Source organism: Bubalus bubalis, chromosome 3, assembly GCF_019923935.1.
Source record: "Bubalus bubalis isolate 160015118507 breed Murrah chromosome 3, NDDB_SH_1, whole genome shotgun sequence".
Lineage (NCBI taxonomy): Eukaryota > Metazoa > Chordata > Mammalia > Artiodactyla > Bovidae > Bubalus > Bubalus bubalis.
Window position 1 is genome coordinate 142,616,439 of NC_059159.1, and position 72,089 is coordinate 142,688,527.

Below are 72,089 nucleotides of genomic sequence, written 5' to 3' on the forward strand. Positions count from 1 at the left end.
TGTTGTGCAGAAGATTTTAACTTTAATTAGGTCCCATTTGTATATTTTTGCTTTTATTTCCAATATTCTGTGAGGTGGGTCATAGAGGATCCTGCTGTGATTTATGTCAGAGAATGTTTTGCCTATGTTCTCCTCTAGAAGTTTTATAGTTTCTGGTCTCACCTTTAGATCTTTACTCCATTTTGAGTTTATTTTTGTGTATGACTGCAAGGAGATCCAACCAGTCCATTCTGAAGGAGATCAGCCCTGGGATTTCTTTGGAAGGAATGATGCTAAAGCTAAAACTCCAATACTTTGGCCACTTCATGAGAAGAGTTGACTCACTGGGAAAGACTCTGATGCTGGGAGGGATTTGGAGCAGGAGGAGAAGGGGACGACAGAGGATGAGACGGCTGGATGGCATCACTGACTCGATGGACGTGAGTTTGAGTGAACTCCGGGAGTTGGTGATGGACAGGGAGGCCTGGCGTGCTGTGATTCATGGGGTCACAAAGAGTTTGACATGACTGAGTGACTGAACTGAACTGAACTGATGGTGTTTCTTTCATTCTTTTACAAGTGGTTGACCAGTTTTCCCAGCACCACTTGTTAAAGAGGTTGTCTTTTCTCCGTTGTATATTCTTGTGTCCTTTGTCAAAGATAAGGTGTCCATAGGTGCATGGATTTATCTTTGGGCTTTCTATTTTGTTCCATTGATCTATATTTATGTCTTTGTGCCAGTACCACACTGTCTTGATGACTGTGGCTTTGTAGTAGAGCCTGAAATTAGGCAGGTTAATTCCTCCAGTTCCATTCTTCTTTCTCAAGATTGCTTGGGCTATTCGAGGTTTTTTGTATTTCCATACAAATTGTGAAATTATTTGTTCTAGCTCTGTGAAAAATACTGTTGGTAGCTTGATAGGGATTGCATTGAATCTATAGATTGCCTTGGGTAGTATACTCATTTTCAGTATATTGATTCTTCCGATTCATGAACACAGTATATTTCTCCATCTATTAGTGTCCTCTTTGATTTCTTTACCAGTGTTTTATAGTTTTCTATATATAGGTCTTTTGTTTCTTTAGGTAGATATATTCCTAAGTATTTTATTTTTTGTTGAAATGGTGAATGGAATTGTTTCCTTAGTTTCTCTTTCTATTTTCTCATTATTTTCTCATTATTAGTGTATAGGAATGCAAGGGATTTCTGTGTGTTGATTTTATATCCTGCAACTTTACTATAGTCATTGATTAGCTCTAGTAATTTTCTGGTGGAGGCTTAGGGTTTTCTATGTAGAGGATCATGTCATCTGCAAATAGTGAGAGTTTTACTTCTTTTCCAATTTGGATTCCTTTTATTTCTTTTTCTGCTCTGATTGCTGTGGCCAAAACTTCCAAAACTATGTTTAATAGTAGTGGTGAAAGTGGGCACCCTTGTCTTGTTCCTGACTTTAGAGGAAATGCTTTCAATTTTTCACCATTGAGGATAATGTTTGCTGTGGGTTTGTCATGTATAGCTTTTATTACATTGAGGTATGTTCTTTCTATGCCTGCTTTTTGGAGAGTTTTGATCATAAATGGGTGTTGAATTTTGTCAAAGGCTTTCTCTGCATCTATTGAGATAATCATATGGCTTTTATTTTTTAATTTGTTAATGTGGTGTCCTACATTGATTGATTTGTGGATATTGAAGAATCCTTGCATCCCTGGGATAAAGCCCCCTTGGTCATGATGTATGATCTTTTTAATGTATTGTTGGATTCTGATTGCTAGAATTTTGTTAAGGATTTTTGCATCTATGTTCATCAGTGATATTGGCCTGTAGTTTTCTTTTTTTGTGGCATCTTTGTCAGGTTTTGGTATTAGTGTGATGGTGGCCTCATAGAATGAGTTTGGAAGTTTACCTTCCTCTGCATTTTCTGGAAGAGTTTGAGTAGGATAGGTGTTAGCTCTTCTCTACATTTTTGGTAGAATTCAACTGTGAAGCTGTCTGGACCTGGGTTTTTGTTTGCTGGAAGATTTCTGATTACAGTTTCAATTTCCGTGCTTGTGATGGGTCTGTTAAGATTTTCTATTTCTTCCCGGTTCAGTTTTGGAAAGCTATACTTTTTTTAAGAATTTGTCCATTTCTTCCAAGTTGTCCATTTTATTGGCATATAATTGCTATGAGAGTAGTCTCTTATGATCCTTTGTATTTCTGTGTTGTCTGTTGTTATTTCTCCATTTTCATTTCTAATTTTATTGATTTGATTTTTTTCCCTTTGTTTCTTGATGAGTCTGGCTAATGGTTTGTCAGTTTTATTTATCCTTTCAAAGAACCAGCTTTTGGCTTTGTTGATTTTTGCTATGGTCTCTTTTGTTTCTTTTGCATTTATTTCTGCCCTAATTTTTTAAGATTTCTTCCCTTCTACTAACCCTGGGTTCTTCATTTCTTCCTTTTCTAGTTCCTTTAGGTGTAGAGTTAGGTTATTTATTTGACTTTTTTGTTTGTTTGTTTCTTGAGGTAAGCCTGTATTGTTATGAAACTTCCCCTTAGCACTGCTTTTACAGTGTCCCATAGGTTTTGGGTTGTTGTGTTTTCATTTTCATTCATTTCTATGCATATTTTGATTTCTTTTTTTATTTCTTCTGTGATTTGTTGGTTATTCAGAAGCATGTTGTTCAGCCTCCATATGTTGGAATTTTTAATAGTTTTTCTCCTGTAATTGACATGTAATCTTACTGCATTGTGGTCAGAAAAGATGCTTGGAATGATTTCAATTTTTTTGAATTTACCAAGGCTAGATTTATGGCCCAGGATGTGATCTATCCTGGAGAAGGTTCCATGTGCACGTGAGAAAAAGGTGAAATTCATTGTCTTGGGGTGAAATATCCTATAGATATCAATTAGGTCTAACTGGTCTATTGTATCGTTTAAAGTTTGTGTTTCCTTGTTAATTTTCTGTTTAGTTGATCTATCCATAGGTGTGAGTGGGGTATTAAAGTCTCCCACTATTATTGTTTTATTGTTAATTTCCCCTTTCATACTTGTAAGCATTTGTCTTACATATTGCGGTGCTCCTATGTTGGGTGCATATATAATTGTTATAGCTTCTCCTTGGATTGATGCTTTGATCATTATGTAGTGTCCTTCTTTGTCTCTTTTCACAGCCTTTGTTTTAAAGTCTGCTTTATCTGATATGAGTATTGCTACTCCTGCTTTCTTTTGGTCTCTATTTGCATGGAATATCTTTTTCCAGCCCTTCACTTTCAGTCTGTATGTGTCCCTTGTTTTGAGGTGAGTCTCTTGTAGACAACCTATGTAGGGGTCTTGTTTTTTTATCCATTCAGCCAGTCTTTGTCTTTTGGTTGGGGCATTCAACCCATTTACATTTAAGGTAATTATTGATAAGTATGATCCCGTTGACATTTACTTTATTGTTTTGGGTTCGAGTTTATACACCCTTTCTGTGTTTCCTGTCTAGAGAAGATCCTTTACCATTTGTTGGAGAGTTGGTTTGGTGGTGCTGAATTCTCTCAGCTTTTGCTTGTCTGTAAAGCTTTTGATTTCTCCTTCATATTTGAATGAGATCCTTGCTGGGTACAGTAATCTGGGCTGTAGGTTATTTTCTTTCATCACTTTAAATACGTCCTGCCATTCCCTCCTGGCCTGAAGAGTTTCTATTGAAAGATCAGCTGTTATCCTTATGGGAATCCACTTGTGTGTTATTTGTTGTTTTTCCCTTGGTGCTTTTAATATTTGTCCTTTGTGTTTGATCTTTGTTAATTTGATTAATATGTATCTTGGGGTGTTTCGCCTTGGGTTTATCCTGTTTGGGACTCTCTGGGTTTCCTGGACTTGGGTGATTATTTCCTTCCCCATTTTAGGGAAGTTTTCAACTATTATCTCCTCAAGTATTTTCTCACGGTCTTTCTTTTTGTCTTCTTCTTCTGGGACTCCATGATTTGAATGTTAGGGTGTTTAACATTGTCCCAGAGGTCTCTGAGATTGTCCTCATTTCTTTTAATTCTTTTTTCTTTTTTCCTCTTTGTTTCATTTAATTCTACCATTCTATCTTCTAATTCACTAATCCTATCTTCTGCCTCTGTTATTCTACTATTTGTTCCCTCCAGAGTGTTTTTTATTTCATTTATTGCATTATTCATTATATATTGACTCTTTTTTATTTCTTCTAGGTCCTTGTTAAACCTTTCTTGCATCTTCTCAATCCTTGTCTCTAGGCTATTTATCTGTGAGTCCATTTGTTTTCAAGATTTTGGATCATTTTCACTATCATTATTCAGAATTCTTTATCAGGGAGATTCCCTATCTCTTCCTCTTTTGTTTGGTTTGGTGGGTATTTATCCTGTTCCTTTACCTGCTGGGTATTCCTCTGTCTCTTCGTATTGTTTATATTTCTGTGTTTGGGGTGGCCTTTCTGTATTCTGGCAGTTTGTGGAGTTCTCTTATTGTGGAGGTTCCTCACTGTGGGTGGGGTTGTGTGAGTGGCTTGTCAAGGTTTCCTGCTTAGGGAAGCTTGCGTCCCTGTTCTGGTGGGTTTAGCTGGACTTCTCTCCGGAGTGCAATGAAGTGTCCAGTAGTGAGTTATGAGATGTCAGTGGGTTTGGAGTGACTTTGGGCAGCCTGTATATTGAAGCTCAGGGCTGTGTTCCTGTGTTGCTGGAGAATTTGTGTGGTATGTCTTCCTCTGGAACTTGTTGGCCCTTGGGTGGTGCTTGGTTTCAGCATAGGTATGGAGGTGTTTGATGAGCTCCTGTTGATTAATGTTCCCTGGAGTCAGGAGTTCTCTGGTGTTCTCTAGATTTGGACTTAAGCTTCCTGCTTCTGGTTTTCAGTCTTATTTTTACAGTAGCCTCAAGACTTCTCCATCTACACAGCACTGTTGATAAAACATCTAGGTTAAAGATGAAAAGTTTCTCCACAGTGAGGGACACCCAGAGAGGTTTCACAGTTACATGGAGAAGAGAAGAGGGAGGAGGAAGATAGAGGTGACCAGGATGAGATGAAGTAGAATCAAAAGAGGAGAGTGCAAGCTAGCCAGTAATCACTTCCTTATGTGTGCTCCACAGTCTGGACCACTCAGAGATTTTCACGGAGTTATACAGAGAAGAGAAGAGGGAGGAAGGAGACAGAGGTAGCCAGGAGGATATAGGGGGGAATCAAAAGGAGTGAGACAGATCCAGCCAGTAAACAGTACCCTAAATGTTCTCCACCATCTGGAACACACAAAGAGATTCAAAGAGTTGGATAGAGAAAAGAAGGCGGAGGTAGGAGATAGAGGCGACCTGGTAGAGAAAAAGGAGAGTCCAAAGAGGGAGAGAGCAGTCAAGCCAGTAATCTCGCTCCCAAGTAAAAATGGGTACTGAAGATTGGGTTCTTAAAGGTACAAAATTGATAACAAATACCAAAAAGCAAAGATTAAAAATCTAGAGTAGAGGTTGGATTTTCAAAAATACAATATTAAAGAAAAAATTTCACAAAAATTATAAAATTATATATATGAAGTTTGCTTTAAAAAATAGGGTCTCTTTTTTTTGCAAAGTAATAGTAGGTTATAAAAAATGAAAATTAAAGGAGTAATAGAGGACTTAAAATTTAAAAAAATAAAAAATATAAAGAATGATAGTAAAAATATATGTAGGACTTTCTCTGGTGTTTTTGTGGGCAGTGTGGGGTCAGTTCATTTTCGGATAGTTCCTTGATCTGGCTTATATGTCTCAAGATCTATAGGCCCCTTCCCGGAGAAGGCAATGGCAACCCACTCCAGTACTCTTGCCTGGAAAATCCCATGAATGGAGGAGCCTGGTAGGCTGCAGTCCATGGGGTCGCTAGGAATCTGACACGACTGAGCGACTTCACTTTCACTTTTCACTTTCATGCATTGGAGAACGAAATGGCAAGCCACTCCAGTGTTCTTGCCTGGAGAATCCCAGGGACGGGGGAACCTGGTGGGCTGCCGTCTCTGGGGTCGCACAGAGTTGGACACGACTGAAGCGACTTAGCTGCAGCAGCAGCAGCATAGGCCCCTTCCTATGTAGTCGGTACTAACTCCTCCTCCTAAGTCGCTTCAGTCGTGTCCGACTCTGTGCGACCCCATAGACGGCAGCCCACCAGGCTCCCCCGTCCCTAGGATTCTCCAGGCAAGAACACTGGAGTGGCTTGCCATTTCCTTCTCCAATGCATGAAAGTGGAAAGTGAAAGTGAAGTCGCTCAGTCGTTTCTGACTCTTAGCGACCCCATGGACTGCAGCCTACCAGGTTCCTCCATCCATGGGATTTTCCAGGCAAGAGTACTGGAGTGGGGTGCCATTGCCTTCTCCTGCCGGTACTAACTACAGGGTTTTAATCTATTGCACCTGTCACTTCCAAGGAGGTTCCCTCTGTTTTAGCATCTTCTGTTTGCTGGTCTCTTCAGTGTCTAATTTCCGCCCTGACACAAGGGGGCAGTGGTGGACACTTTTTTAAGCTCACTTGTTCAGTCTTGCTGTGTGGAGGGAGGGACGTTGTAAACAAATAACACTGGCATGTGCTCGCAGTGTCTCAGCCACACTGGGTTTGCCCCTGCTCACGGTGTGTGTGCTTTCCCTGTCATCACTGCTTAGGCTCTAGGTTGCTCTGCCAGTAACTGTCTGAGGCCGGCCCTGGGTTGTATGCACTTTCCAGGTCTAAGCCACTCAGATTCAGGTATTGGGGTAGTTCTCAAAGGCACAGACTCAGTTGCGCCTGCATTTAGTGCCCTTCGCAGGTCCAAGCAGCTCATGTGACCAGGTGTTTGGCGAGCACGGTTACTCGGTTTTCTGGGTGAACAACCAGCACACCTTCTCAGGCAGATGTTGACTGTCCAGAACCCCAAGAAGTCTTGGTTAGCAACAAAGCCTGCTTGCAGTTTGGTAGATAATGTCTTTCTGGGGCCGCGATTGCCCCCTTCTGGCTCTGGCTGCCTGTCACCAGAGGGAGATGGTCTGCAGCCGGCTAGCTCTGCTCAGTCCTTTGTTCTGTGAGAGGGCCTGGTGGTGATTAGGTTAGGGCTTTTCGTGTGGTAGCTATCCCACAGTCTGGTTTGCTAGCCCAAGTTAGTTCCTTCAGATTGCCCTCAGGGCATTCAGGCCGGGTCCTTACTCTAAGCAATGCAGCCGGTGCCTCCCTGCCCAGCCCCCGCTTGCTAGTGGCGAATGCAGGCATCTGCGCTGCTTCTCCACTGGGGGAGTTACCATTGGGCATGTAATCTATGGGTTTTAATTATTTATTTTTTCTCCCGGTTATGTTGCCCTCTGTGGTTCCAAGGCTCACCACAGACTCGGCAGTAAGAGTGTTTTCTGGTGTTTGGAAACTTCTCTCTCTTTTAAGACTCCCTTTCCAGGATGGAGCTCTGTCCCTACTCTTTTGTCTCTCTTCTTGTCTTTTATATTTTTTCCTACCTCCTTTTGAAGACAATTGGCTGCTTTTCTGGGTGCCTGATGTGCTCTGCTGGCATTCAAAAGTTGTTTTGTGGAATTTCCTCAGCGTTCAAATGTTCTTTTGATGAATTTGAAAAGACCCTGATGCTGGGAAAGATTGAAGGCAAGAGGAGAAGGGGACAACAGAGGATAAGATGGTTGGATGGCATCACCAACCTAATGGACATGGGTTTGGGTGGACTCCGGGAGTTGGTGATGGACAGGGAGGCCTGGCATGCTGTGGTTCATGGGGTTGCAAAGAGTCGGGCATGACTGAGCGACTGAACTGAACTGAACTGAATCTGATGTTATTTTACTTATATTTCCCTGATCATCAGGGAGTCTAAGCATCTTTTCACATGTGTATTGACTATTTGCGTTTTCTCTTCTGCAAATTGCAGTTTTTTATCATTAGTTTATTTCTCTAGGATAGCTTCTTTTTTCTCTCAATATGTATGATTCTTGGTGTTCATTTTTTGTTATATATTATAAATATTTTCTCCTAAGCTATCAATTGTCTTTTTTAATTTGTGGTGTATTGTTTTTATGTCGATGTAATCACATCTGTCTTTCCTATAAATCTTGGGCTTTGTGTTTTTGGTCCTGTTTAAGGTCATAAATATATGCTTTATCTTTTTGCAATGCCTTTACAGTTTTACTTTTTATGTTTTATTTTTGAATCCATCTGCAACATGTTTGGGGATCCAGGTTTTGGGATTTTTCCCCCCTCAAATGACTAGCTAATTATTCAAACATCAGTCATTTCTTGTCCCACTGATTTGAAACAGCATGTTTTCTTTTTATTTTTAAAGAACACCTATTAAAATGTCTTTTCTCCTTTTGATGTGTTAATGGGTCTGCTCCGAGAAGCTCATCTGTACAAATCACAAAGGAAGCCAGTGAATGGTCCTATTTTCCTCAAGTGGGGCCACACCTGGAGAGTGTATTGCTGGAAAATGGAAAGAACAACTGGACTTCTCCTGAATTGGACACCAGCATCTAAACTGTGACGATATTCAGGAGGGAATGAGAAACCAAGAGAAAAGCCACTCTCAGATCACTTAGGCCAGAAGGCACAACCCCTTTCTGATGGTCTTTCCAGACCCTGCTTATGAAAGCACTGGCCACTCAGGCACCATGCACTAATACCCTCAAATCTTTGATATGTTGCCACTAAGAATTGAATGAGAGTCCCATGCTCTTCACTAGATTCCTGTTTTTAGATTTGATGTGCAGGGACCAAGAGTCTCAGCTTAAAGAAGGATAGTGAATGGATCTTTCCCTGAGCACCTACCATATTCATCAGAGCAATATAAATCATGATTGAAGGTGCTATCATTCAGCTTTGCTTCCTGAAAAACTTTCCTCCTGCTTGTGAGGTCTTGAAACCATGTGTTATAAATGCACCATATCAATTTATTCCTAAGAAGTGAAGACTTGAGTTTGAATCTTTCAGATATAAGTTTCAGATGAACTGTCTAATAAAGCATTAATAGCCCATTGCTTAGCATTAGAATTTTTCCTAGAGAAAGAAAATCTTTGTGTTTTGTGGGGGGAGATGAAAACTTTTTGATTATGCTTAAATTTTACTGCTTCTCTTACTGCTGCCAAGCAGAGGTGGACTGAGGAACACTGTTGGGTCCTGAATTATATCCAAATTGAAATCCACCTCTGGGTTGTATGAACCACCTTGTCCAAAGCTAAAGTGAAGGAATGTTTCTTCCCATGGTTTCTCCAAGCCCCCAGTTCCCCACCATTGCCTTTTGCCTTAATCTAATGCATTATTTAATGGATTTTCTAATATTGAATCATTCTTGAAATTTGGAGTTAAGCCTGATTTTGTCCTGATGTATTTTTGTTTTATATTTCTGGATTCGTTCGTGAATATTTCACTAGGCATTTTTGACCTCCAGGTCTATATACATATATAGCAACTCTTGGAAAAGCAAACAGATTTCTGATGCATATGCCACCCATCCCAATCATAACACAATTTGGACAAATGAAGTAATTAACCAGTGTACTCTGGTTAGGATCTAGAATAGATTAAAGTATTTCCCCAAAAAATTAAAAAGGAAAAGTCACAAGGCTGAGAAAACTAGATATTAATTTTTAAATATTAACTCCACTTAGTATGTGACTTTGTCAACAGGTGACCACATTTTTCCATTCAAGTAGTTATTGGTCATCCAAATCATTGCTCCTAAAAATGGCTTGACTTTGTCCTGATGTATCTTTGTTCGCTTGATCCAAAATTTTACAATTTAATAGCCATGAGCTTTATAACTCAAAGCCTATCCACAATAAGACAAAAACTTTTAAGAAATTAACTCAGCCATTTAAATATCTATAATGGATATATTTATATACATAAAATATATATATATATAAGTATATATGAAATGAGTATATATAGTAAACATATGTATCTATTTTATAAGAAAGGAAATTAATCACTATAGGATTAAGACATTAGGTTCAAATTCTCAGCCAAGACAAATTCTTAACTGACCTCTGTACTTTTTGCCCACAAGGGATAGCTGCTGATTACTTGGGCTGATAAACAACAACCCTATTTACCACTGTTCATGACAGAAGACAAATCACAGTTGTTCTTTCACATGTGGGTTTTATTTTCAGCCCTTTACACTGAGCACAAACTCGCCTCTGGTTTCTAGACCTGTCGTGAGCAGTTCGCTGCTGCTTTTCTGCACACGATTCAGTGAATTTACTTTTTGTTTCTCATCACCAGCATTCACTCACTTACTCATCCCTAACAAAGCACATACAAAGAGAAGAGGGCTTGTGGGTCAGACTCACTACCTGCCTGCCTGATTTTTCTGTACACAGGTGAGATATTCCTGTACATCTTCTGGGGACCCTAGAATGAGGGGGGCTCGTTGGTGAATGGCTTCAGGCTTCACGTCCAGCACGGGTTGGGTGCCTGTGGTCGCCAGGCCTCCCGCCTGCTCGATGATGTAGGCCACAGGATTGCATTCATACAGGAGCCGGAGCTGAGGAGAAACAGAGTCAGGTGGACAAGTGTTCCAAGTTGCCAAGACCCCCAAACCATGCGCCTGAAGCTCCAGGAGGAATTCCAACTGCTGAGCCTCTGTCTCATTAGTGTGAGTACATTTGCCCATCTCAGGGGAGCTGCTGCCAGAGACCAACACTCTCCAGAAGGCTGGGTGCCCCAGTTGATGCTGATCATATATGCCTTTGGGGATACCTCCAGTCGATAGCTACCTGTCTGCTGACCTTTGTGTTTATGAGAGACTTGGGAGTATGAGATCTTAGTGTTCATTTCTCACTAGTTCGTCAATGAGGTGAAGTGATTCTGGGTCCAGATTAGGAGCCTCTACATGCCCGACCTTAAGGCCAATAGAGTCAAGCTTGGATGGGATCAGAGGGTCACCTAGAGAGTGCTGGGTGGTCTCTCAGGATAACTACACTGTCCAGGATGGTGGGGAGGAACAGCTCAAGTGTCAGCTTGGCTGAAGAGTTTTCTGGTGTTTAGATGACCTTTTCTTTTGACCCCTTAGACTGAGTTGCCTAGTCTCTTGTTGCTTGCTCTCCCACAGCATCCTGTACTTCCCCTTTCGTGATAATCCTGACTCTGAGGTTTGTTTAACATCTGCCTTCCTCCTTGGACGCCCTCCCTTGAAGGCAGGGGAGGCATCTCTTAAGGTTGGTCTTTGTGGCATCTTCATTCCTAGTACTGCCTGACATGTAGGAAGTGTCCAAACAAGGCTGCAGTGTATGCTGCACAAGGGCTCCCAGTGGAGGGCAGAAATGGGGGGAAATCAGTTGTACCATTTTTTGCCAAGCCGGGTACATGGATCCAGTGCCTGTTCTGAAAAAGAAATGCCCTTCTAAAAGGCATTATGAGATGACTAGGTGTCAATCCTGTGTCCAGTTAGTTTATGGTGAGTTGAATTGAAACAGGCTGATTGAATGTCCTTTCTGGGTCTTTTTCTGTCATTATGTTTTGACTTCTTCCTCATCCCCTGACCTACAACAGACACACGCACACACGTCACATAGATTCAGGTGACATTCTTGCTGCATGCTCTGACTCTATATCACACTATCCTCTCCCTCCTTCCCTCATAGGTATGAAATCTGTAACTTAAATTTCCTTTTCTGTAATCAGCTTTCAAAGTGATTGATCCAGCTCTGCACAACTTCTTTCCATTCTTTTTTTCATAGTTACATCTTGTGCTGATTTATAAATTATTGTTATTTCAAAGAGAGGAACAAACTATTTCCAGTCTGAATTGGAGAGCCAGGCACTGAGCAGAAATTAAGTTAAAACTGTAGGGGGCATTTATTTCCATTTTGGGGAAACAGAATAGGATGATTTTATGTGTACCATGTTAATTCAGATACTATAAAAAAACAGATAGATAAGGACATGGATACTTACATAAAACTTATCTTGGAACCAAGTTTTGTTCTGACCTTAAGATATTTTTGTAGTGAGCTCATTTTAAAACACAGTGTCCAGATCTTCATGGTGCCTTTACCTGCAGGCTATGTGATCTATTTTTTCCCCACAATTAAAATCTACATTGCTCTACAGAGACAATAGGAGGAGAAGCAGTCACACCCTACTACCCACCCACTCACACAAACATGATCACAGAGACCATGAGATCAGAAATCAGTGGTACCTAGAGCCTGTTATATAGACTGAAGTAAATCAGAAAGAGAAAAACAAATATCATATATTAGCACATATATATGGAACCTAGAAAACTGGTACTGATGAACCTATTTGCAGGGCAGGAATAGAGACATAGACACAGAGGACAGACTTGTGGACACAGCAGGGGAAGGAGAGGGTGGGACAAATTGAGAGAGTAACAGTGAAACATATATATTACCACATATAAAATAGATAATGGGAAGTCTCTGTGTAACACAGAGAGCTCAAACCGGTGCTATGTTGGGATGGGATGGGGTCGGGAGTGGGAGGGAGATTCAAGAGGGAGGGGATATATGTATACTTATGGCTGATTCATGTTGTCATATGGCAGAAACCAACACAACACTGTAAAGCAATTATCCTCCAAATAAAATTTAAAAAAAGAAATCAATGGTACTTTGAATATGGTACTATGAATGTAGATCTATATATGCAGTTATATATCTTGTGGAAATATTTTTGTAATTATATGTAGGTATTTTCTGACTAATTTTAAATCATCTTAATATTAATAGCTAGTAGTAATTAGTCTTAATGTTCTCCTTGTTAGAACTGAGTAGATGGCAAATGTGGTTCTACCTAAGAATTTCCACATCTTCTATTTGATCTCATGTAATACTCCTTAGCACTGTTCTGCTCACTAGATTTATCTGTCCAACAAGCTAATATACAAGAGCTAAACCATCACAGGAAAAGAAATGCCTGATACACCAACCTGCATGTTAAAATCTTCTCTTTGGTTTCACGTGGTATGTTAGACTTCTTATCGTGGCTTTGAATCTGATATTCCAATAATTCAGGTCGGATCGCCCTCACTGAGAGATGCATATATGTGTGGCTAGTTGTTAGTGTGTCAGAGAATATACAGACATTTATTTGAATTTGTCTTCTTACCTATGATTCTGTGACTGGCTAAAAATCAGACACCTTTCCATGGCAGGGTCTATTCAAGATAGATGCATTGGGATCATAGGATTCCCACTTGATAACACAGGTATTTTAGGTTTTGTTTCATAAAGTTGCAATGAGATCTTCCCAGAGCTACCTTTACAGATAGGTCAGAAGTTCTTAGCCTGAACTTCTGGAAACCCTCTAGGAAATTCTTGGGTCGTCCTCAGGTTATTGTGAACCCCCTGACAACATATGTAATGTGTATGTTTACATGTAATAAGTTTTATGTAAGTTTCGTAAGTTTCATTAAGTTCTCAAAAGGATCTATGATCCAAAATCAGCTGGTAATGAAGCAAAAAGACAGACACAGCATGTGGAAAGTGGGGGGTGAACACAGCTGATTCACAGTGAATTGAGGAGCTTGAGAGCCGCAGAAGTGAAGGCCAGTGACAATCACCAACAACTTCAGCCTCCTCCACTCCAGACCTTCTACCACAACCTTAGAACACTATTAATGGCATATATACTTCATTTCTCTTCCACCTGCCCACTCACAGACAGATGGTAGCCAAAAACAGTCATGATGAGAAAGGGAATTGTGACCAGCTCCCTGAGCAGATTCAGCCAGCAGACAGAGGAGAGTTACCTTGCCCTTTGGACTTTTCTGGTTCGCTGGGTACAGGAAGATCCCTCCATAGACAAGGGTGCGATGCACATCAGCCACCATGGAGCCCACGTACCTGGCCCCATAGGGAGCACTGCCGTCCTGGAGGATGGAGAGGGGAGAGGCAAGATGCAGTGGGTTTAGCAATCAGTCAGCACCTGCTTCAGGTGACACATCCAATGGGTGTGAGCTCTGCATTCCAGGTCCTCTTTCCTCTACCCACTAGCTTTGAAATTATTATGTAGCTGACCATTAGGAGTTCCCAAATCTCAACTAGTAATTGGACTCATTAAATGTTGCACTACTTAAAGTGAGAGACAATATGTGTCCTAAGACAGAGGCTAATGAGAAAAAAAAAAAAAAAAAACACTGGAAAAAGAAGTATAGACAAACACCAACAGTTGGGCTCCTCTTTGAATCTCCTCCTTGGCCCTCACAGTTCAGAACACTTTTTAGCTTCTTGAAAACCAGATCTCCTTGAACCATGACTACTTTTGCACTTAGTGTAAGCAGCGTTTATCCATTGGTAAAATTATTTTAACTACCTTTAGAATTCATTCAAAGAAATGAAACAGCTTCTGTGTAAATGTCAATTTCATTAGTCTTGTAATGAAAGAAGATTTGCTCTGAAAGAAATAAGTCAAAGTTCATGATCTCCCTTACGTAGGACATATCACTAAGGCATGACTATCAGATGAAAAGGCTCCTTCGGGCAGGTTTGCTTTTTCCTCACTCAGTGACCCATGTGAGATTTCTGTGTCTAATCTAATAATTCTCTGACAGTACAAGGAAACACCAGGAATTTTCAGAGCAAATATCCAATGCTTTGCGTGGCACCGGCCACTATAAAGTGCATTGATTTTATAAGCATTTATATGCCAGACCTCTCCATCAGTGTGTGACACCCTTGGGGAAAAGACTGTCTGCTTTATCCTGGCATCATTCCCTGAGTTCAGCCTGGTGTGGGGCAAAAAGTAGCTGCTGGGGAAATACTTTCTGAAGTGCATACACATGCGATATCTTGAAAGCACTATTCAGGTTGTATGTTAAAAATTACATGGGAGATTTTGCCTCCTCCATTTTATTTACATAATGATATTAAGTATACAAAACACCTTCAGATGCCAATTAAGAGACTTCTCAATAGGTAAAAGAATGCAGGTCTGAATTGGGGATGAAGAAAATGGACTAACTTGAGTAGCTCAGAGGGTAAAGAGTCTGCCTGCAATTCAGGAGACCCAGGTTCGATACCTGGGTCGGAAAGATCCCCTGGAGAAGGAAATGGAAACTCACTCCAGTATTCTTGCCTGGAGAATCCCAATAGACAGCAGAACCTGGCTGGCAAGAGTCCATGGGGTCGCAAAGAGTCGGACACAACTGAGTGACTTCACTTTCACTTTTTGAGGAATATTTAGGAAATGGAGTTGGTAATGCCCAGTAAATGATTAGTCATGGGCATAAGAAAGAGGTAATCCTCTGGATTCCCCAAACTTTGCTGGGAATGAACATGATGGTAGAGGCAGTATAGGTCCAGAGAAGAAAACCAGAAAGTAGTAAACTTGGGAGATGGTGTGTGTGTGTGTGGGTGTAGAGTGGTGGGGGGTGGGGAATAGGAGGGTCAGAGTTGGATATGTGGAGTTCTAGGTGTCTGGAGGAGCAGGCAGATCTGAATCCTATGAGAAGAGACTAGATGAGATCACCCTGGGGGGACAAGTGTGAGCCAAAAGGTTTGTTGGGAATAGAGTACTATATGTACCAAGACAGAAGCGTAGGCAGAGGTGTGGGAACTAAAAAAAGAAGAAGATGGTTAGGAAGAGAGATGGAAAACCAGACACAAGGCTAAAGAAGGCAAGTTTCATGAAGGACAGGGTTGCTGTTGTTGTTTAGCCACCAAATTGTGTCCGACTCTTTTGCAATCCCATGGACTGTAGCCCGCCAGGCTCCTCTGTCCATGGAATTTCCCAGGCAAGAATACTGGAGTGGGTTGCCATTTCTTTCTCTTGGGGATCTTCCAGACTCAGGGATTGAACCAGTTTCTCCCACATTAACAGATGGATTCTTTACCACTGAGCCACCAGAGAAGCTGGAAAGGAAGAGTAAACAACTCTAAATGCCATGCAGAGGTCAAGTAACATAAGGTGGAAACATGATGCTGGATTATGTAAAAGAGGATTACCAAGGGCTGATATTGGAGCAAAGAGGGTTAAAGAGGGAATGAAAGGAAAGAAAAACTTTCAAAAAATGAAAACTTTCTTTCCACTTCTGGGTATTTATCCAAAAGAATTGGAAACAGAATCTCAAAGAGATATCTGCATATCCATGTTCATCAAAGCATTATTCACAATAGCCAAGAAGTGGAAGCAACCTAAGTGTCCATTGACAGATGGATAGATAAGGGAAATGTGGTATACACACACTGCTGCTGCTGCTGCATCGCTTTAGTCGTGTCTGACTCTGTGCGACCCCATAGATGGCAGCCCACCAGGCTCCCCCGTCCCTGGGATTCTCCAGGCAAGAACACTGGAGTGGGTTGCCATTTCCTTCTCCAATGCATGAAAGTGGAAAGTGAAAGTGAAGTCACTCAGTCGTGTCTGACTCTAGCGACCCCATGGACTGGAGCCCATCAGGCTCCTCCATCCATGGGATTTTCCAGGCAAGAGTACTAGAGTGGGGTGCCATTGCCTTCTCCAGGTATACACACACAGTAGGATATTATTTGGACTTTGAAAAAAACAATCTTGCCACTTACTCAACTGATATCAAGCAGGGCCCTTTGGGGCTCCTGGGCACAAAGACTTTCTGTGTTCCCCATTTTTTTGATTATAGGAAGCAGCCTTCATTCAGCCTTCATGACTGTCCCTGAGTTACAAAGGGCAGGTTCAAGCAGTTGTTAATAAGAAAAGGGAGGGGATGGAAGATCAAGGAGAAACAGTCATGAGCAGCCTTGGGACAAGGTTCTGTTTTCCCCATCAAAGGATACACACAACAATATCTTTGAACTATTTTGCAGATATTGAAACCCCCACAGGTGAAAGAAGATAACAATTAATGTTATCCAATGTATGCCACCCACAAGCATGTAGACCCCAGACCAGTTGGACCTGAAGGTTGATGATACTGACTCCAACTCAGCTCACCACCAACCCATCAGAAGAATGTCCACAAGCTGATCATGTCCTCTTTGGACAATTACTACTAAACTTCTCACTATCTTCCCCAAGAGGGGACACATGATTTTGAGGGTATGAGCCTACTGTGTCCCCCTTTGCTGGAAAGGCAATAAAACTATTCTTTTCTACTTCACCCCAAATTCTGTCCCCAAGGTTCAATTCAGCACCAGTGTACAGAGAAGCTGAGCTTTCAGCATCACAACATGGATGAAACTTGAGGACATTGTGCCAAGTGAAATAAGCCAGTCAAAAAAAAAAGACAAATACAACATTATTTAACTTATATGAGGTATCTAAAGTAATCAAATATATAGAAACACAAAGTAGGACATTGTTACTAGGGATGGGGTGGGGGGAAGGAGAAAATGGTGAGTTGATGTTCAATGGCTATAGAATTTCTGTTTTGCAAGAAGGAAATGGCAACCTACTCTAGTATTCTTGCCTGGAGAATTCCATGGACAGAGGAGCTTGGGGGGCTATAGCTCAAGAGGTTGCAAAGAGTCAGACATGACTGAGCAACTAACACACACACAGAGAAATAAAAAGTTGCAGAACAGAGAATAACATTTGTCTTGTTGGAGTTTTAAAGGAACATCACATCCTGACCTACCTGGGCAACTGCAAGAACAAAGGATCCTGACACCAAAAAGTTTGCAACAAACAACCACATCCTCTCCCTTTTTAGTATAAAAGAGGCCTGAATTCTAACTCAGGCAAGATGGTTCTTTGGGACACTACTCCACCATCTTCTTGGTCTGCTGACTTTCCTAATAAAGTCCCTATTCCTTGCCCCAACAACTAGTCTCTCGATTTATTGGCTTGTCATGTGGCAAGCAGTAAGAGCTTGCACTCCTTAACATTACTTGACTGTTCTGGGCCTCAGTTCCTTTATTTGTAAAATGAAGGTTGTGGTATTAATACTTATCTTGTAATCTGATGGAGAATTGAATGAGTTAGTACATGATAAGCACTTGGAATAGACACAGGACACACTAGCTATGATTATCATGACTAACAGAAGAGTGCAGTCAGGGATAGGAGAAACTGCCACTGGCAAGAGACAGAAATAGCAAAGGAGGACTGCTCTTTCCACAATGGTGCATGGTATAGAAAAGTGCTGGTCCACTTCCCATCTCCTTGGGGTGCGGCATGTGGAAGCAGAGCAGCCAGAACACAAAGACCCTGCCAGAAAGCAATGGCCTCTGGAAGAATGAGGAGTGGGAGGGATACTGCCTGCACACCCTGCAGATGGGCTTCCCAGGGCAAAACTACAGACAGCAAGGGGACTTCTTTTCAAAACAGAATAGCCTATCTTCTTTCCTTTTTTTTAAGTGTAAGAGTAAAAACTTATTATTTAAACACATTATTTAAAATAAGGGAGAAGGAATCACAACATATTATACATTTTTAAAAGCTGATCTTACTATACTAAACACCATAAAATCCAGAAAAAGAATATAGTATTTTTATTAATTAAATACTTGATATGCTTTTTACCTTTCAATTTTCTTGGTTGCATACTCTTTGATTGCCTCTGAAAATGACAATGGTTTTTGTAATAATTTCTAGAAAGAGTTACAATGATCTGTTTTCAATGACATATTGCACATATTCATACATCAGAGAAAGTCAAGAACTCTATAATATCAACTTCTAGAAACCACTATTAACAAGATGGCACATTTTGAAGACATTTTATGCATACACACACCCTACATACACATATGTGCGTGCAGAAATACATTCACATGTATTTAATGGTGTAATCCATTTTGTTGACTGCCTACCTTGTGAACATATCTCACTACCAATATATAAAGCAGGACTTAAATTTCTAATGGGTGAATAGCTGTGTGGCACAACACTTCACTAGAATATTGTGAATGCCCCAACCAACACTTCCTGTTGGATACTTTAGTTGTTCCTTCGTTGTTGTTATAAAACAATGCTGCAGTGACATACCCTTGTTCATTTATCTCTGTTTTTATTTGATCAATTGGTTTTTTAGGATCAGTTTCTGGGGGAAATTTAGGATTAACTGAGTCAAAAGATATGAATATTTAATATTGGAAATCATACTGTCAGATTGCCCCACCCAGAAAGGTTGAGGGGTGAGGGGGGACGTTTAAGTTTCCTTTAACATTTTACAAGAGTACTTATTTTCCCACACCACTGAGCACTATTTATCTGTTGAATCTGTGCAAATCTCAAATGATGTTGTATTTTAATTTGCATTTCTTTTTATTAGCATCTTCCAATTTGCTGACTGGACATTCCTGTTTCTCTCATGACTTGCATGATCATGGCCTTTGTCTGGTTTTCTGTTTGGGTGTTCATCCCTGTATTTGGGTCCTCGTGCAGTCAGACTCTTCACCTGTTGTTGGTCATACATGGGATGACTCCTTTGTTTCTCAGTTTGAAACTTCTCCTTCAAAGGGATTTATGGTTTTGTTTGGTTTTTTTTTGCCTAAGAGTTTGGTTTTCCAGTGGTAAAATAAGTATCTTCCTTTATGGGTTCTAGAAGAGGTACCTTTTACCTTAGAATGGGAACCACTATGAAATTATTGCCAAGACTGGGAACTTGTAAATAAATAATTTTGACTTCATCAACCTCACAATCCATATCCTATTACTTCTGCCCTTAAGATACCTGATGGGTTTGTGTGTGATGACAAAGGAGAGATACCGGCAACTGCACTTCTAAGATTTTTGCTTCAAGAACAAACAAGACAGAAAGAAGAAAACTCTCTAAAGCTTCAGTCTGAGGCAGCAGAGGTAGGTCCAGCACCCTGCTAACCTAGTGCTCTGGACTCCATGGAATCCTGAGCACTTTCTGCCTAGAGCTTGTGAAGGGCTTCCAGGGACAGCCAGGCTGGCGCCTCACACCACTGTCCTTCCTGTCACTTCCAGTATGGGTCAGACTTCACACTCTTGACCTGGAAACACTGTAACTCCCTCCCACACTTGTCTTAATAAGGCTTTTTGTATGGCAGACATACTTACTGAATTGTTTGGGCTGTCTTAATAGCCATATGAAGTACAGGACTCGGTGTTCACCCTTAGAGCTGAAGACTTTTCTAAAACTTGGAGTAAACACCAGGTCCTGATTTTAGACCATGTGAAAGGGACCTTCACTTAAACATAACTGAGTGACCAGAATCTACACTCATGGTAGCTTGGCAAAAAATGAGATGCTCTGGCCTGAAACTCTGGATTTTGAAAAATTTGTCTCTGCCTTCTTCATAGACAATTTCTCCTGGATAAACTAACCTAAAGAGTAACATCTTTAGTAGGTAAATCTTAGCTATGAAAGAAAGATATTGATTGCTAATGAAGAAAGTCAGAGTCCACCATGCTCACACTGGTCAAAGCTAAAAACAGGGGCAACAACCTCTTTCAGCCAGCTCCCCCACAGCCATTTCCCAAACAGGAACCTACTGAGACAGTATCCTCCCTGCTTCTGTTTCAGGCTTTCTTCACTCACCTCAGGAAACTTCTTTTTCTGCACATATTCTGTGGTGGCAGCATCAAAATACTTGGCATAGCCCTCGTTGAGGCTGTAAATCTTTCCTTTCTTTTTAATCTTGACATCTTTTTCCACCAAGACAAATTCACCTAGAGCCTAGAAAGGTGAAGGGAAATACCAGGAAGAAGAGAGATATCAGGAAACAGAAGTCAATAGCACACACTCCAATCACCAGAGAACAATAACTGAGGTGGACCTGCTGAAAGGACCCAGTGGGTAGCAAGGTCCTCCTGTAGCTTGTCCAGTGATGTTGTTATGAGACTTACAAATAACAGGGACAATGCAGAGCCTGCACGGGTAGCACAAGCTGCAATATAACAAAAAATAAAATAATTCAAAGGAATAAGAAGGAAAGTTTCCCTTATAACTCTCATTTGTAAAGAACCTAGCTGTATTTATCCCCTCAAGTTCTCATCCCCAGTTAATCCCTAATTTTTGGGAGATTTGGGCCATCAACAATGAGAAGAAAAAGTTACACAGATGGGATTTGTCATGAAATGGGGAGGTAATTAGACCACTAATTTGTGGTCCAGTTATTTTATCTTAATGATTCAATCTTGGAAGCCATTCAAATTTTCTTGCATCCCTAGGGACTTCCCTGGTGGTCCAGTGGTTAAGACTCCATGTTTACAATTCAGGGGGCATAGGTTCGATCCCTGGTGGGGATCCTGAAAGTTGCATGTCACAGCAAAAAAAAAAGAACAATAAAGAGCAAAGTTCCTTGTACCCCAAGTATTCTTATACAGGGTAAAGAGGAAATCCCTTCAATCAGAAACTGTATTCACTTGGCATGAAGAATCGTTGATAAAATTTATTTTAATCCTCAGAATTACTTATAAAAGTGCCCAGTCTTCCTATAGCCACCTGGTCCCTTTCTGCAGGGCATCCCTCAGGTATCTCTTTACCTGAGTGCTGGTGGTCTCATCTCTAGGGCTGCAATTAGCTAGCTGCAAATTCACTTTGAAAGGCTCAACGTCTCACTAAGTCACTAGGAAGGAAATCAAGACCTGGAAATCTAATCAGTTCTGATTAAACTTTGAAGACTGAGAAAGGAAAAATCCCCCAAGATGACAGCTCACAGCTAGAAGATTCCTAATGAACACTGACAACACTCCGACAAAGACAAGGCTACGCTGTGTCTGAAATAAGACAATGACAAGGATATTAAACTGCAAAAATAACCAAACATGCTTCTTTTCTGTGAAATGTGAGTACTGACTGCTTTTTTACCAATGAATCATCACCCTCACTTTAACCTTCCCACCTCCCAGATAAAAATTGAGATACAAAATCATTAATTGTACCCACATCTAGACAATACCCAATCCAGAATTGACCCTCTCTTTCTCAAACCTTCCTTAGAATCATCAAGCAAAAGCCCATGTTCTATATATAATAAGATCATGCCAACCTTCTCTCTCATCTGAATGAGACGGTTGAATGGCATCACCAACTTGATGGACATGAGTTTGAGCAAGCTCTAGGAGTTGGTGATGGACAGGGGGCTTGGCATGCTGCAGTCCATGGGATCACAGAGTTGGACACGACTGAGCAACTGAACTGAACCCCCTCACAGCACGAGGCCTCATGGTTCTTCTAGAATGCCTTCTCCCAAGCTTAGTAAACCCAGCTTCTTAGGGAAGTTCTTGACAGTCTCTGGATCATGAACTTTAATAACCCGCTCTAGACATTTGTTGCTTTGGAGTAGACCAGTGTGGAGTTCCACTTTTTAAAAGCACCTGAACTTCCTTTGAATAATTAACTCTTCCTATTGGATGCCAGTCTAGAAAGACTCTAAACTGGACCTCCTCTAGCCCAAGGTCAAGTACTTGACTTAGCTTGGCAAAATAATTACTCCTCCCTGGGGGGTGTCCAGACCAGGGGCAGTGCTGTGGGACTGGTCCTGTGAATCCTGTCTCCTAGACCTGCCCATCTCTAACCTGGGGCCTCAGCTTTTCCGTTAATACAATAACACCCTTTACCTAGTTAAGCCAAGATCCTTGACTCTTTTAGTTCAGTCACTCAGCCATGTCTGATGCTTTGAGACCCCATGGACTGCAGCATGCCATGTTTCCCTGTCCATCTCCTGGAGCCTGCTTAAACTCATGTCCATTGAGTCAGTGATGCCATCCAACCATCTCATCCTTTATCATCCCCTTCTCTTCATGCCATCAGTCTTTCTCAGCATCAGGGTCTTTTCTAATGAGTTGGCTCTTCGCATCAGGTGGCCAAAGTATTGGAGCTTCAGCTTCAGCATCAGTCCTTCCAATGAATATCCAGGGTTGATTTCCTTTAGGATTGACTAGTTTGATCTCCTTGCTGTCCAAGGGACTCTCAAGGGTATTCTCCAGCATCACAAAGATCAAGACAGATACACAACTGTTGTCTAAATAATGTCTTCACTTGTTTATCCACCCCAGGGCTGGGAATGTGGACACTTAGGCCCCTGGTGAGTTGTTCTCTATTGTGGGGTGAAGATGGTTGTGGAGCCTTACTCCAACCTGGAAAATACATACCTTTGTTCTGACTGTGATCACTAGCACCCACTGTGTATACAAATGGCCTTCCACAACTTGGACAAGAGGGCACCTGATGATCAGGCACCATATCCCTGCCATTTCGAAATTATATCTGTCATATGTAAACAAATACCTCTCATTGTGGCTTAAACCACAGTTGAGTGTTTGGTTAAGTGAGGTAGTCCCCCTGTACCTGAACAAAATCTGTGTTCTGACAAAATCAAATTACCAGCCCTGCAAACTTGCATGTTAGGGAGGCTCTGGTTGCCCCACCAAGGAACTTTGTCCTGTGAGGCCCTGCCTGAGTAACGTGCAGGCCATCCTCCATGGTTTTCCACCTGTAACAAGTGCCATATGCTGCTTCAACTTCTCAGACAGGTCCTAAGCTTCATACATAGGGTCCTTGTTCAAGTGTCCTTTGTGGGTTTTCAGGCTAATAAAGAGAGCTCAGCAGAGAGCATGTGACAACTGATACAGGAGGGAAGTAGACAGGGCACAGTCTTTAAAAGAATGACATAATACAAGGACACAAAATAAACTGACTAGAACCAAATAGGTCCAAGATGGCAGACAGAGTTGACATTCACTAGACCTTGAGCCTTAATGCACATTAGCAAACTAAATGATACACCCACAGGCATCATGACCAGAGCTGTGTGCTTTCGCATGCATCAGCATGTAAACTCCTGACAGATAATTTCTGTTTGACCAGTGCATTATCTCCCTCCACTGCCTAGAATGGTATCTGAGGACTCACTGGATGCTCAATCAGTTCAGTTGCTCACTTGTGCCTGACTCTTTGCAGTCCCATGGACTGCAGCATACCAGGCCTCCCTGTCCATAAACAACTCCCAGAGTCCACTCAAACTCATGTCCATTGAGTCAGTGATGCCATCCAACCATCTCACCCTCTGTAGTCCCCTTCTCCTCTTGCCTTCAATCTTTCCCAGCATCAGAGTCTTTTCAAATGACTTAGCTCTTCACATCAGGTGGCCAAAGTATTGGAGTTTCAGCTTCAACATCAGACCTTCCAATGAACACTCAGGACTGATCTCCTTTAGGATGGAGTAGTTGGATCTCCTTGCAGTCTAAGGGACTCTCAAAAGTCTTCTCCAACACCACAGTTCAAAAGCATCAATTCTTAGGTCCTCAGCTTTCTTTATAGTCCAACTCTCACATTCATACGTGACTACTGGAAAAACCATAGCTTTGACTAGATGGACTTTTGTTGACAAAGTACTGTCTCTGTTTTTTAATACACTGTCTAGGTTGGTCATAGCTTTTCTCCCAGTGAGCAAGCATCTTTTAATTTCATGGCTGCAGTCAGCATCTGCAATGATTTTGGAGCCCCCCAAAACAAAGTCAGCCATTGTTTCCACTGTTTCCCCATCTGTGAGCCATGAAGTGATGGGACCGGATGCCAAAATCTTCACTTTCTGAATGTTGAGTTTTAAGCCAACTTGTTCACTCTTCTCTTTCACTTTCATCAAGAGGCTCTTTAGTTCTTCTTCACTTTCTGCCATAAGGGTGATGTCATCTTCATATCTGAGGTTATTGATATTTCTCCTGGCAATCTTGATTCCAGCTTGTGCTTCATCCAGCTGAGCAATTCTCATGCTGTACTCTACATAAAAGTTAAATAAGCAGGGTGAACTAAAGAGCCTCTTGATGAAAGTGAAAGAGGAGAGTGAAAAAGTTGGCTTAAAACTCAACATTCAGAAAACTAAGATCATGGCATCTGGTCCCATCACTTCATGGCAAATAGATGGGGAAACAATGGAAACAGTGAGAGATTTTATTCTGGAGGACTCCAAAATCACTGCAGATGCTGACTGCAGCCATGAAATTAAAATATGCTTGCTCACAGGAAGAAAAGCTTTGACCAACCTAGACAGCATATTAAAAGCAGAGATATTACTTTGCCAACAAAGGTCCATCTAGTCAAAGCTATGGTTTTTCCAGTAGTCATGTATGGATGTGAGAGTTGGACTATAAAAAAAGCTGAGCACCGAAGAATTGATGCTTTTGAACTGTGGTGTTGGAGAAGACTCTTGAGAGTCCCTTGAACTACAAGGAGATCCAACCAGTCCATCCTAAAGGAGACCAGTCCTGAATATTCATTGGAAGGACTGATGCTGAAGCTTTACTCTAATCTTTTGGCCACCTGATGTGAAGAACTGACTCATTTGAAAAGACTCTGATGCTGGGAAAGATTGAAAGCAAGAGGAGAAGGGGATGACAGAGGATGAGATGGTTGGATGGCATCACCAACTTGATGGACATGACTTTGAGTAAGTTCCAGGAGTTGTTTATGGACAGGGAGGCCTGGTGTGCTGCAGTCCATGGGGTTGCAAAGAGTCAGACACGACTGAGCAACTGAACTGAACTGAACCGAATCTTTCATTCTAGAGGCCCCCCAAAATCATTAATTCTCAGAATAGATACCTTGCTTCTACAAAATGATGGATTAGCTTGATCATAGCATTACAAAAGAGTTTCATAGTTAGCAAGTAAAAGTATGTGTAGTAAATTTATTGTTTATTGTTTTTAGTATTTTCCATTGACATGAAAAATTTTAAGAACAGTTGATCTCCTGAACATCTTTAATCTACATCTGCCATGAAGGCTCAATCTTTGTTTTTGAACTCTGTGTCTTTATCCTATTACTTCTTTCAATCAGCACTGTGTTATATTTTTCATCTACCCAGAGGTTGTGCTTCTTCCTCTTCTGCTACTGCTATTTTATCATTGTGGAAAGTGTGGAGTATAACACAGTATCTGATAAAACAGCTTTCTACCAGTGACTCCTCCTTTTTGGAAAAACATATATATTAGGGGACATTGTCCAAACTGGTGTCCAATAGGGTACCAGTAGTCCAATAGTCATGTGTAGTTATTTAAATTAATTAAAATGAAATAAAATATAAAAACCCAGTTTCTCAGTCACACTAACTCACTGCAAATGTTCAATGGTCACGAAAGGCTAGTGGCCACCATACCAGACAGCACAGATTACAGAACATAACCATTATCACAGAAAATTCTACTGGATGGTGCTACTGTAAAGAATCCATGTTGGGGTCTTCCTTGGTGGTTCAGAGGTTAAGATTCTACCCTTCCGATGCAGGGTCACCAATTGGATCCCTGGTCAGGGAACTAAGACCCTGCATGTTGCACAAAGTAGCCAAAAATCAAACAAACAAAAAGAATCTATGTTTCTGTCTGGAAACTGGCAGCATTGGGATGCTTAAGTCATTGTATTTCCACAAACCACAGAAGCTGAATATATTTTTTTGATAATAAATTCCTTACAAACAGGGCATGAGTGATACATTTAACCATGTAGAGCCCCTCAAATACCCTCCCATGAACAGAGATCTTAGTGTTTTTAGATTATGCTGTTGGTCCCCCAAACTAGACTCCCTGCCCCCCAAAACAAGTATTAGGAATAACCGGTAAATTATCCCAGGGGACAGAATTAAAGCACAAAGGCTCATACTTCATCACTAGGTACCTACTGGGTCAAGCATGAAGAGGTCCACTCCTTGCCCTGTGGAAAGAGCCACCAGGGTTGCACTTCCATAAAGCGCATAGCCAGCAGCCACAATGTTGCGACCTGGCTGCAGGGCATCCTTTTCAGAAGGCTCATCCTCTGAGGTCTGCAAAAGAGAAAGAGAAACATTACTGTCTCTGGAGAAAGCCCTTTGCCAGAGGCAGCATCACCGACTTGATGGACATGAGTTTGAGCAAGCTCTGGGAGTTGGTGATGGACAGGGGCGCTTGGTGTGCTGCAGTCCATGGGGCTGTGAAGTCAGACACAGCTGAGCTACTGAACTGAACTGAACTGCACTTCAGATCTACTTGAACCACGGAAGGAAGTGTGGTTCTCAGATTTTCAAGCTGCAGTAAAGGTAGCTGGAGGAAACGAGTTGCCATGTTAATGACGGTGTCTAGCTGAGCCATTGCAAAGGCCATTCTTGGACTTCTCCATTTCTTGAACATAGTTGTCTCCATCCTGCCAAGAACAGCATGCCAAGGTGTTAAAATCACAGCCTCTCTTAAAAATCATAAGCCATGCTCCTTAATGATTATAATGACCAAGGTCATTGAGCTCTGATTTTGTGCAATATCTCATTATACATACACAACAGCACTCCGAGATAGGTATCTTTATGGTCTCCATCATCCAGATGAAAAACTTAGAGCCTGAGTGATTGGATAATTCACCCAACATCAGACAGAGCTGTAATCAACCCAGGCAGCTGCCCCTTCAAGGCTCTGCCCCTGCCTGTTCCCACCCCTAGGGCCCAAGTCTACAAATCTGGACATTTTCTTGAGGAAGCCTCTCTTGTTAGCTAACAGTGTGCATAGAAGTGTGAATTCAGTGAGACAGGATGAGGCAGGCATCCAAGGAAGAAGCAGCAAAGGTTCTTGATGGAAGGGGAGAGCCTCAGATGAGACTGGATTTCACAACCTGCTTTTCCAAGGATCTCTTGAAGGGCTTGTCCTTCCCTACCTTCTTATGCTCAAAAAAGCAAGGAAGCAAATCTTATGAATTTGGAAAAAAGGAGAGTGAACTTCCTGCCCTCACTGTGAGGAGCTGATTGGATGGGGGAAGGAGAGGCAGGAACGTGGCCACTGGGGCTGCTCAGTTCTTTTTCCACGATTCCAGAATCGTCTAAGATTCTGACTACACTGCACACACTTTGGAAGCAGTCGGGGAGAGGGGAATGTTTGCAGGAACACTTGGGCTCTGGTTCTACACATTAACATCATTATGGATGGCAAATGTGAGAGGAGCTTTGAAGGAAAAGTGAATGGGCAGATCTGAATGAACTATTTTCAGAGCAACAGATCCAACTAGCTTCAGCTTCACACACTGAGCAAATAAGTATGACACTTGTGACAAGTTGAGGCTCCAAACTTGCTTCCCAAAGATCACCATACCCAAAGACTGTGGTGCTTCCTATGCAATGATCAAAGCAAAAATTGTTGGCCTTACCACTTCTGTCATTCGATTTTCTCCCATCTGTTTACTAGAGTAGCTACCACAGATATTCAGCTAGAGGCTGTGTTTTCTCTAGACACCAGTGAGTTTTGGCTAAAATGTCAGGGGAAACACTGACTGAAACCACCCACATTGGTCAGGCACGATAGTAACCATTTGCATGAGTTATTTAAGCCAGGAAGTCCTGGTACAGAACACAGAACTAACAAGCCACCACCAACTGCAAGAGTTGGGAAAAGGTCAAAAGGAGATACCACATGTCCTAACAACCTCTCAGAATTTTCCTTACTGGAATCCATCTTGGCTGAGCAATGTGTGCACCAGTAGGCCAAAGTCAGAATGATTGGCCAGAGATGACCAGGAAATTAATCCCATCCCCATAAAACCCAAGACTGAGACTGGGAGCCACGTGGCAGAGCAGTCCTGGGTTCCTTCACCCTTTTGCTCATAACCAGGGCATCCCTTCCCAATAAAGTCTCTTGCTCTATCAGCACATGTATCTCCTCAGACAATTCACTTCCTAGTGTTAGACAAGAACCCACTTTTGGGCCCTGGAAGGGATCTCCCTTCCTGAAACAAAAAGACAGGTCCAGAAATACTATATAGAGATTTCCTCCTGAGCAGAAAATTCCAGAGAACTGGAAACTGATGGAAGTGAAAAATAATACATTTAAAGTTAGGAAGACAGACTTGGTGATTATGTTCATAGGAAAGAGAATGATAGCGAGCTTGAATATTACACACACATTGGATGCACGTCCATTATGATAATTAACTCCTGAAAAAAAAATGTGGTGGCGGGAGGGCAGCCATGCCATATGGCTTATAGGATCTTAGTTCCCCAACCAGGGATTTTAACCTGGGCCCCCAAGAATGCAATCATGGAGCCCTAACTACTGGACCATCAAGAAGTTCCTTAAAAAAAAAATTTCAAGGTAAAAAAATAAGTTGTAATTATATGAGATTTTATATCTTTTAAAGTACTATCAGGGAGAAAGAAATTTTCCTCTACCCTTTTAAGTTCTTCAGGCTCTTCTAAGAATTATATTGATATGAGACAAATTAACAGGATTAACAAAAAAAGGTTTAGTAATATGTATACATGGGAGAGACCCAGGAAAACTGTAACTTGCCAAAATGTCTAAGGCCCTCATCATCAGTTAAAGACAAAAGAGGATATTGGAGGTAGTGGCTTGGGACTTCAAAGGTGAGGAAGGCAATTCACACGGAGATGGAAAAGCAAATGTTTGGTAAACAAATGTTCCCTGGACCCTGCAGAGACAATCGGATACAGAGTGCAATTCTAACAAAGAGATTCTGCTAAGTTCCTCCCAGTCTACAAGCCTAGTTTCATACTATAATATTGATGGTAATAGCTCCCTTCCGGAAACAACTCCCAGATCTTCCACATTGTTTTAGGCAACTGGGGTGTAGATTAAAGGCTCTTCCTGAGTGTTTCGGGCCTTAAAAATAATCAGTCTAAATGAATTTTCATGCCATGGAGACACTTTTGGGGGTGGAAAATTTTGCTTCCCTATGGCACAGCACTTTCACATTATGTTTTATGAAACAATGAAGAGGCTCTATAAAAAATTTTTGAAAGAGAATTTTTGTTTTTCAAAGAGAACTTTTCTCTCCTTCTTAAAGAGAAGAGAAGGAGGTCAGAAAGGTACACAGCATCTTGAAACCAGCCAGAGCTGGGGCTTGACCCAAGTCTCTTGGTGGGAAGCCAGCATTCTTCTCAACAGCATTTGGAATATGGGGCCAAGTTTGCGGTCTGCTAGTAAAATCACAATGACTTTTCTTTTTTTGGCCATGCTGTGCAGCTTCTGAGACCTTAGCTCCCCTCCCAGGGATTGAACTCCCACGCTTGGCAGTGAAAGCACAGAGTCCTAACCACTAGACGATCAGGGATTCCCTTAAGGCCTTTATTTTTACACCAAATTTTATCCTTCTTTAAAGATGCCACATTTACACCAAATTTTATCCTTCTTTAAAGATATCACATTCCTTTTAATATTTTTGTTATTTTCATATTTCCTCAGGACTACAAAAACCATTAATTAAAAAATTAAAACAGTGTATTCCCTTTAATATTTTTCCTTACTTTCACAATCTTACATTCTTTCTAACCCTTTTTTTTTCTTGCAGCTAGATACATTTTCATCCAACTTGCACATGTACTCGATAAATTCACTTTATTTCCAGATTCCCAGGCCACATACAAATTCTGAGAACCAGGCTCTAGAGAAATGATTCTCAATGTGGCCAAGCAGCAGCATTATCACCTGGGATCTTGGAAATGCAAATTCTTGAACCTCACCCCAGGCCTACAGAATCAGAAACCCTGGGCCCCCAGAATCAACCTTCCACACTAAAGTGTGCGAGCTAGAGCTCTACAGTATGATCTCCTAAGGACTTTCAGCAAAGTAGAAATCAAAGGCAGAATTGGATTTTTTATTAAAATCTTTAGGTTTCCCCATTGAAGTTTCTGAAATATCTTCATTTTAGTCATCAGAAGAATTACATTTTCTGTGTATGAAACCAGAGTTCTGTTCTCTGATTTCTCCCAAACTAGAGCCTATTCTTTCTCAGAGCTGGGATCCTGCAGCCTCTGCTTGGCAATACACCTTGTCCTTGGTCCTCTAGATTCTGCACTGGGGCTTGAAAAGAACCACTCCTCCCCCTTTGGCTCCTCTGGCTTTGAATTACAAATAGACCTCACTGGTCTTCAGTTCAGTTCAGCCTCTTAGTCGTGTCCAACTCATTGTGACCCCATGGACTGCAGCACGCCAGGCCTCCCTGTCCATCACCAACTCCCAGAGCTTGCTTAAACTCATGTCCATTGGCCGCTGATGCCATCCAACCATCTCATCCTCTGTTGTCCCTTTCTCCTCCTGCCTTTAATCTTTCCCAGCATCAGGGTCTTTTCAAATGAGTCAGTTCTTCACATCAGGTGGCCAAAGTATTACAGTACAGCTTCAGCATCAGTCCTTCCAATGAATATTCAGGACTGATCTCCTTTAGGATGGACTGGTTGGATCTCCTTGCAGTCCAAGGGACTCTCAAGAGTCTTCTCCAACACCACAGTTCAAAAGCATCAATTCTTTGGTGCTCAGCTATTTTTATAGTCCAACTCTCACATCCATACATGACCACTGGAAAAACCATAGCTTTGACTAGATGGACCTTTGTTGGCAAAGTAACGTCTCTGCTTTTTAATACTCTGTCTAGGTTGCTCATAGTTTTTCTTGCAATGAACAAGTGTCTTTTCATTTCAAGGCTGTAGTCACCATCTGCAGTGATTTTGGAGCCCCCCAAAATAAAATCTCTCACTGTTTCCACTGTTTCCCCATCTATTTGCCATAAAGTGATGGGACCGGATGCCATGATCTTAGTTTTCTGAATGTTGAGTTTTAAGCCAACTTTTTCACTCTCCTCTTTCATTTTCATCAAGAGGCTCTTTAGTTCACTGGTCTTAGAAACATTTAAACAGTACTTTCTAGACCCAGGGCTTCCCTCCAGCTATTGCCCCATCTCTGTCTTCATCTAGGTTTTGGAATGGAGAACATCTGTCTACACTGGTTATCTCCCTTCTCCCGTCCTCACTGCAGGCTGCCACTAAATTGGGCATACACTTTCCAGTCTTCCTCTTACTCTGCCTTTTGGCAGCACTGGATCCAGTGGCTGCTACCTCATTCATGAAATGTGTCTCTCCTGAGCTTCTGTCCACTTCCCTCTTTTCTGAATTTCTTTCTAAGACTCTCCATATGCCTTCTCATTTGCTTTTGCCAACTTCCCTTCTTCTGACATTTTAAACATCAGTGCTCCTCCTGGTTCTTCCCAGCACTCAGAATATCCAGCCAGAACATCTAAAGAACTTTCTTCATTGCCACCTTGTGGAATGTGGTGACTCCAACTGGCCCACTCTATGCTCCAGAAATCTGTTTGGGGCTACAGCATTCTGGTGAATATCCACATAGAAGTTATTGGGTGACCATCTTTCCTCTGCCACTGGCTAGAGAACAAGAGAAAACTGGGAAGGTGAGATGAGAGACTTCAAGGGAAAAAGCTCTCCTGGCCTGACCTTTTCTGGTCCAGTGCTTCTCTGAAGCTTTGGTGTTTCCTGACTCATCCCTGACATTTATAACAGAGTCCTAACTAATAAAGCTCTCTTCTCTTTATATTCTACACACTTCTTGGCCATCTCACCTGCAGCCAAAATTCTAAGCCCCACACAGATGCTGCCTCCCAGACCTACAGCTCCATCTCCCCTGAGACCCCAGCCTTGGAGTCACCTGCCCACCAGACATTCCTGCTCAGGTATTCCACAGATGTCTCAATATTAACACGTCTGAGATGGACTTATCTGCCCCTTCTCACCCACCCCTCCCCAAATTCCTGATCTTCTCCCACTGCTGCCTGTCTTGACAAATGGTTCCTGGAGCAACTTGAGTGTCACCCTCCCCACCATCTCCTGACCATCCTCCTCGCCCTCATCCATAGCCTTCCAATCATTCAGTCCAGTCAGTCCTGCTAGCTCTCTCCGCAGGCCCATGCCTTCCTCTCTATCCACCCCCACCACCACTTGGCCTGAAAAAACCATCACCTTCTGCCTGGTCCCCTGACTTCATCCTCACCCTGCCTTAACCTATGGCCTTTCTCTTCTCAAAACACTTCACTGATTTCCCACTGCCTTGGGGTCCAATATTCCTAACTCTTTTTACCAGGTCTTCCAAGACCTGGCCCCTGCTGGCTGACCAGCCTTGTCCAACACCATCCTCTGCCCCTCTAAACCCAGGCCCTGTGCTACAGCAATACCAAGCTTATTTTCTCTTCTTGAACATTCCATCCTGCATGTGAACTCCAGGACAGTGCCTATGCATTTGGTTCTAGTCAGAATGGCTCTCTCCTGTCTCCCATACCCTTTGCCTGAGGAACTCATAGTCAGCCTTCAAGTCTCAGGTAAAACATCAGCTTCCCCATGGAAGCCTTCCCAGACTTCAAGGTTTGGTCTTCTGGGTGAAAAGTGAAAGTGAAAGTGAAATCGCTCAGCTGTGTCCGACTCTTTGTGACCCCATGGACTGTAGACTCCATCCATGGGATTTTCTGGGCAAAGGTACTGGAATGGGTTGCCATTTCCTTCTCCAGAGGATCTTCCTGACCCAGGGATCGAACCCAGGTCCTGGTCTTCTGGATACTCAATGCTTTTCCTCTGACACTCCCAACATAACTCATTAGCATGATTGATGTCTGGCTTCCTAAACAGACCGTAAGCTCCATGCTGGCAGTTCTGACTGTCTTGTTTACATCTGCTCTCCTACCTCCTAGTGCAATCTGGCCTGTGGTTGTTGCATTCAGTTCATACACACATATACATATGCAAATTTATTCACACTCATATATACTTTTTCACCAGAATGCTGAATAGTCTATTGTATGGACACCCCAAATTTAATCAATCTCTTTCACTTAAAGTTTAGGTTTTTCCTAAATTTACAAAATATTTTCAGACTCCCTGGTGATCCAGTGGTTAAGAGTCTACCTGCCAATCCTGGGGACACAGGTTGCACAGGAAGATTCCACATGCCACCAGGCAACTAAACCCATGCATCACAACTACTGAGCCCACATTTTAGAGCCGGCAAGCCACAACTACTGAAGCCTGCGTACCCTAGACCCCGTGCGCTGCAACACGAGAAGCCACAACAACAAGAAGCCTGCACACTGCAACTAGAGAGTAGCTCCTTCTTGCAGCAACTAGACAGAGTCTTCACACAACAATGAAGACCCAGCACAGCCAAAAATAAAATAAATTTTTAAAAATTTCTTTTACGTTTTTACTTAAAAATAATTATAGATCCACAGGAAGTTGCACAGGTAATACAGAGAGATCTTGTGTACCTTTCACCCAATTTCCCCAAATAGTTACATTTTATACATTTTATGATAGTACAATATGAAAACCAGGAACTGACATTGGCATTAAGTGCATGTATAGCTCTATGGCATTTTAACATGAGTAGGTTATGTACACGCCACCACATAAAGATACAGCACTTAATTTGCATTTGCTAATTTGCATTTTCCTAATGACTTGTGATGTTGGACATTTTTCATGTGCTTATTTGCCAAAAAACTTATCTTACCTGTTCTGTGACATGTCTCTTCATATTCCATGTTCTAAGTGAACTGTTTGGCATTTTTACAGTTGAGTTTTGAACTTCTTTTATATTCTAGGTATGAGTCCTTTGCAGGCATATAGTTTACAAATATTCTCTATAGTTTTTATATTCATCCCCTTAACAGAGCTTTTTGCAGAGCAAAAGTTTTTAATTTTAATGAAATCCAACTATCATTTTTAAAAATTTTATGGATCATAATTTTGGAATTAGGTCTAAGAACTTAAACCTTAATTTCTAGAGATTTTTATCTTATGTTTTACTATAATTTTTTTAATTTTTACATTTAGGGAGTTCCCTGGTGGTTCAGTGGTTAGGATTCCAGGCTTTCACTGTAACAGCCCAGGTTCAATCTCTGGTCAGGGAAATGAGATTCCATAAGTTGTGTGGTGGGGCCAAAAAAAACAATAACAGATAAAGTTTTAGGACTTCCCTGGTGGTGTAAATGCAAATCTGCCTGTCAATGCAGAGGACACCAGTTCGATCCCTGTTCCAAAAAGATCCCACATGCCTCAGAAGAACTAAGCCCATGTGCCACAACCACTGGACCCGTGTTCTACAGCTCAGTGCTGCAACTACTGAGCCCACTCGTCTAGACACCCACTCTCTGCACAACAAGGGAAGCCACTACTTTGTAAATAAATTTATTTGTACTCTTTTTTATGTGTGTGTTAGTCACTCAGTCGTGTCTGAATCTTTGCGACCCCATGGGTGGTAGCCTGCCAGGCTCCTGTGTCCATGGGATTTCCCAGGCAAGAATACTGGAGTGGGTAGCCATTTCCTTCTCCAAGGCAAATTCCTGACCCAGGGATTGAAACCAGGTCTCCTGAATTGCAGGCAGATTCTTTACCATATGAGTCACTAGGGAAGCCCACTCTTTTTTTTGTAGATTCCACATATAAGCAGAAATAGAGTTACAGACATGAAAAATAAACTTATGGTTTGTTGTTGGTGGTGGTCAGTCACTAAGTAGTATCCCACTCTTTGAGACTCCATGGCCTGCAGCATGCCAGGCCTCTCCATTCTCCTCTATCTTCCTGAGTTTGCTCATATTCATGTCCATTGAGTCTGTGATGCTTTCTAACCATCTCATCCTTTGTCACCCTCTTCTCCTTTTGCCTTCAATCTTTCTCAATCATCAGGGTCTTTTCCAATGAGTCTGCTCTTACCATCAGGTGGCCAAAGTATTGGAGCTTCAGCTTCAGCATTAGTCCTCCCAGTGAATATTCAGGGTTTATTTCATTTAGAATTGACTGATTTGATGTCCTTATAGTCCAAGGGACTCTCAAGAGTCTCTTTCAGCACCTCAATGCAAAAGCATCAATTATTCAGCACTCAACATCCTTTAGGGTCCAACTCCCACATCCATACATAACTACTGGAAAAATCATAGCTTTGACTATATGGACATTTGTTGGCAAAGTGATGTCTGTGCTTTATAATACACTGTGTAGGTTTATCATAGCTTTCCTTCCAAGGAGCAAGTGTCTTAATTTCATGGCTGTAGTCACCATCCTCAGTGATTTTGGAGCCCAAGAAAATAAAATCTGCCACTGCTTCCACTTTTCCCCCTTCTACTTGCATGAAGTGATGGTATTGAATGCCAAGATCTTAGTTTTTTGAATGTTGATTTTCAAGCCAGCTTTTTCACTCTCTTCTTTCACCTTCATCAAGAGGCTCTTTAGTCTCTTCACTTTCTGCAATGAATGATATCATCTGAATATCTCAGATTGTTGCTGTCTCTCCTGGCAATCTTGATTCCAGCTTGTGATTCATCCAGCCTAGCATTTTGCATGATGTACTCTGCATATAAGTTAAATAAGCAGGGTGACAATATACAGCCTTGTCATACTCCTTTCCCAATTTGGAAACAGTCAGTTTTTCCACTTCCAGTTCTAACTGTTACTTATTTACCCATATACAGGTTTCTCAGGAGACAGATAAGGTGGTCTGGTACTCCTAGCTCTTAAAGAATTTCCCACAGTTTATTGTGATTCACACAGTCAAAGGCTTCAGCATAGTCAATGAAGCGGAAGTAACATTTTTCTGGTACTCCATTGTTTTCCCCATGATCCAAAAAGTGTTGGCAATTTCATCTCTAATTACTCTGCCTTTTCTAAATCTGACTTGTACATGTGGAAGTTCTTGGTTCACATACTGTTGAAGCCTAGCTTGAAGGATTTTGAGCATTATCTTGCTAGCATGTGAAATGAGTGCAATTGTATGGTAGTTTGAACATTTTTTGCCATTATCCTCCATTGGGATTGGAATGAAAACTGACCAGCAGTCCTGTGGCCACTGCTGAGTCTTCCAAATTTGCTGATATATTGAGTGCAGCAGTTTAATAGCATCATCATTTAGGGTTTTAAATAGCTCAGCTGGAATTCTATCACCTCCACTATGGTTGTTCATAGTAATGCTTCCTTAGGCCCACTTGACTTCATGCTCCAGGATGTCTGGCTCTAGGTGAGTGACCACACTACTGTGGTTATCTGCATCATTAAGGCCTTTTTTGGATAGTTCTATGTACTCTTGCCAACTCTTCTTAATCTCTTCTGCTTCTTTTAGGTCCTTTATCTTTTCTGTGCTTTATCATGCCTATCCTTGCATGAAATGTTTTCTTGATATGTCCAATTTTTGTGAATAAATATTTAGTTTTTCCCATTCTATCATTTTCCTCCTTCTTTTTGCATTGTTCATTTAAGAAGGTCTTCTTATCTCTCTTGCTTTCTATGAACTCTGAATTCATTTGGGTATATCTTTCTCTTTCTCCCTTGCTTTTTTGCTTCTTTCCTTTCCTCAGTAAAAGCTGCCCCAGACAACCATTTTGCCTTGTTGCATTTTTTTTTTCTTTGGGATGGTTTTGGTCACAGCCTCCTATACAGTGTTACGAACCTCCATCCATAGTTCTTCAGGCACTCCATCTACCAGATCTAGTACCTTTAATCTGTTGGTCACCTCCATTGTATAATCATAAGGGATCTGATTTAGGTCATACCTGAATGGCAAATGGGTTCCAAATTGGGAAAGGAGTACATCAAGGCTGTATATTGTCACCCTGCTTATTTAAATTATATGCAGAGTACATCATGAGAAATGCTGGACTGGATGAAGCACAAGCTGGAATCAAGATTGCCCGGAGAAATATCAATAACCTCAGATATGCAGATGACATCACCCTTATGGCAGAAAGTGCAGAAGAACTAAAGAGCCTCTTGATGACAGTGAAAGAGGAGAGTGAACAAGTTGGCTTAAAACTCAACATTCAGAAAACGAAGATCATGGCATCTGGTCCCATCACTGCATGGCAAATAGATGGGGAAACAGTGGAAACAGTGGCAGACTTTATTGATTGGGGCTCCAAAATCACTGCAGATGGTGACTGCAGCCATGAAATAAAAAGATGCTTGCTCATTGCAAGAAAAACTATGACCAACCTAGATAGCATATTAAAAAGCAGAGACATTACTTTGCCAATAAATGTCCATCTGGTCAAAGCTATGGATTTTCCAGTAGTCATGTATGGATGTGAGAGTTGGAATATAAAGAAAGCTGAGCACAGAAGAATTGATGCTTTTGAACTGTGGTGCTGGAGAAGACTCTTGAGAGTCCCTTGGACTGCAAGGAGATTCAACCAGTCCATCCTAAAGGAGATCAGTTCAGTTCAGTTAAGTCGGTCGTCGTGTCCGACTCCCTGCGACCCCATGAACCACAGAACGCCAGGCCTCCCTGTCCATCACCAACTCCCAGAGTTTACTCAGACTCATGTCCATTGAGTTGGTGATGCCATCTAACCATCTTATCCTCTGTCATCCCCTTCTCCTCCTGCCTTCACTCTTTCCCAACATCAGGGTCTTTTCCAATGAATGAGCTCTTCACATCAGGTGGCCAAAATATTGGAGTTTCAGGTTCAACATCAGTCCTTCCAATGAACACCTAGGACTGATTTCCTTTAGGATGGACTGGTTGGATCTCCTTGCAGTCCAAGGGACTCTCAAGAGTCTTCTCCAACACCACAGTTCAAAAGCATCAATTCTTCAGCACTCAGTCCAACTCTCACATCCATACATGACTACTGGAAAAATTATAGCCTTGATTAGACGGACTTTTGTTGACAAAGTAATGTCTCTGCTTTTGAATATGCTATCTAGGTTGGTCAAAACTTCCTTCCAAAGAGCAAGCATCTTTTAATTTCATGGCTGCAGTCACCATCTGCAGTGATTTTGGAGCCCCAATCAATAAAGTCTGCCACTGTTTCCCCATCTGTTTCCCATGAAGTGATGGGACCAGATGCCATGATCTTCGTTTTCTGAATGTTGAGTTTTAAGCCAACTTGTTCACTCTCCTCTTTCACTGTCATCAAGAGGCTCTTTAGTTCTTCTGCACTTTCTGCTATAAGGGTGGTGTCATCTGCATATCTGAGGTTATTGATATTTCTCCGGGCAATCTTGATTCCAGCTTGTGCTTCATCCAGTCCAGCATTTCTCATGATGTACTCTGCATATAAGTTAAATAAGCAGGGTGACAATATACAGCCTTGATGTACTCCTTTTCCTATTTGGAACCAGTCTGTTGTTCCACGTCCAGTTCTAACTGTTGCTTCCTGACCTGCATATAGGTTTCTCAAGAGGCAGGTCAGGTGGTCTGGTATTCCCATCTCTTGCAGAATTTTTCACAGTTTATTGTGACCTGCAAAGTCAAAGGCTTTGGCATAGTCAATAAAGCAGAAATAGATGTTTTTCTGGAACTCTCTTGCTTTTTCGATGATCCAGCAAATTTTGGCAATTTGATCTCTGGTTCCTCTGCCTTTTCTAAAACCAGCTCGAACATCTGGAAGTTCACGCTTCATATATTGCTGAAGCCTGGCTTGGAGAATTTTGAGCATTACTTTACTAGCGTGTGAGATGAGTGCAATTATACAGTAGTTTGAGCATTCTTTGGCATTGCCTTTCTTTGGGATTGGAATGAAAACTGACCTCTTCTAGTCCTGTGGCCACTGCTGAGTTTTCCAAATTTGCTGGCATATTGAGTGCAGCACTTTCACAGCATCATCTTTCAGGATTTGAAATAGCTCAACTGGAATTCCATCACCTCCACTAGTTTTGTTCATGGTGATACTTCCTAAGGCCCACTTGACTTCATTTTTTTTTTAATCTCAGTTTTATTTATTTATTTATTTTACTTTACAATATTGTATTGGTTTTGCCATACTTTGACATGAATCTGCCACGGGTGTATATGTGTTCCCCATTCTGAACCCCCCTCCCACCTCCATCCCCTTCATATCCCTCTGGGTCCTCCCAGTGCACCAGCCCTGAGCACCCTGTATCATGCATCGAACCTGGACTGCCGATTCATTTCACATGTGATAATTCACATATTTCAATGACGTTCTCCCATATCATTCCACCCTCGCCCTCTTCCACAGAGTCCAAAAGACCGTTTTATACATCTGTGTCTCTTTTCCTGTCTTGTATACAGGGTTATCATTACTATCTTTCTAAATTCCATAATATATGCATTAGTATACTGTATTGGTGTTTTTCTTTCTGGCTTACTACTCTGTATAATAGGCTCCAGTTTCATCCACCTCATTAGAACTAATTTGAATGTATTCTTTTTAATGGCTGAGTAATATTCCATTGTGTATATGTACCACAGCTTTCTTATCCATTCAACTGCTGATGGACATTTAGGTTGCTTCCATGTCCTGGCTATTATAAACAGTGCTGCAATGAACATTGGGGTACACATGTTTCTTTCAATTCTGGTTTCCTCAGTGTGTATGCCCAGCAGTGAGATTGCTGGGTCATAAGGCAGTTCTATTTCCAGTTTTTAAAGGAATCTCCACACTGTTCTCCATAGTGGCTGTACGAGTTTGCATTCCCACCAACAGTATAAGAGGGTTCCCTTTTCTCCCCACCCTCTCCAGCTTGTAGACTTTTGGATAGCAGTCATTCTTACTGGTGTGAAACGGTACCTCACTGTGGTTTTGATTTGCATTTCTCTGATAATGAGTGATGTTGAGCATCTTTTCATGTGTTTGTTAGCCATCTGTATGTCTTCTTTGGAGAAATGTCTGTTTAGTTCTTTGGCCGACTTTTTGATTGGGTCATTTATTTTTCTGAAATTGAGCTGCAGGAGTTGCTAATATATTTTTGAGATTAATTCTTTGTCTGTTGCATCATTTTCTATTATTTTCTCCCATTCTGAAGGCTGTCTTTTCACTTTTCTTATAGTTTCCTTTGTTGTGCAGAAGCTTTTAATTTTAATTAGGTCCCATTTGTTTATTTTGCTTTTTATTTCCATTACTCTGAGAGGTGGGTCATAGAGCATCCTGCTGTGATTTATGTCAGAGAGTGTTTTGCCTATGTTTTCCCCTAGGATTTTAATAGTTTCTGGTCTTACCTTTAGATCTTTAATCCATTTTGAGTTTATTTTTGTGTATGGTGTTAGAAAGTGTTCTAGTTTCATTCTTTTACAAGTGGTTGACCAGTTTTCCCAGTACCACTTATTAAATAGATTGTCTTTTCTCTGTTGTATATTCTTGCCTCCTTTGTCAAAGAGAAGGTGTCCATAGGTGCATGGATTTATCTCTGGGCTTTCTATTTTGTTCCATTGATCTATACTTCTGTCTTTGTGCCAGTACCATACTGCCTTGATGACTGTGGCTTTGTAGTAGAGCCTGAAGTTAGGCAGGTTGATTCCTCTAGTTCCATTCTTCTTTCTCAAGATTGCTTTGGCTATTTGAGGGTTTTTGTATTTCCATACAAATTGTGAAATTATTTGTTCTAGTTCTCTGAAAAATACCGTTGGTAGCTTGATAGGGATTGCATTGAATCTATAGATTGCTTTAGGTAGTATACTCATTTTCACTATATTGATTCTTCCAATCCATGATCATGGTATATATCTCCATCTGTTTGTGTCCTCTTTTATTTCTTTCACCAGTGTTTTATAGTTTTCTATATATAGGTCTTTTGTTTCTTTAGGTAGATATATATCTATGTATTTTATTCTTTTCATTGCAATGGTGAATGAAATTGTTTCCTTTATTTCTCTTTGTGTTTTCTCATTGTTACTGTATAGGAATGCAAGGGATTTCTGCATGTTGATTTTATATCCTGCAACTTTACTATATTCATTGATTAGCTCTAGTAATTTTCTGGTGGAGTCTTTAGGGTTTTCTATGTAGAGGATCATGTCATCTGCAAACAGTGAGAGTTTTACTTCTTTTCCAATTTGGATTCCTTTTATTTCTTTTTCTGCTCTGATTGCTGTGGCCAAAACTTCCAAAACTATGTTGAATAGTAGTGGTGAGAGTGGGCACCCTTGTTCCTGACTTTAGGGGAAATGCTTTCAATTTTTTACCATTGAGGATAAGATTTGTTGTGGGTTTGTCATATATAGCTTTTATTATGTTGAGGTATGTTCCTTCTATGCCTGCTTTCTGGAGAGTTTTGTTTTTTTTATCATAAATGGATGTTGAATTTTGTCAAAGGCTTTCTCTGCATCTATTGAGATAATCATATGGCTTTTATTTTTCAGTTTGCTAATGTGGTGTATTACACTGATTAATTTGCAGATATTGAAGAATCCTTGCATCCCTGGGATAAAGCCCACTTGGTCATGATGTATGATGTTTTTAATATGATGTTGGATTCTGTTTGCTAGAATTTTGTTAAGGATTTTTGCATCTATGGTCATCAGTGTTATTGGCCTGTAGTTTTCTTTTTTGTGGCATCTTTGTCAGGTTTTGGTATTAGGGTTATGGTTGCCTCATGGAATGAGTTTGGAAATTTACCTTCCTCTGAAATTTTCTGGAAGAGTTTGAGTAGGATAGGTGTTAGTTCTTCTCTACATTTTTGGTGGAATTCAGCTGTGAAGCCATCTGGTCCTGGGCTTTTGTTTGTTGGAAGATTTCTGATTATAGTTTCAATTTCTGTGCTTGTTATGGGTCTGTTAATATTTTCGATTTCTTCCTGGTTCAGTTTTGGAAAGTTGTACTTTTCTAAGAATTTGTCCATTTCTTCCAAGTTGTCCGTTTTATTGGCTTATAGTTGCTGATAGTAGTCTCTTATGATCCTTTGTATTTCTGTGTTGGCTGTTGTGATTTCTCTGTTTTCGTTTCTAATTTTGTTGATTTGATTTTTCTCCCTTTTTTTCTTGATGAGTCTGGCTAATGTTTGTAAGTTTTATTTATCTTCTCAAAGAACCAGCTTTTGGCTTTGTTGATTTTTGCAATCGCCTCTTTTGTTTCTTTTGCATTTATTTCTGCCCTAATTTTTAAGATTTCTTTCCTTCTACTAACCCTGGGGTTCTTCACTTCTTCCTTTCCTAGTTGCTTTAGATGTAGAGTTAGGTTATTTATTTGACTTTTTTCTTGTTTCTTGAGGTAAGCCTATATTGCTATGAACCTTCCCCTTAGCACTGCTTTTACAGTGTCCCATAGGTTTTGGGTTGTTGTGTTTTCATTTTCATTCGTTTCTATGCATATTTTAATATTTTTTTATTTCTTCTGTGATTTGTTGGTTATTCAGCAGCGTGTTGTTCAGCCCCCATATGTTGGAATTTTTAATCGTTTTTCTCCTGTAATTGACATGTAATCTTACTGCATTGTGGTCAGAAAAGATGCTTGGAATGATTTCAATTTTTTTGAATTTACCAAGGCTAGATTTATAGCCCAGGATGTGATCTATCCTGGAGAAGGTTCCATGTGCACTTGAGAAAAAGGTGAAATTCATTTTCTTGGGGTGAAATGTCCTATAGGTATCAATTAGGTCTAACTGGTCTATTGTATCATTTAAAGTTTGTGTTTCCTTGTTAATTTTCTGTTTAGTTGATCTATCCATAGGTGTGAGTGGGGTATTAAAGTCTCCCAGTATTATTGTGTTATTGTTAATTTCCCCTTTCATACTTGTAAGCATTTGTCATACATATTGCGGTGCTCCTATGTTGCGTGCATATATATTTATAATTGTTATATCTTCTTGGATTGATCCTTTGATCATTATGTAGTGTCCTTCTTTGTCTCTTTTCACAGCCTTTGTTTTAAAGTCTGTTTTATCTGATATGAGTATTGCTACTCCTGCTTTCTTTTGGTCTCTATTTGTGTGGAATATCTTTTTCCAGCCCTTCACTTTCAGTCTGTATGTGTCCCTTGCTTCGAGGTGGGTCTTTGTAGACAACATATATAGGGGTCTTGTTTTTGTATCCATGCAGCCAGTCTTTGTCTTTTGGTTGGGGCATTCAACCCATTTACATTTAAGGTAATTATTGATAAGTATGATCCCGTTGCCATTTACTTTACTGTTTTGGGTTCGAGTTTATACACCCTTTCTGTGTTTCCTGTCTAGAGAAGATCGTTCAGCATTTGTTGGAGAGCTGGTTTGGTGGTGCTGAATTCTCTCAGCTTTTGCTTGTCTGTAAAGCTTTTGATTTCTCCTTCATATTTGAAGAGATCCTTGCTGGGTACAGTAATCTGGGCTGTAGGTTATTTTCTTTCATCACTTTAAATACGTCCTGCCATTCCCTCCTGGCCTGAAGAGTTTCTATTGAAAGATCAGCTGTTATCCTTATGGGAATCCACTTGTGTGTTATTTGTTGTTTTTCCCTTGGTGCTTTTAATATTTGTTCTTTGTGTTTGATCTTTGTTAATTTGATTAATATGTGTCTTGTGGTGTTTTGCCTTGGGTTTATCCTGTTTGGGACTCTCTGGGTTTCTTGGACTTGGGTGATTATTTCCTTCCTCATTTTAGGGACATTTTCAACTATTATCTCCTCAAGTATTTTCTCATGGTCTTTCTTTTTGTCTTCTTCTTCTGGGACTCCTATGATTTGAATGTTGGGGTGTTTAACATTGTCCCAGAGGTCTCTGAGATTGTCCTCATTTCTTTTAATTCTTTTTTCTTTTTTCCTCTATGTTTCATTTATTTCTACCATTCTGTCTTCTACCTCACTAATCCTATCTTCTGCCTCTGTTATTCTACTGTTGGTTCCCTCCAGAGTGTTTTTGATCTCATTTATTGCATTATTCATTATATATTGACTCTTTTTTATTTCTTCTAGGTCCTTGTTAAACCTTCCTTGCATCTTCTCAATCCTTGTCTCCAGGCTATTTATCTGTAACTCCAATTTGTTTTCAAGGTTTTGGATCATTTTCAGTATCATTATTCGGAATTCTTTATCAGGTAGATTCTCTATCTCTTCCTCTTTTGTTTGGTTTGGTGGGCATTTTTCCTGTTTCTTTACCCCACTTGACTTCACATTCCAGGATGTCTGACTCTAGGTGAGTGATCACACCATTGTGATTATCCGGGTTGTGAAGATCTTTTTTGTATAGTTCTTCTTTGTATTCTTGCCACCTCTTCTTAATATCTTCTGCTTCTGTTAGGTCCATACCATTTCTGTCCTTTATTGAGCCCATCTTTGCATGAAATGTTCTCTTGGTATCTCTAATTTTCTTGAAGTGATCTCTAGTCTTTCCCATTCTATTGTTTTCCTCTATTTCTTTGCATTGATCACTGAGGAAGGCTTTCTTATCTCTCCTTGCTATTTTTTGGAAATCAGTCAGTCCTGAATATTCATTGGAAGGACTGATGCTGATGCTGAAGCTGAAATTCCAATACTTTGGCCACCTGATGTGAAGAACTGACTCATTTGAAAAGACTCTGATGCTGGGAAAGATGGAGGTGGGAGGAGAAAGGGATGACAGAGGATGAGATGGACATGAGTTTGAGTAAGCTCCAGGAGTTGGTGATGGACAGGGAGGCCTGGCATACTGCAGTCCCCGAGGTTGCAAAGAGTTGGACATGACTGAGCGACTGAACTGAACTGAACTGAACTGAATGGCCTAGTGGTTTCTGCTACTTTTTTCAATTTAAGCCTGAGTTTTGCAATAATGAGCTCATGATCTGAGCGACAGTCAGCTCCCGGTCTTGTCTTCACTGACTGTATAGAGCTTATCCATCTTTGGCTGAAAAGAACATAATCTGATTTCAATACTGACCATCTAGTGATGTCCATGTGTAGAGTCCTCTCTTGTGCTGTTGCAAGAGGGTATTTTCTCTAACCACTGCTTTCTCTTGACAACTCTGTTAGCCTTTGCCTTGTTTCATTGTGTACTTCAAGACCAAACCTGCCTGTTACTCCAGGCATCTCTTGGCTTCCTACTTTTGCATTCCTTATTTTTACAATCCCCTATGATGAAAAGAACATCTTTTTTGGGTGCTAGTTCTCAAATGTGTTGTAGGTCTTCATAGAACTGGTCAGCTTCAGCTTCTTCACCATCAGTAGTTGGGGCATAGACTTAGATTACTGTCATGCTGAATGGTTTGCCTTGAAAATGAACTAAGATCATTCTGCCATTTTTGAGGTTGCTCCAAAGTATTGCATTTCAGACACTTTTGTTGAGTATGAGGGCTACTCCATTTCTTCTAATGGATTCTTACTCACAGTACTAGATACAATGATTACCTGAATTAAATTCACCCATTTCCATCCATTTTAGTTCACTAATTCCTAACATGTAATGTTCACTAACATCTACTAAGAAGCAGATGTTCAGTCTTGCCATCTCCTCCTTGATCAGCGGCTTCATTCTTTCTGAACCTGTCAGTAATTGCCCTTCATTCTTCCCCAGTATCATATTAGACACCTTCCAACCTGGGGGGCTCATCTTTTAGTGTCATATGTTTTTATCTTTTCATACTGTTCATGGAGTTCTCCTGGCAAAAATACTGGAGTGTGTTGCCATTGCCTCCTCCAGTGGACCACATTTTGTCACAACTCTTCACTATGACTCATCTGTCCTGAGTGGCCCTGCACAGTATGGCTCATAACTTCACAGAGTTATGCAAGCCCATTCGCCATGACAAGGCTGGTACCAGTGACAAGAGCATTCATTTTAATTTAATCTGATAAACATAAGATAGTGCTGTTTTTTCAACTTGGTCAACTTGATGGGTAAAAAAAAAAGATACTTGCTTTAGTTTCCATTTTGCATAATTAATAAAGTAAAATTCTATATATTAATTGACCATTTTATTTCTTATTTTGTAAGTTGCCTGTTTCACATCATTGGTTACTTTTCTATCTAGATAGTCATCTTCTTATTGTTGATTTTGGGCTTCCCAGGTGCCTGCCAATGCAGGAGACATAAGAGACTTGGGTTCAATCCCTGGGTCAAGAAGATCCCCTGAAGAAGGGCTCAGGAACCTCCAATATTCTTGCCTGGAGAATCCCACGAACAGAGGAACCTGGTGGGCTACAGTCCATAGGGTAGCACAGTCAGACATGACTGAAGCAACCTGGCATGCAGGCAATGTTGATTTACTTTTTACATATGAAAAATATAAATGCCTTATATGTTGCAAACATTTTCCTCAATTGTTATCTGCCTGTTAATTTTACTTACAGTGTCTTTTCTTTTGCAGTATTTTTGGCAATTAGAGCTCTGAAGCCACCTGCTCTCTCACTAGAGCATTAAGGAACATTGTCCCCCTTCTTTAGCAATACAATCAGAGAGAATCTGTGGTTATTTGGACTAGCCTTCAGAGCCTGTGTTTTACTTAAATTTTAAGACAAAATCTCTGTGTTTGAAAATCACCAAAATCCATATGTGAATAGCCTATATTATATATAATAATATTCCTCTCTTTTTTGTTTCAGACTTCATTTCTTTAGAACAATTTTAGAATCACAGAAAAATTGTGGGAAAAAAATAGAGATTTCCAACATATCCACTGTCTGCACACATGCACAGCTTCATTCATTATTCCTTTTCATTTTTAAACCAGTTGGTCTTAAGACACTATTAAGATCATCATAAAAAAGGAAAAGGCAAAAACCGTTTGCAGATTATACATAGAATAAGGGATGAATATCCAGAATATATAAAGAACTCACACAACTTAATGCAAAAAAACACAAACAATCTGACCAAATAGACATTTTTCCAAAGAAGACATACAAAGGGCCAATAGGTACATGAAAAGGTGTTCAACATCATTAACCATCAGGGAAAGGCAGATCAAAACCACAATGAGATATCACCTCATACCCGCCAGAAGGACTAAATAAAAAAGATGAGCGAGGACACATGTTGGTGAGGATGTGGAGAAAACAGAACCCTTGTGAACTGCCCATGGGAATGTAAACTGGTAAACCACTATGGAAAACAGTGTGGTGGTTCTTCAGAAAATTAAAAATAGAGCTATATATAATTTTGGGTATTATACTTTTGGGTGTATACATGAAGGAAATGAAATCACTATTTCAAATATATATATATATATATATATATATATATATATATATAATTCAGCCATGAAAAAGAAGGAAATCCTGCAATTTGTGATGATATGAATGAACTTTGACAGTGTTACGCTAAATGAAATAAGTCAGAGAAAGATAAGTACTGTATGATCTCATTTATATGTGGACTCAAAAAAAAAATATACCAACTCATAGAACAGATTGGTGGTTGCCAGAATCAGGGGATGGAGGTAGGTGAAGTGAGCGAAGGTAGTCAAAGGTACAAACGTCCACTTATAAAATGAATAAGTCCTTGAGATGTAATAGATGGCATGGTGACTACAGTTAACAATACCACACTGTATATTTGAAAGCTGCTATGGGGTTTCCCTGGTGACTCAGATGATAAAGAATCTGCCTGCAATGCGGGAGACCCAGGTTCGACTCCTGGGTTGGGAAGATCTCCTGGAGAAGGGGATAGCAACCCTCTCCAGTGTTCTTGCCTGGAAAACTCCATGGACAGAGGAGCCTGGTGGGCTACAGTCTATGGGGTGGCAAAGAGTCAGACATGACTGAGCAACTAATGTGAGAGTAGATCTTAAGAGTTCTCATCACAAGAACAAAAAACTGTAACTATTGAGAGGATGGATATTGACTGTTTCATTGAATTTTGCCAACAACCTCAATGAACCTGGAAGCGAGCTCTTCTCAATAGGAGACCAAGCCAGCTAACACCCAGATTTTGGCCTTATCAGATACAGCTCAGCCATGCTGTCAGACTTCTGACCCAAGAACTGGGACACAATAAATGGATGTTGTTTTAAACCTCTAAATGCGTGTGAATTGTTACAGCAGCAACAGAAAATGAATGCAATAAGATGTGAGATACATAAGGAAGGAACACAGGGGCCTTCAGATGTCGCTTGGAACCTAACTCCATGTCTGGCATTTGTATTGCATCCAGATTTTCAAAACAAGGTCCCATGTATCCTCTAACCCTGCCTTCCCATGAACACTGAGAAGAGGGCTGAGGGAAAATACCAACTCGGGTCTTCAATGAGGATTCTGAGGCAGAGTGAGGTTCGTAGCTTGCTTGCTCTGGTGTGTCTGGTTAGTGGGAGGACAAAGGTTAGAACTCCAGACTCGTGGCTCTGAGCCCAGGAACCTTCCTGAAACCATCAGAGGAAGGAGGTGTTAAAGAGCAGACTGTTTGCTCACCTTTCTGTAGATGGCAAATATGGTTCCAATGGAAGCCAGGCAGTCGATGTTGGAAGATCCGTCCAGTGGGTCAAAGCAGACCACGTATTTCCCCTATGTGCACAGAAGGCAGAACACCTGATCAACAGAGGTCAATACGCTGCGTAAGTCAACACTCTGCTCCAGTCAACACACTCTGTGTAAGTGGCTGAGTCTGGCAGGTAACACCCCATCAGAAGCGACTTAGACCAAAGGGATATCCTTATCAAAAATTACAATTACAATTACTTAAGGAATGCAGAACATATCCACATATATTAATTTTGCAGTGCAGAGCTCACTTGCCCATAAACAGATTAGCTGATGCCCACACAGGGTGAAGGAGGTCCCACCTACCCCCAAATATCTTTACTCCCACCTACTCTGGCTTCATCCTCCCCTCCTACCTGGGACCACTGGGAACTTGGAATTGCTGAAGCTGTGAGAGGAACTGGTCTGAACTGGGCACCATGCTGGAAGGAGTTGGAGAAGCTGAAGATAAACTTGGGCAAGTTCTACCTTAGTCCATAATAAGGTCGTTATTGAATTACTGATACATCGAGCTTCTCCCCAGACAGGCTTTCTTCATTTTGGCACATTTTTATCAAAACAAAACTTCAGAACAAGGTCCCAGGGCCTCTGGGCCTCTCTTATTAAGACAGCAGCTGTATGAAAGTACATCAAGAGAATAAAAGTATTCCTTTGGGTTTTGCCTTATCTGCCTTTCCTTTCTGACTTGAAGACCAGAAGACAGACCAGGTGGGGTCCTGAGATACCAGGTCCCTCATGTCCACCCACGCTGCTGTCACAGACAACTCAGTGGAAAGAAATCACCAGATAATTTTTACTGACCGCCTAGGTACAAGGTTCTGTGAGAGCCTTAATGATGGGGACTGGGGTCTCCTGGCTCATTAAACACTGCCAGTACATCAAGTAAAATGGGAGTCATTTCTCCCACTTCTTCCCCTGACTTTCCAATGAGTAGTGCCTTAGATTAATTTGGCTTTCCTTTCTTTCCTTCCTTCTTTCTCAATGGTGGGGGTAGGGGAGTGGAATCCATGAACTTGGAAATCTCTCATTCTCCCTATAGATAATCCATATCAGCTCATTCATTCATGCCTGCTTGCATTCAGTAGTTATTTGTTCAACATCAAGCACACACTGGAGAATGTTCAGGAGCTGGTGTGACAGCTGAGTTGAGAATAACAGGTGTGACTTAGCCTGAATTACGTGAGACAAGTACAAAGGACTTTTGCACAATCCCCAGTATACAGTAAGCATTTAATAAATTTGGCTTTACTTTTTCCATCCTTTCAGCTAATCATAAAGCAATGGCACCTTGTCCCCAAGATCCAGTGTATAAAATAAGAGCCAACAGTACTGGCATTTATGTGGTATTACTGTATTGCAACTGAACATGGGTTGAATTTTTGGCCACGAATTTTTTAGAAAATAAACTGTGGAACCATACTGAATATAGACCCTCCCCAGGCATGCCATGAACTAAACAAGTTTACCATTGTATTAAGGCAAGAGCAACAATCTTTACAATTTCTTTTCTGTTTTAGTCTAACAGGTTGCCAGGCATGAGGAAATCTCTGCTAAAACCAAACTCCCTTGGGGAAGGGGCGAGGATTGTGGGGATGAGAAGAGTAAAAGACCAAAAATATCGCTCTTCCCAGGAACTCTACTTTTTACTGGACCTGATTTTCAAGCTCCAAAACGTTGGGACTTGTTACTAGTACATTAGGTGAAAACCCAAGATGAACCCTGTCCGCTGATAAGTTTCGGTAAAGCACTCTGATTTATTTCCTGAATGAATCACTTCCTTACTATGGAGTCTCTTTGACTAAACAGCATAAAACTTCAAAGTAAAGAAATATGCAAACCGTGGTTTCTGGAAAACAAAAATTAAGCAATAGAGGAAAAATCCCAGAAACTGAAATAAAGCAAGGCAATCAGATTCTTCGCAGTTCAGTTGCGCCCTCCACTGGTGAATAGAAGAACCTCAGCCCAGCTGCCACACGTACCCTCTTCTCCTTGGAGGTGATTATGGCTTCTTTATTCTCTTCCGACACCAGGACGCAGGTGCTGTAGGAGGACTGGAGCATGTTGATCACCAGGGCATTGGATAACACGTCCAGTTTCTTCACCTCATCCCCCGTCACGTTCACGCTTCCCGCGATTCCGTACCTAAGACGGCAAAAAGCTGGAGGAAATCAGGAAGGGCGCCCCGACTCCAGCGAAGATGCCAGGGCGCCAAGACACCTCCCCTATATCCCTCTTTTCCCTTCATGGCTCCAGGGTCTCCAGATTATAAACACGACCGAGTGCGTCCTGTCTCACAGCGCTGGTTCTTACCCTGGATCGGAGCCACTGTGGCAAGTTCCTAGTCATCCCAGTAACACCACAGAATTCAATCTTACTAATGTACAATCTGCCCCACCCCCGCCTCGCTCGGGGCCCTGAAAGACGGAGGGGGAGTTCATAAAGTCAGACACATCGCCATAATTAAAAACTTTAAAAAGTAAAGGACTGTGGATTTCCAGCCTTGGAATTTCTAGTATTTGTTGATTATCCTCAAATAGTGGCCTGTTGGGCTGAATTAAAAACTGTTCTGCTGTAGCCTGGCATTACTTGAATAAAGAAGGAAATTAGGGATAAAATTTGGGATAAAATTTAATTTGGTCCTTTATTACCATTACCAGGCAATATAAGAAAGAGTGCCAGTGTAAAAATTCTATTTGGGTGCTTTGGGTTATAGAGGATTGCTATCTAAAGTCTCCAGCTCCTGTCCTCGCGGGTAGGAACCTTCTAAAAAGCCAGTCAGATCACCCCCATCTCTCCCAGAGTCCCCAAGTCCCCCATACTTGGCTTCAGACCCCATCAAGGAAGCCCTGGCCCCACACTTGGCCTTGCCTCTTAGCCTTTCACCCTCAGCCTCTGGAACCCTACGTGGACACACACCTGGCTTCCATGGACTCCTGGTTCACTGTCCCCTAGCTTCATGCTCGTCTCTCCATGAGCCACATGGCTATCACTTCCCTCCAGTCTTCCACATTCCAACAGCCGCAAAGGTCCTGAGGCCACCAGCACCCCGCAAGCTGCTTTTCTCCTTCCCACCTTCAGTCATGGGGTGTCCCCCCACCCCATGGGAGTGTTTTCTGCCCACTGACAGCTTAGCCCTCCTAACATCTTCCAGAAGCTTCCCTGGTCCCACCACATACCAGACACAGCCCTGTCAGCCCTTCCACAGCAGCTCACAGTCTGTTCATGGGAATGTCCTCCCTGCTGGATTGTCTGCTCACTGAAGGCAAGAGCTATGACTCACTGGGCCTGTTTCCACAGTGCTCAGAGGCTCAGTATAACTTCACTGAATTACAAAGAATGGATGGCAGGAAAGTAATTCCTTCCTCTCCTTTTTGTTAACACCATTTATTTACTGAAGGATTCTTCAAGTGTTTCTAACAAGTAGCCAGGGTTGAGAGCCACTGATTTGCCCTAAACCGGGAAACAACTAATTTCCCATGCCTTTCCCTGACTGACAACATCTCCCCTCTCCCCAACAGGTGTCCCCCATCACTTGATGTCTGATGTGATGAGATCTGCCTTGGAAAATGATACTGGTAAACTGACCTCAAAGACTGTACCTTCTACTTCAAAATAAAAGCAAACAAGCACACAGTGACAAAACTAGATTGTTCAGCATCAGCGTTTACAGTGTTCACAAACCCTGTGAACTCAGTTTTCTTGTTTAATGCAGCTTCTACTGGAGAATGAAAAGCTGGGGTGCCTGGGGCCTGTGGGTAGTGGGGAAGAGAAACAGGCTCTCTGTTCGGTGTTTTGCAAACACCGCTCCCCAACACCACACTAACCCTGCCCTTACCCTACCTCTCAGCCCACCCTGTGCACCCTTCTTGCAGGAACTGGGCATGTTGCTCCGTCTCCCTCCCTCCCTACAATCCCTCCATCAACACCTCTCCTTTCAGAAAGAATGGAAGCTCATTCACAAAAGATCTAATTGCCTGACAACTGCTCCAAGTTAGATCATGGACAGGAAAATGCTTTATAACCCATAGACAGTATCTTCTTACTGCTTTTGCTAATGTTAAAACTTTACCGACATATTATAAATGAATTGTTCTGCATTTTGACATTAGGAAGCTGTGGAGAGGATTCTGGGGACAGCATTCCCAGAATGCTAACATTCCCTTCTTCCTATAGCAGGAAGCAGGAAAAAAAGAAGAAAAATATGAGACTTTCAGATCAGTTTTGCATTTATGGAGCATGTGCCTAGAAATATCTTCCCCAAAAGAGGAAGCAGAGGAATGAGGTGCTTGAAGCCCCCTAAATGGGAAAGAGACAGAAATATCTGAATTGGCAGAACACATGGTCTCTGTCAAACTTAATCCTTCCTCTGCCCTCCGATGAAGTGTGAAATTCTGATATCTTGTTTCCACAGGCTGCGCCCGCCACCTAGTGGTCAGTTGGCAACATCGACCTGTTAGCCCGCAAATTTCCCCAGGTTTGGACCTGAGTTTGAGCAATCCCCGGGAGTTGGTGACAGACAGGGAAGTCTGGTGTGCTGCAGTCCATGGGGTCGCAAAGAGCCGGATACGACTGAGCGACTGAACTGAACTGGGCTTGGAACCCAACAACCTCAGATATGCAGGTGATAGCACTCTAATGGCAGAAGGGAAATGGAACTAAAGAGCCTCTTGGTGAGGATGAAAGAGGAGAGCGAAAAAGCTGGCTTGAAACTCAACATTCAAAATACCAATATCATGGCATCCTGTCCCATCACTTTGTGGCAAATAGTTGAGGAAAAAAGTGGAAACAGTGGCAGATATTATTTTCCTGGGCTCCAGAATCACTGCAGACAGTGACTGCAGCCACAAAATCAAAAGACACTTGCTCCTTGGAAGAAAGGCTATGACAAATATAGACAGCATATTCAAAAGCAGAGACATCACTTTGCCAACCAAGATCCGTATATTCAAAGCTATGGTTTTTCCAGTAGTCATGTATGGATGTGAGAATTGGACTATAAAGAAAGCTGAGTGCTGAAGAATTCATGCTTTTGAACTGTGGTGTTGAAGAAGACTCTTGAGAGTCCCTTGGACAGAAAGGAGATCAAACCAGTTAATTCTTAAGGAAATCAACACTGAATATTCATTGGAAGGGCCAATGCTGAAGCTGAAGCCTCAATACTTTGGCCATCTGATGTGAAAAGCCAACTTATTGGAAAAGACCCTGATGTTGGGAATGATTGCGGGCAGGGCAGGGGGAGAAGGGGATGACAGGGGATAAGATGGTCAGATGGCATCATCAGCTCAAGGGACAAGACTTTGAGCAAACTCCAGGAGATGGTGAAGGACAGGGAAGCCTCGCATGCTGCAGTCCATGGAGTCTAAGAGTCGGACACGACTGAGTGACTGAACAACAAATAATGAGCACTTACTGAGCATTTATTATGGGGCTGGCAATGTCAAAATCATCATCACATGGGCTTACTAAGCCTTACAACAGCCCCACAAGTTAGTTAGAGGCTATTAGTATACAAGTCATTTTACATTTTTACAGTGCCTAGCAAGAGTGGGTCATTGACTATAATCAGATGGCGTGATAAACCAAGTCAAAGGAACACCTGAATTATCCAATCCCTAAATCCACTTCCTCTGGACACTACATGACCACGAAGTCAGAGTTCTGCAGCAATTAGCCACAACCCCTGCCCTGCCCAGCCCCCTGCACAGGGGAGCCCATTCAGGTGAGTAACACTCAGCAGACAGCCCGGGGAACTGCTCTACACACAGCCCCGCTCACCATCAGGCAGGAGCAGAACAGAGGCAAGTGGCTGTGGCTCACTTTCACGAAGGTCCTTAAAGGTGGAGTTGGCCATTACTGCCAAGTGAGGTACTAAGACAGTTAAAGCAACACACAGAGAGAAGGGAAGCCAGTCACAATCTCCTCTAACTTGGAGCTCATTACTGGGTTACTGGGTCACGAAACCTTACATTAGTATAAATAAATTCTGTAATTATCACACTGTTTTTGGTGTTAAAAGTTCTAAGTTGTTAAGAATAAATATTTTTTAGTTTTTTTTTGGTCCCTTGGCTGTTAGGATCTTAGTTCCCTGACCAGGGATCAAACCCATGCATCCTGCGATGGAACCACAGAGTCTTAATCACTGAGCCATCAGGGAATGCCCAGGAATAAATATTTTAAATTATTGGATTTGGTTATTTCTTCATTTTGGAATAATAATGAATGATGGGGTCTCTTGATCTTCTGAGAGGACCTCCATTGGAATTGCTACCAGGAAAGTGAAAACCCAAAGACTAATCCTTTTCACCACAGACTGAAACTGGACCCTTGGCTGTGAGGATCAGCAGCACAGCCTGAACTTGGCCTCTTGGGCTTGGGTGAAGCACCAAGAGAGCAAAGTGGAAGAAGGCCCTTCATTCCCTGCTCCCAAGCTAGCACCTCCCAGCGTCCTGCATACCAAGTGGACAGAAGGTTGAGTCACAGAGAAGAAATAACAACTGGTTTTAAAAGCAAAACACTTCCGTCAACAATGAACAGGAGATGGATGACGGGCCTTAAGATTTGGCAAATGAGAGAAAAAAAGATTCGGTAAATGATTTCTAGCTCCTGACAACTATGGGCAAATGTCATGACAATAAAACCACTCCTATCTGCCCAGGGCGTCAGGAGTTGTCTCAAGTCTCCCTGCGGCGGTCGCTTTGTGCCAGTGAGAATGCAAATAAGAGTCACCTTGTCAGAGGTAGGCTTCTCTGTTGGCTCAGAGGGTGAAGAATCTGCCAGCAGTGCAGGACACCCAGGTTCAACCCCTGGGTGGGGAAGATCCCCTGGTGAAGGAAATGGCAACCCACTCCAGTATTCTTGCCTAGAAAATTCTGTGGACAGAGGAGACTGGTAGGCTACAGTCTATGGAGTCGCAAAGAGTTGGACATGACCAAGCAACTAACAGATTTCAGGTTTAACGCAGGATACGTTTTCATGGAACAAGCCCCTGAGCTTGTTGTCATTAGAATACACAGCGACTGGAAAAATGATGCTTTTTTTCTCCATAGCATGTCTCCAAGAATTTTGTGCCTTTCCCGAGACAAGTCAAAGGCCTCCTTATCAAAGCACACCTGGCAGAAAGGCAGATAATGGCAGAAGGCCATTTCCCTGCAGGGTGTGCAGGTTAATACTTTTGACCCAGTTTCCAGCCCAGACTCCTGCAGCTCTGCCCACCCCCACCGGACCGGGGTCGCAACGTGTCGTCGGGGATCTCACTCACAGGTTGGCCAGGCCCGCCTTACGCACGGCTGAAGAGATGGCTTTGATGGCCGTCAGCATGGAGTTGAGCAGCTGCGTGAGCTCCCCGGTGCCTTTGGCCTGACGCCCCTTTTCCATAACATAGCGGGTCAGGGTGAGCATGTCCGTTTCGAAGGGGCTTCTGTCCCCCATGGCGGCGGGTAATTTTTCGGATTCTTTTCTCACTGCAGAAGAAAGCCTTATCTCTAAGAGCTGATCAGTGGCTCTGCAGTGTCAGAGCTGATTAGAAATCTGTACCTTGGTGCCAGGACCTTTAAGGGAAAGTGCCTCAGATCACGTGGTTGAGATAACTGGGCGAGCCCTCAAGGAAACCTCTCTGGCTGGCTGACCTGAAGGCTGCCAAGGAGCCATAAGTCAGCTGTAAATAGAACCTGGAACACAGACCTGCTTTTTCTTCTTTAAAGACCCTAAGAAGCAATCATTTGGTAACAGGTAGGAGATGAGAAATCCAGCCACTAGAAAAATGATTCATAAAACTCTTATTCAAAGACTCAAAAGAATTCTTCACGTGTATTTCCTGCAGGGTTTCATTCCTTCCTGGGGCAGGAGTCAGACTGACAGATAACTTATCTGGGGTATAGGTCACATAACAAAATATTGGCAATCCACTTAGCCAGGCTTCTTTCATATGTTTGAAAAGGATGCTTTTTAATTTCAAAAGGCCTATATGACTGAGTGGATATTTATAGTTGATATTCAAATCTGGAAGAAAAAAAAATTTCCAGCACAGTGCCTAACACCAGAGTTACTTTATTAATTCTTTAGTTTTTCAATTTCTCTACATTTGTGTTTTCAAAACAAAAATAATACTTGCTTGTTGAAAAGGAAACACTATGGAAATGGCCCATCCCCTAAACCACCATGTAGAAATAGCTGCATGAGAGCTGGTGGGGTCTGTATTGGTAATGGGCTTCCTTGTGGCTCAGACAGTAAAAAAAATCCTCCTGCAATGCGGGAGACCTGGGTTCAACCCTGGACTGGGAAGATCCCCTGGAGGAGGGCATGGTAACCCACTCCAGTATTCTGGCCTGGAGAATCCCCATGGACAGAGGAGCCTAGGAGGCTACAGCCCATGGGGTCACAGAGAGTCAAGCATGACTGAGCAACTAAGCACACACAGTATTAGTAATAGGCACCTCAGGCAGGGGTGTAGGTGGGGTCTGCATAGGGTGCTCCAAGCACTTTCTCTAGGAGCAGAGAGAACCTGGCTCCAGGTTCCAGGCTAACCATCTGTTAGTTGTACAGTTTGGAAAAGCTCCTGAAGCCTCAGATTCCTCACTTATAAGTGGTGAAAACAATAAAACATCTACCTTTACAGAGTGATTGTGAGGGTTAAAGTGATAAGGTATGCTTGTCACACAGCAGGTGCTCAATACTGGTTAATTACTATTACCTTTCCAATTTTGTGATGTCTGCATAACTATTAGGTATACAGTGTTTAGCTGCAAGTAATAGAAAATACAGAGTGATTTAAATATGCGGGAAGTCTCACATATTGTTCTCATATTTTCTCTGAGGCAGCAGCTGGCATTCATATAGCTGGTCAAAAGTTCCATTAGGAACCTCTCTGTCTCCTCTCTGTAATCCTTGGCCAGTGGGCTTTTGCCTCCATGCTTATCATCTCATCGGCACAAAATGGCCATTGCAGCCCCAAACATTTAGCTCACACTGAAGATTCAGAAAGGAGAAGGCAGCTTCAACCACATTAGTTCTCTTTTATTAGGAAATAAATAAGTAATTCCCCGGAAACATCCATTACCACCCCTCACCGCCGTCCCAAGTATGTAGTATTGGCCAGATGGGTGATGCTTTGCTGCAAGAGTTGGACACTGGTATTGAATCAACCAGTCTTAAGTGTCTACCACAGCAAACATCTTTGTGTCAATACATAGAGACATACTGCATTCCCATGTGTGGACAGTTAGATTTTCTTTTTAATGTTTGCTCTTCCAACAGTGCTGTACCAAGCTTCCTTACCTTTGTGCCAGTGCTTGTAAGGGCTTCAGTAAGATACAGCTGTAGAAGATGAACTGCTGTGTCAGAGCATTTTAATTTTGACATCACCAGGATCTAAATTTCTTTAAGAACATAAGAAAATTTTTTTTTTCTTCTCCAAGAGTTTCTGGGAATTGTGAGGACTGTAGAATGGAACTTTCTTTGGTCCTCATGTATCACGTTGCCATCCATAAGTAATTCAGTTTTGTCCTTCGCACGGGAGATCAACCATAATTCTTCAGACGTAATTATAGAAAGGGCAGTGGCTGGATATTAGGCTATCTGGGTCAGTAATTGGCTATAACTGAAGAGACTGGCCTGGTTCCTTGGTTTCCAGGTTTCCTTTGAAGTTGATTGTCATCATCTGATTAAGAGGGTTTCCCCCACGGTGGTACAAAACAATGCCACTCAGAGTGGACTGTCACATCTCTGCTAGAGAAATGAATGTGTATGTTCACGCCAAAACCCATTCATAAATATTTATGACAGCTCTATTTATAATCGTCAGAAACTGCTAACACCCAAATGCTCCTCAATGGTGGTAAAGAAACTGTGGTATTAATAGATGCACAAAATAGAGCAATATTCAGCAATGAAAAGGAACAAACTATTGGTACAAACTGCATGTGGCACTGGGATGAATCTCAGAGATATTATGCGGGTGAAGGAAGCCAAGCTTAAATGGCTATATGCTATATGATTCCATTTATATGATATTTTCAAAAAAACAAAACTATAGTCAGAGACCAACTTCACTGTTGCCAGGGTAGTTGGTGTGGGCGGGGAGGATGGAACAGGGAATTCTTTGCTGGTGGAACTGTTTTGTATCCTGATTATGGTGATGGCAACTTGAACCTATACATGAGTCAAAATTCATAGAACTATTCATTTAAAAAACATTATTTTATTGTAAAGTGAAACTCTATGCCCATTAAACAATAACTCTCTCTTCCCCTTCAATCCCTAGTCCCTGGCAGCCAGCATTCTACTTTCGGTCTCTATAGATTTGATTATTCTAGGTACATCATATAAGTGGAGTCATAATATTTCTTATTTTGTGGCTGGATTATTTCACTCTGCATCATATTTTCAAGGTTCATCCATGTTGTAGCATGTGTCTGAAACTTCCTTTTTAAGCTGAATGATATTCCACTGGTGGATATATCACATTTTGTTTACCCATTAATCCGTTGAGGGACAGTTTGATTGTTTCCACCTTTTCCTATGTCAATGCTATCATGACCATAGTAGGACAAATACATGTTCAAGTCCCTGCTTTCAGTTTCTTGAGGGTACATGCTCAGAAGTAGAATTGCTGGGTCATATGGTAACTCTGTGTTTAACTTCTTGAAGAATCACTGTACCATATTCCACAGAAGCTGCACCATTTTACTTTCCCGCCAGCAGTGCACAAGAGTTCCAGTGTGTAGACATCTTTGCCAAGAATTTTTTTCAAAATTTTATTTATTTGTTTTTATTTTGGGCTGTGCGGGGTCTTTGTTGCTGCAAGCAGGTTTCCTCTGGTTGTGGTGAGTGGGGACCACTCTCTAGTTGCGATGTGCAGGCTTCTTATTGCTGTGGCTTCTCTTGTGGCAGAGCACGAGCTCTACAGCACGTGGGCTTTAGTAGTCTTGGTGCACAGGCTTTGTTGCCCTATGGCATGTGAAATCTTCCCAGACCAGGGGTTGAACCTGTGTCTCCTGCATTAGCAGATGGATTCTTAACCACTGGACCACCAGAGATGTCCATTGTGTGTGTTTGTTTATTTTTAAATAACAGCCATCCTCATGGCTATGAAATAGTATCGATTGTGTCTTTGACTGGCATGTCCCTAATGATTCGTGATGCTCAGCATCTTTTCATGTACTTATTAGCCTTTCTAGTTTCCTTTTATTATGTTTTCTGAAAGTATTTGTTCGCAAGAGATTGGAAATGAAAGTAACAGACTAGTGTTTTATCACAGGCACCCAGGGTTGATAATTTGAGGATAGGAGGGAGAGTATTGGCTGGTGTCACCTCTAAGCAGTCAACCACTCATTTATAGAGGGATCCAAGTCAGGGGCTGCCAACCTCCTGCCTGGGCTAGGCTGGAGCAGCAGTCCCACCCCCTTTGCAACTGCATTTAAATGTCAGAAGTTTGAGTTACCCAGGGGTCTAAGATTGCAGTGGATGACCTTTCAGCAAATGCCAAAGTTCTTTCAGGGCACATGACAGGGTGAAAACATATTAGGAGCTATGGTGAAAGCCCGGAGGAAGGGAGAAGAGCATCCAGATCACATTTATTTCAGTGCTAAGGATACACTGGTGACCACAAAGTTATCTCTGGCCTTGATCTGCTTAGTGAAAAATGCTCACAGACCTAAGTCTAACAAAGACAAGCAGACCCTTCTAATAGCCGGGACGCTCTCATGTCTGCCTCAGGGCCCTCCACCCAAAGGCAGGGATCCAGAATGTGACTCTAGACTATCAACTGAGGGACTATTCTTTGTTAGCAAAACTCTAAGATGCTTTATGTATCCTCTCTTATGTAATCCCAATATAGTTTCTTATCTTACTTTGTTTTTGAAGTTTTCAATCAGAGAAGATTTTATTATGTGTTTAATTGCTCAGTTGTGTCTGACTCTTTGCAACCCCATGGACTATACTAGGCTCGTTTGTCCATGGAATTTTTCAGGCAATAATATGAGAGTGGCTTGCCATTTCCTGCTGGAGGGAATCTTCCTGATCCAGGGGTTGAACCCACATCCCACGCATCTCCTGCATTTGCAGGTGGATTCTTTACCACTGTGCCTTCTGGGAAGCCCTATCACAGTGTCTTCAGGTAAAAATGGAAAAAAAAATGTAATGCAAAATATTATGCAATTATGGCAAAATGTGTCAGAATATCTACACACTTGTCCCCATAGGACTATAGTACTTACTATATACCTGAGCACTGACCATTGAACGCTGTGCTAAACTGCTTCACATAGGGACTGTTTCTTTGTGAGACCACATCTTCCTTTTCTCATGCCTCGACTGGCTTGATGCTTAAGCATCAGCTTTGTAGATTAACAGAAAACAAAGATAAAAAGTAAAGAATACAATTTCTACTTTACTATAACATAGCAATACCAAGTCTAGCTTTCAATGTATAAAAATATGAAGAAAGTGCTGTATACAGTCTTCAAATGCAAAAATGAAGTTAAAGTGGGACTGGCATATGTTGGACCTATATTTTCTTTTTTCTTTTTAAAAATATTTACTTATAGATCTGCGTGAGGTCTCAGTTGCAGTTTTCAGATTTTTCTAGTTGCAGCACACTGGCTTTACAGCGTGTGTGAACTCCCTGGCCAGGGATCAAACCAGAGTCCCCTGCATTGGAAGACAAATTCTTAACCACTGACATGCATGTGTGCTAAGTAGCTTCAGTCATTTCCAACTCTTTGTGACCCTGTGGACTGTAGCCCTCCAGGCTCCTCTGTCCATGAGATTCTTCAGGCCAGAATATGGAGTGGGTTGCCATGCCCTCCTCCAGGGAATCCCCCCAACACAGGGATGGAATCCGCATCTCTTGCATCTCCTGCATTGGCAAGCAGATTCTTTACCTCTGGCGCTACGTGGGAAGCCCCCTTAACCACTGGAACACCAGAGAAATCCCTAGACTTATATTTTAATTCTTTGGTACCCACTGCACCATTTATCTATATTCTCATGATACTATGCTTTTTAAAAAAAATTTTTTTAAACTTTACTTTTTAGGGTAGTTTAGATTGACAGCAAAATTGAGAGGAGGTACTGAGATTCCTCATTTCCCACTGTAACCACACATGCATAGTCTACCCTGTTATTAAATCACTCACCAGAATGGTATGCTATTTTGTTCACTTTTTTTTTTTTTACAAAGAATGAGCCTACATTAGCACAGCATTATCACTCAAAGACCATAATCAACCTTAAGGTTCACTCTTGGTGTTGTATATTCTGTGAGTCTGAACAAATGTATAATGACATATGCCTATTATTATAATATATGTTATATATTATAATATGTGATATATATCACACAGAATAGTTTCACTGCCCTAAAAACCCTATGTGCTCTGCCTTTCACCTCTCCTCACCACCTTACCCCTGGCAACCACTGATATTCTTATTGCCTCTGTAGTTTTGCTTTCTCCAGAATGTCAAATAATTAGAAGCATACAGAAGGTAGCCTTTTCAGATTGGCTGCATTCATTTGGAAATAGGTGTTTAAGATTCCTTCATGTCTTATCATTGATTGATAGCTCATTTCTTTTAACAATGAATAATATCCAATTGTCTAGATGTACCACAGTTTAGTTATTCACTCACCTACCAAAGGACATCCTGGTTGCTATTGCCTGCTCATCTTTATCAGGGATCAGTTCAGTTCAGTTCAGTCGCTCAGTCATGTCCGACTCTTTGCGACCTCATGAATCGCAGCACACCAGGCCTCCCTGTCCATCACCATCTCCCGGAGTTCACTCAAACTCACGTCCATCGAGTTGGTGATGCCATCCAGCCATCTCATCCTCTGTCGTCCCCTTTTCCTCCTGCCCCCAATCCCTCCCAGCATCAGAGTCTTTCCCAATGAGTCAACTTTTCACATGAGGTGGCCAAAGTACTGGAGTTTCAGCTTTAGCATCATTCCTTCCAAAGAATACCCAGGACCGATCTCCTTTAAGAATAGACTGGTTGGATCTCCTTGCAGTCCAAGGGACTCTCAAGAGTCTTCTCCAACACCACAGTTCAAAAGCATCAATACTTCACAGCTCAGCTTTCTTCACAGTCCAACTCTCACATCCATACATGACCACTGGAAAAACCATAGCCTTGACTAGACGGACCTTTGTTGGCAAAGTAATGTCTCTGCTTTTGAATATGCTATCTAGGTTGGTCATAACTTTTCTTCCAAGGAGTAAGTGTCTTTTAATTTCATGGCTGCAATCACCATCTGCAGTGATTTTGGAGCCCCAAAAAATAAAGTCTGACACTGTTTCCACTGTTTCCCCATCTATTTCCCATGAAGTGATGGGACTGGATGCCATGATCTTCGTTTTCTGAATGTTGAGCTTTAAGCCAACTTTTTCACTCTCCTCTTTCACTTTCATCAAGAGGCTCAAAGACCAGTTGACTGTATTTATGGGGGTCTATTTCTGGTCTATCTGTTCTGTTCCATTGTCTATTATTTTGCCAATACCACATTGTCTTAATTACTATAGTTTTACCTTAAGTCTTCAAGTCAGGTTGCATAAGTCCTCCAGCTTTTCCTTCTCATTCAATATTGTGTCTCTCCATATAAATTTTAGAATCAATTTGACAATATTTATAAAATAACTTGACTGGAATTGCATCGAATATATAGAACAAGTTGGAAAGATGTGACATCTTGATAATATTGAGGCTTTCTATCCATTCATTTAGTTCTTTGATATCATTCATCAGAGTTTTAAGGTTTTGTTTATTAGACTTACACTATTTCATTTTTCAAGGTGTCATTGTCAATAGAAATATTTATAATTTCAAATTCTACTTTTTCATTATTGGTATGCAGGAAAACGGTTCACCTTTGTATAATATCCTTGAAGCCTGCAACCTTGCTATAATTGTTTAGTAGTCCCAAGAGGGGTTTTGTGTGTGTGTGTATCAATTCTTTTGGATTTTCTACATAGACTACAATGTCATCTGTGAACAAAAGCACTTTTCTATCTTCCTTCCCAATCTGTGTATCTTTTATTTTATTTTCTTGCCATATTGTGTTAGCAAGAAATTCCAGTATGACATTGAAAAATAGAGATGAGAGGGAGCATCCTTGCCTTGTGCCTGATCTCAACAGGAATTATTTTTACAATGCTTTGAGCTTCTCATCATTAAATATATTATCTGTAGGGTTTTTGTAGATAATCTCTATCAATTGAGAAAATTCCCTTCTATCCCTGGTTTACTGAGAATTTCTATCTTAAATGGGTTTTGTCAAATGCTTTTTGTGCATCTATTGATATGGTTATGTGATTTTTTTCTTTCTTAGTCTGTTATGTGATGGATTCAGTTCAGTTCAGTCGCTCAGTCGTGTCCGACTCTTTGCGACCCCATGAATCGCAGCACACCAGGCCTCTCTGTCCATCACCAACTCCCGGAGTTCACTCAGACTCACGTCCATCGAGTCAGTGATGCCATCCAGCCATCTCATCCTCTGTCGTCCCCTTCTCGTCCTGCCCCCAATCCCTCCCAGCATCAGAGTCTTTTCCAATTTTCAAATGTTGAGCCAGTATGGCATACCTGTGTAAGTCTCACTTGGTCATGGTATATAATTATTTTTACAATTTTTTAATTTGATTTGCCAATATTTTGTTAAGAAGTTTTGCATCAGGGAGGTCCTAAGATGGCAGAGGAATAGGACACAGAAACCACACACACCCCCCCACACACACACACACACAAATTCATCAAAAGAACATTTGAATGCTGGGCAAATTCCACAAAACAACTTCTGAATGCTGGCCAAGGACATCAGGCACCCAGAAAGGCAGCCCATTGTCTTCGAAAGGATGTAGGACAAAATATAAAAGATAAAAAGAGAGACAAAAGAGTTAGGGATGGACACCCATCCCGGGAAGGGAGTCTTAAAAGAGGAGAAGTTTCCAAATACCAGGAAACCCTCTCACTGGCAAGTCTGTGGGGAGATTTGGAATCTCAGAGGGCAACATAACTGGGAGGAAAAATAAACAAATATATAAATAAAACCCACAGATTACGTGCCTAATGGCAACTCCCAGCAGAGATGTAGCCCAGATTCTCGCATCCACCACCAGCAAGCGGGGGCTGAACAGGGAGGCATGGGCTGAACAGAGAGGCATGGGCTGCATTGCTTATGGTAAGGATTAGGCCTGAATGCCCTGAGGGCAATCTGAGGGAGCTAATGTGACATAGCAACCCAAACTGTGGGATAGCCAGAGAGAGAGAGAAAAAAAGAGAGAGAGAGAGAACTATTCCCGCAAAAAGCCCTAACCTAAGGCACTGCTGGGCCCACTCACAGAACAAAGGACTGAGCGAATACCAGAGGAGAGCTAGCCGGCTGCGGACCGGCCCATTCCCCGCCGGAGGCAGGGAGGTAGGCGGGTGGCAGCCAGAGCTGGAAAGGGGCAATCTCGGCCCCAGAAATGCCATCCTCTACCAAACTACGAGCAGGCTCCCAGCTTCTAACCAAGACTTCCTGGGATTCTGGACGGCTGACATCCGCCGGGAGGGTTGCAGCCAGAGATCAGCTGCCCAGAAGAGACACACCTGAGGCAGTGTGACTGCTGAGCACCCAGGAAACCGAGCGGCTGGGACTGGGGAGGCGATAAGACGCACTGTACCTGGGGAGAGTGCGCTCGCCAAGTACCTGGTCACCTGAGCTGCTCGGACCTGGGAAGGGCACAAAACGCAGGCCCAAACAAGTCTGCACCTTTGTGGAGTACCTGAGAACCTGAACCTGAGTGACTTAGACCTGGGATGTGCACACAACCCAGGGCCTGCTTTAGACAGTTCTCCTGCAGAGCAACCTGGAGCCTGAGCAGTGTAGACCAGGAAAGCACACGCGCCATGAGCAGGGGCAAACCCAGTGTGGCCGAGACACTGCGAGCACTCCCCCCACACACCAGTGATATTTGTTTGCAATGTTCCTCCCTCCCCACAGCACGACTGAACTGCTGCTGCTGCTAAGTCGCTTCATTCATGTCTGACTCTGTGCGACCCCATGGACTGCAGCCTACCCGGCTTCTCCGTCCATGGGATTCTCCAGGCAAGAGCACTGGAGTGGGTTGCCATTTCCTTCTCCAATGCATGAAAGTGGAAAGTGAAAGTGAAGTCACTCAGTCGTGTCTGACTCTTAGCGACCCCATGGACTGCAGCCTACCAGGCTCCTCCATCCATGGGATTTTCCGGGCAACAGTACTGGAGTGGGGTGCCATTGCCTTCTCCGCACAACTGAACAAGTGAGCCTAAATAAGTGACCACCTTCGCCCCCTTATGTCAGGGTGGAAATTAGACACTGAAGAGACCTGAAAACAGAAGAAGCCAAAATAAACATAGGGAACCACTTTGGAAGTGACGGGTGCAACAGATTAAAACCCTGTAGTTAGCACTGACTACATTGGAAGGGGCCTATAGATCTTGAGAAGTATAAGCTGGAACAAGGAACTATCTGAAACTGAATTGACCCCACACTGCCCACAACAGCTCCAGAGAAATTCCTAGATGTATTTTTACTATTATCATTTTTTAAATTTTTTTAAATTAAAAAAAAAATTTTTTTTATTTTATTTTATTTTTAAACTTTACATAATTGTATTAGTTTTGCCAAATATCAAAATGAATCCACCACAGGTATACATGTGTTCCCCATCCTGAACCCTCCTCCCTCCTCCCTCCCCATACCATCCCTCTGGGTCATCCCAGTGCACCAGCCCCAAGTATCCAGTATCGTGCATCGAACCTGGACTGGCAACTCGTTTCATACATGATATTTTACATGTTTCAATGCCATTCTCCCAAATCTTCCCACCCTCTCCCTCTCCCACAGAGTCCATAAGACTGTTCTATACATCAGTGTCTCTTTTGCTGTCTCGTACACAGGGTTATTGTTACCATCTTTCTAAGTCCTCTATTACTCCTTTAATTTTCATTTTTATAACCTACTATTACCTTGCAAAAAAAAAAAAAAAACCCTATTTTTAAAGCAAACTTCATATATATTTTTTATAATTTTTGTGATTTTTTTTTAAATATTGTATTTTTGAGAGTCTAAACTCTACTCTAGATTTTTAATCTTTGCTTTTTGGTATTTATTATCAATTTTGTACCTTTAAGAATCCAATCTTCAGTACTCATTTTTACATAGGAGTGTGATTACCCTCTTCCCCTTTTGACTCTCCTTTTTCTCTCCCAGGTCACCTCTATCTCCTCCCTCTCCCTTCTCTTCTCTACCCAACTCTGTGAATCTCTTTGTGTGTTCTGGGTTGTGAAGAACACTTAGGGAATTGATTACTGGCTAGATCTGTCGCTCCTTTTGATTCCCCCTCTTCTCCTCCTGGTCACCTCTATCTCCCTCCTCCCTCTTCTCTTTTCCATGTAACTCTGTGAACCTCTCTGGGTGTCCCTCACTGTGGAGAATCTTTTCACCATTAACCTAGATGTTTTATCATCAGTGTTGTATGGATGGAGAAGTCTTGAAGCTACTGTAAGAATAAAAATGAAAACCAGAGGCAGGAGGCTTAAGTCCAAAACCTGAGAATACCAGAGAACTCCTGACTGCAAGGAACATTAATTGATAAGAGGTCATCCAAGAGCCTCCATACCTACACTGAAACCAAGCACCCCTCAAGAGCCAACAAGTTCCAGAGCAAGACATACCATGCAAATTATCCAGCAACACAGGAACATAGCCCTGAGCTTCAATATACAGGCTGCCCAAAGTCACTCCAAACTCATAAACATCTGAAAACTCACTACTGGACACTTCATTGCACTCCAGAGAGAAAAAATCCAGCTCCACCCACCAGAACACTGACATAAGCTTCCCTAACCAGGAAACCTTGACAAGCCACTCATCCAGTTCCACCCACAGGGAGGAACCTCCACAATAAAGAGGAACCACAACTGCCAGGATACAGAAAGGCCATCCCAAACACAGCAATCTAAACAAGATGAAAAGGCAGAGAAATACTCAGCAGGTAAAGGAACATGATAAATGCCCACCAAACCAAACAAAAGAGGAGGAGATAGGAAGTCTTCCTGGAAAAGAATTCAGAATAATAATAGTAAAAATGATCCAAAATCTTGAAAACAAAAGGGAGTTACAGATAAATAGCCTGGAGACAAGGATTGAGAAGATGCAAGAAATGTAGAAGCAATGGCTGCGCTTTGCTGGAGCAGCCGTAAAGAGATACCCCACGCCCAAGGTAAGAGAAACCCAAGTAAGACGGTAGGTGTTGCAAGAGGGCATCAGAGGGCAAACACACTGAAACCCTACTAACAGAAAACTAGTCAATCTAATCACACTAGGACCACAGCCTTGTCTAACTCAATGAAACTAAGCCATGCCCGTGGGGCAACCCAAGACGGGCAGGTCATGGTGGAGAGATTTGACAGAATGTGGTCCACTGGAGAAGTGAATGGAAAACCACTTCAGTATTCTTGCCTTGAGAACCCCATGAACAGTATGAAAAGGCAAAATGATAGGATACTGAAAGAGAAACTCCCCAGGTCAGTAGGTGCCCAATATGCTACTGGAGATCAGTGGAGAAATAACTCCAGAAAGAATGAAGGGATGGAGCCAAAGCAAAAACAAAACCCAGCTGTGGATGTGACTGGTGATAGAAGCAAGGTCCGATGCTGTAAAGAGCAATATTGCATAGGAATCTGGAATGTCAGGTCCATGAATCAAGGCAAATTGGAAGTGGTCAAACAAGAGATGGCAAGAGTAAATGTCGACATTCTAGGAATCAGCGAACTGAAATGGACTGGAATGGGTAAATTTAACTCAGATGACCATTATATCTACTACTGCAGGAAGGAATCCCTCAGAAGAAATGGAGTGGCCATCATGGTCAACAAAAGAGTCCGAAATGCAGTACTTGGATGCAATCTCAAAAACAACAGAATGATCTCTGTTCGTTTCCAAGGCAGACCATTCAATATCACAGTAATCCAAGTCTATGCCCCAACCAGTAATGCTGAAGAAGCTGAAGTTGAATGGTTCTATGAAGACCTACAAAACCTTTTAGAACTAACACCCAAAAAAGATGTCCTTTTCATTATAGGGGACTGGAATTCAAAAGTAGGAAGTCAAGATACACCTGGAGTAACAGGCAAATTTGGCCTTGGAATATGGAATGAAGCAGGGCAAAGACTAATAGAGTTTTGCCAAGAAAATGCACTGGTCATAACAAACACCCTCTTCCAACAACACAAGAGAAGACACTCTACATGGACATCACCAGATGGTCAACACCAAAATCAGATTGATTATATTCTTTGCAGCCAAAGATAGAGAAGCTCTATACAGTCAGCAAAAACAAGACCAGGAGCTGACTGTGGCTCAGACCATGAACTCCTTATTGCCAAATTCGGACTTAAATTGAAGAAAGTAGGGAAAACCACTAGACGATTCAGGTATGACCTAAATCAAATCCCTTATGATTATACAGTGGAAGTGAGAAATAGATTTAAGGGACTAGATCTGATAGATAGAGTGCCTGATGAACTATGGAATGAGGTTCGTGACATTGTACAGGAAACAGGGATCAAGACCATTCCCATGGAAAAGAAATGTAAAAAAGCAAAATGGCTGTCTGGGGAGACCTTACAAATAGCTGTGAAAAGAAGAGAAGCGAAAAGCAAGGGAGAAAAGGAAAGATATAAGCATCTGAATGCAGAGTTCCAAAGATTAGCAAGAAGAGATAAGAAAGCCTTCTTCCGCAATCAATGCAAAGAAATAGAGGAAAACAACAGAATGGGAAAGACTAGGGATCTCTTCAAGAAAATCAGAGATACCAAAGGAACATTTCATGCAAAGATGAGCTCGATAAAGGACAGAAGTAGTATGGACCTAACAGAAGCAGAAGATATTAAGAAGAGATGGCAAGAATACACAGAACTGTACAAAAAAGATCTTCACGACCCAGATAATCATGATGGTGTGATCACTGACCTAGAGCCAGACACCCTGGAATGTGAAGTCAAGTGGGCCTTAGAAAGCTTCACTACGAACAAAGCTAGTGGAGGTGATGGAATTCCAGTTAAGCTATTCCAAATCCTGAAAGATGATGCTGTGAAAGTGCTGCACTCAATATGCCAGCAAATTTGGAAAACTCAGCAGTGGCCACAGGACTGGAAAAGGTCAGTTTTCATTCCAATCCCAAAGAAAGGCAATGCCAAAGAATGCTCAAACTACTGCACAATTGCACTCATCTCGCACACTAGTCAAGTAATGTTCAAAATTCTCCAAGCCAGGCTTCAGCAATATGTGAACTGTGAACTTCCTGATGTTCAAGCTGGTTTTAGAAAAGGCAGAGGAACCAGAGATCAAATTGCCAACATCCACTGGATCATGGAAAAAGCAAGAGAGTTCCAGAAAAACATCTATTTCTGCTTTATTGACTATGCCAAAGCCTTTGACTGTGTGGATCACAATAAACTGTGGAAAATTCTGTAAGAGATCGGAATACCAGACCACTTGACCTGCCTCTTGAGAAACCTGTATGCAGGTCAGGAAGCAACAGTTAGGACTGGACATGGAACAACAGACTGGTTCCAAATAGGAAAAGGAGTTCGTCAAGGCTGTATATTGTCACCCTGCTTATTTAACTTATATGCAGAGTACATCATGAGAAATGCTGGACTGGAAGAAACACAAGCTGGAATAAAGATTGCCGGGAGAAATATCAATAACCTCAGATATGCAGATGACACCACCCTTATGGCAGAAAGTGAAGAGGAACTCAAAAGCCTCTTGATGAAAGTGAAAGTGGAGAGTGAAAAAGTTGGCTTAAAGCTCAACATTCAGAAAACGAAGATCATGGCATCCGGTCCCACCACTTCATGGGAAATAGATGGGGAAACAGTGCAAACAGTTAGACTTTTTTTTTCTGGGCTCCAAAATCAATGCAGATGGTGACTGCAGCCATGAAATTAAAAGACGCTTACTCCTTGGAAGGAAAGTTATGACCAAGCTAGATAGCATATTCAAAAGCAGAGACATTACTTTGCCAACAAAGGTCCGTCTAGTCAAGGCTATGGTTTTTCCTGTGGTCATGTATGGATGTGAGAGTTGGACTGTGAAGAAGGCTGAGCACCGAAGAATTGATGCTTTTGAACTGTGGTGTTGGAGAAGACTCTTGAGAGTCCCTTGGACTGCAAGGAGATCCAACCAGTCCATTCTAAAGGAGATCGGTCCTGGGTATTCTTTGGAAGTAATGATGCTAAAGCTGAAACTCCAGTACTTTGGTCACCTCATGCGAAGAGTTGACTCATTGGAAAAGACTCTGATGCTGGGAGGGATTGGGGGCAGGAGGAAAAGGGGACGACAGAGGATGAGATGGCTGGATGGCATCACTGACTCTATGGAAGTGAGTCTCAGTGAACTCCGTGAGATGGTGATGGACAGGGAGGTCTGGCATGCTGTGATTCATGGGGTAGCAAAGAGTCAGACATGACTGAGCGACTGATCTGATTTGATCTGAGAAGAAATAAGAAAAGAGTCAATCAATAATGAATAATGCAATAAATGAGATCAAAAACACTCTGGAGGGAACCAACAGTAGAATAATGGAGGCTGAAGATAGGATAAGTGAGGTAAAAGATAGAATGGTAGAAATAAATGAAAAACAGAGGAAAAAAGAATTAAAAGAAATGAGGACAATCTCAGAGACCTCTGGGACAATGTTAAACGCCCCAACATTCAAATCATAGGAGTCCCAGAAGAAGACAACAAAAAGAAAGGCCATGAGAAAATACTTGAGGAGATAATAGTTGAAAACATCCCTAAAATGGGGAAGGAAATAATCACCCAAGTCCAAGAAACCCAAAGAGTCCCAAACAGGATAAACCCAAGGCAAAACACCACAAGACACATATTAATCAAATTAATAAAGATCAAACACAAAGAACAAATATTAAAAGCACCAAGGGAAAAACAACAAATAACACACAAGGGAATTCCCACAAGGATAACAGCTGATCTTTCAATAGAAACTCTTCAGGCCAGGAGGGAATGGCAGGACATAAAGTGATGAAAGAAAATAACCTACAGCCCAGATTACTGTACCCAGCAAGGATCTCATTCAAATATGAAGGAGAAATCAAAAGCTTTACAGACAAGCAAAAGCTGAGAGAATTCAGCACCACCAAACCAGCTCTCCAACAAATGCTAAAGGATCTTCTCTAGACAGGAAACACAGAAAGGGTGTATAAACTCGAACCCAAAACAATAAAGTAAATGGCAACAGGATCATACTTATCAATAATTATCTTAAATGTAAATGGGTTGAATGCTCCAACCAAAAGACAAAGACTGGCTGAATGGATACAAAAACAAGACCCCTGTATATGTTGTCTACAAGAGACCCACCTCGAAACAAGGGACACATAGAATGAAAGTGAAGGGCTGGAAAAAGATATTTCACACAAAT

The 72,089-nt window shown here is 41.8% G+C and overlaps 1 protein-coding gene across 1 annotated transcript; it reads right to left on the bottom strand.

Moving 5' to 3' along the window:
• Positions 1-10,111: 10,111 nt before the first annotated feature.
• Positions 10,112-56,052, bottom strand: FBP2 (fructose-bisphosphatase 2). Its single transcript, NM_001290866.2, is given in 7 exon segments — positions 10,112-10,429; positions 13,661-13,780; positions 20,333-20,470; positions 26,412-26,552; positions 48,556-48,648; positions 50,604-50,766; positions 55,883-56,052. Coding segments are annotated over 7 exon segments (1,020 nt in total). The 3' UTR covers positions 10,112-10,234.
• Between the last annotated feature and the right edge of the window lie 16,037 nt (positions 56,053-72,089).